Below are 72,089 nucleotides of genomic sequence, written 5' to 3' on the forward strand. Positions count from 1 at the left end.
ATACCTACAGTGTAGCCTGACACGCACCTCCCCAAAAATGTAACTACGCGTCACGGCGACATAGACCGCAACAACTGTGATTGGTCTGCTTGGTAGCATCGCTGCAATATCTTCCCATTGGGTGACTGAAGGGCAGGGAAGGAACTCTGGCTGCAATGCTTTCCATAAAGCTTTACAGACCCCTGAAATTATGGAGGACCCTGTGCTTGACGCCAGTTTGTGGCTAGCTGCTACAGCCTGTTGACTTCCACCTGAAGCTAAAACTCGAATGGTGATTGCTAGTCTCTGAATATACTGTGCGTACACTGATGCTAAATAAATGGTTGGAGACGATGAACCAAATCGTCAAATCTACCTACCGACATCCAAAAATATTTGAAATGCATTTCCTCGTCCATGTCTCTCAGTGGCCGGACAAGCACAGAAAATTCACCCTCCTTCAGCTTCAGTCGCCATTGTTTGAAGTTTGAGTTTCAACACGAAGAAACTCAACACAGTGGCATAGAAACCCCATCGCCAACTAGCATTTAGGGGGTGAATTGCAGAGCAACACGGTCACACCTACGCACAAGTATAAATGCTCACAACGGCGTAGGCTACTATGCAGAAGTATAAAGCAGCCTTGAGAAAGATGGCAAAGGAAAAGGGAGTGACAGTAAGGGAAATTTACAGATGCAGAATACTGGAAGATGAGTACAAAGACATAGAATTTAGAAGCAGGAGTAGATCACTTGGTCCTTCAAGTCTGCTCTTAAATTCAAATGAGATCATGGATAATAATGGAACCTTACTGTCATCCTTTTATCCAGAATCCATCTATCTTTTCCTTAAAGCTATTTAGCTTCCACTGTCCTCTGAGGAAAAGCATGTTGAAGCACATTCATCTGAAAGAGAAAAACAAGTGTTTCATCTTTATCTTAAGTGTGTGTTGACTTATTTTAAACAGTGATCTCTAGTTCCAGCTTCTGCAGCAAGTAAAAACATTCACCCTCACAAGAGCCCTCAAGATTTACTACATTTCAATTACTTTACAAATATTAACAGATACAACTCTATGATTCCAATCTTCGCTCAAGTGCCAACCTGCTCATTCCAAGTGAAATGGAAGTGTGTTATAATAATTACAGGTAACCTGAAGAAAGAAGGGTAATTATTACTGTGACAGTAGCTGGTACAGTTTAGGCAGACTAATGAGTGACATGAAGCTGGAGGCTTACCTTAGCTGATATTATGAGGCAGTTCAAACTTAACTGCATTGAAATCATATCTTCAGGGCAATGTTTCTGACACTGGCCACCTGCGCTCAAGCTGCTTGCCTTGATAACGTCCTGCCACCTTGTGGACAGAAGGAGTCGTTCTTTCTGTCCTCATCGTCCAGCAATCATTTTGCCTGCAAAACAAGGATATTGTGCAGCTCCTTCTGCATCAGTCATTGTGATAATCTTCAGAATCAATTGTCTGCTGCCAAAGTGCACCAACCCATTAATAAGTCCAGATTGGCTTTAAGTAGTCACCCGAACAAACAGCAACAACATTCTCGGATCAGATAAGCTGCCAGTGCATAGCACAATTGTACTGGCAGACCAAGTGCTTTCTTGAAATTAAGTGGGAAAAGCATTTCTGAATTTTATTTATAATCATATAAAAAGGAAGAAAATTATGCAAGAAAATGATTTCAATGGATATACATATTAAGTCCCTCATAATATTAGCTAATATAATCATCCAATCTTGGATTGCTCATTAGTATGCCAAACCCTCTACTGGCTGTTGAACCAGTATTAACAAATTTCCATCTCTTGGTTCTGCAGCTACCACAATGCACTGCCTGTCTAAGGCTGTATCGAGAAGAGGAAGATGTCTCAAGTTAGAAGTCGGAAGGGAAGCTTTTTGCGAGGAACAGATCCTGAAATTTAGTGACGAGGTGCAAGTAACTCTGTACTTGCTGTGTGGGGAGGGTGGTAACTAGGTGATTGATGATGAGGTGAGGGTTGAGCATAGCAAGTGCTGCAAGTTTGGGGGATGGTGATAGTAGGTACTTTGAAGACTATGGGAATACTATTAAATAAATAACTGCAAGGGACCCACCCGAGTTAGCTTCCCACAATTGTTCAGGGAGCTCCCCTTTAAGACATGCAGAAGCACCCTCATAGTCTAACACAGCAGTAGAGATGTGTGGAAAATGTATGTAAGAGGATTGCTCCAATCCAGGTGGAAAATATGGAAATGCCATTTAAGCTTCTAGTTGCCTGTCCCTTTAATTCTCCACCTGACCTGCACCCTAATCTTCTTGTCTTTGGCATTTTCCATCCTTCCAATCAAGACCAATATAAGCTCAAATGTCGGCATTTGATTGTATACCAGGTACCTATTTTCCTCAAAGTTCAACATCGTTTGTTCAAAATCATTAGTTTCAGCCTTTCCAGTCTGCATCAGTGCTAGCTAGCTCTGATGCAAGTTTATTATCCTGTGTAATTCTTCCTCCACAGATGCTATCTGACCTGCAAATTTTTTTTTCAGTTTCTAGCAAATACTAGGTTCTGCATCTCACACTTCAAATCTTTGCTTTTTCCCTCTCTTTTCATTTATTTCCCTTTAGGTATATTTTCTCCAGAAAGAACAATGTGGTTAAGAATTCTCCAGCTCCCTCACTCAGCAGCTACCACCATGAAAGCACCTAAATTGGTTTCTATCCTATTACAAATATTACCGGAGCACAGGCACCTCCTTTATTTTGTAGTTTAAAACATACTATCTTTCTAACATTTCATTTATTTGATTAGAAGTAATCAATCCAATATATTGGCTCTGTCTTTTGTTCTCTCCACACTTGCTGCCTGACCTGCTGAGTAGTTGCAGTATTATTTATTATTGTTTACAATTAGCTCCAGCCACTAAATTCACATAGAAGCTTGTATTGGTGTGGTAATTATGGGCATGTACTGGTCACACTGAGTCTGCGGAAACAACTGTGGTTTAACTATGAGCATTCTCTTCCAATTACATCAGCTTATACGTTATGCTGCATTAAATACTCAAATTAAGCTCCTGAAATCGCACTGAGAATGCAAAACTAACTGATTATTTACAAGATTGTTACATTTGATACTACAAGGTTTGAAAGATTGATTTGATTCACCTAAGAGACAATAAATACATCTAAAGGCTTAAAGGACCTCTTGATCCATCTTTTGCACTAGAGGTGGAAAGGAGATACCCTATACATTACCACCTAGTATCACGATGTGTGCTGGCAATATCAGAACCCAAGTTTGGAGGAAAGACAGACTCCAATGTAGAGATGAAAATGCTAGTTTATTCATAATAATTCCAAATGAACATCGTAACACAGGATCCCCAAGCCTATCAAAATAAACGTAAAAAACGTAAGCAGAAAGCACGATGGAACTGCTTTGCAAAGAGCAAGTCACTCAAGAAAAACAGAAGGAGCTCTACATGATTAATGACTCTTGATAAACACCAACTAACCAGTTCGGGTACTCTAAAAAAACCTCAGAGCTATCACACAGACCCAAAGAACTCATTGCAGTACCCTGCCCACCACCATGGCCAGTACTAGACAGCCCAGGGAGAATCTGAAATCCAGAGATGACTTGAGAGACTTGTGGACGCCAAAAGGCAGACAGACTTGGGAATCATCAAGATGGGAAGAACATTGAAGAAATTTTGGAAACATTGAAAAAACAATGGAAACATTGAAAAATTCTGAGAAACTTTGGGAAGTCCTAAAAAACTTTGAGAACCTAGATTACTTTAGCAGTCCAGATGACCTGAGAGAACTGAGAACCTTGAGAGACTTGAGATCCTTGAGAACATTGAGGACCTTGAGCATTTAGACTGGCACACTTAGACTGTGATAAAGCTTCGAGAGCTAGAAAAAGCCCAGAAACTTGATTCCTTGAAAACATGGAACTCGAAACCTAAGAAAGGATCCTGGAAGGATTTTTCTCACAGTGGCTTGCACTTCACTAATTTTCCAAAGGCAATTAGGATACAGAAGGCTGGACTCTCAATTTTATAGATTGAGACAGCATAGACGGGCATTTCTTTTCACTGAGCTATCTGGCTCTCTGTAGATATGTTTCATTTGCTCCCTGAAGGTTCAATTTTTGCAGCCTGTATCATGATTTTCATCAAGAGGTTAAATAAAAGGAAGCTTACTCTTGATAGTTGAAGGTCTATTACATGCCATCAGGTTGGAGGCTACTCAGACGGAATCAGGTTGGAGGCTACCCAAACTTCCGCTAATGCCCCACCTCCCCCTTGTACCCCATCTGTTATTTATTTATTTATTTGTTTATATACACACATTCTTTTTCTATCTCTCCTTTTTCTCCCTCTGTCCCTCTCACTATACCCTTTGCCCATCCTCTGGTTCCCCCCCCTCCCCCTTTTCTTTCTCCCTAGGCCTCCTGTCCCATGATCCTCTCATATCTCTTTTGCCAATCAACTGTCCAGCTCTTGGCTCCATCCCTCCCCCTCCTGTCTTCTCCTATCATTTCCGATCTCCCCCTCCCCCTCCCTCTCCCACTTTCAAATCTCTTACTAGCTCTTCTTTCAGTTAGTCCTGACGAAGGGTCTCGGCCCAAAACGTCGACTGTACTTCTTCCTAGAGGTGCTGCCTGGCCTGCTGCATTCACCAGCAACTTTTATGTGTGTTTCTTGGTAGTGTTACTTTACTTATGTGTTTGCAAACTCCAGATTTGGAGCAGGGCTCTACAGGGTTGCAAACTCAATTTACTGTTTCAGGAGACACTTGTGCACTATTGACTTGAATGCTGATTTGTTACATCAGATGAACTTTATCAGTAAGCTTGCTTGAAGCACTCAATTGTTATGCAGACCTGAGTCATGGGAGCCCAAAGCTGGGAATCTCAGTACTTACAATTTGAAAAACTTTGTACTGAAACTGGAGAACCTCAGAATATGGACTGGAAAATCTCAGAACGTGGACTTCAGAATAGATCGTATTCTCACCTAAAGCCAATGAATATCAAAACGTCGCTGTTCAACCTCTGCTGGGTCCATTACTTGGCAGGTCCCTTCCATCACAATGTGTGCTGGCAACATTGGAACCCATGTGCAGAGGAAAGACAGACTCCAATGTAGAGGTGGTAATAAGAGTTTATTCATAATAATTCCAAATGAACATGGGTGGCTCAGCCCAGTGACACTGTGAGAAGTAACATTCTCAAAACTATGACCCCGCAATTAGCACTAATAGGATATCTGCTTAAATAATTCAAATAACACAGAATCCCTGAGCCTATCAAGATAAACTTAACAGGCTTAAACAGAAAGCACTAGGAGACTGCATTAAAAAGAGCGAGTCGCTTGAGAAAAGTGCAAGAAACTCCAAACAATAAATAACTGTCGTTAAGCAACAATTAACCACTTAATGTGCTTTGAAAACATCAGAGCCCAATGCTCTCTGGTGCCCCACACACGCCTGCAGGTCTCATTGCAACCCAATACTGTAATGTGTAATAATTCACTTTCTCTGCTTGGCAACCTACAATTGAGGAGATCCAGGGTCTCAGAACCTCAGTGCGTTGCTAGTAAAAGCCAGCAACAGATGAAAACAACAGGCTTCTTATCTCTGAAGTGAAAATGAAATCGGCAAAGTAGTTTGTTGCACAAAGGATTTAAAGACCAATTAAGAAGATACACTCCACCAATCCAAATCACACAATCAAGAGGAGATTTATGCTTCATTGTTGCTGTGGCAGAACTCCACCTGTTCATCAAGAAGTCTAATTTTCCAAAAATGGTTCGTGGCATGTGATAGATGTACCACTCAGTGAAATAGAAATACTGCAGTCCCCTTGATTTACTTTTGTCTTGAAAAATTACACAGGAGTCCTGCAAAAGATGGTATTTAATTTTGAATTCACATACCACTGGTAGAGGAGAGAGCATGTAGACAGAAAAAAGCAGATGTATGAAAGATGACTGATCACAGTAGATTAATTAAGTGATAGATCCTGTTAACATTGTGTAGAGACTTGCTAAACCTTACCTTAATTTATTTCAATGATAATGCCTGAAAGTGTCAATTTTCTTCATAAAAGGTACTGCTAGTAACTCCTAATTCTATATTTTAACTGCCTGTTCCGTCTCACCCTAAGCATTTCACCCTTCCACTAAGAACTCTTAAACTTTTAAATGAAGGACACTGTGTCAGTAAACAAATATTCAAAAAGAATTTAAGAGAGGGAATTTTGTGGAATGCTATTGGAAAGGTTCATTTTAGCTTGTAGTACTAAAATAAAACAAAGATGATTTTCACTAACATTAATCTTGGAATGTAAATTATCACCATGACCTTGAACATCAACAGATTCAGGGAAAAACGTGATCAAAGTTTCCAGTTTTCGTTATTGTTACTTTGTATCATTTAAGTTAAATTATGGCATTGAACAATGACAATATCTTGCCAGGACGTAAAAAAACAGAGTGGGAGGAGCATATGCTGTGTATGTAAGGGACCCTACATCATTTTCTACCATTTTAAAATTTGGTAGGTTTCCATCTGAGTCTTCATTGACATAGAGCAGGAAATCATTCTCATGTCTTACAAAACATTTATTCTTGTTATCTGAAAAAAATATCTTTGAGAATATGCAAAGAGCTGTTTACAACTGGCATACCTTTATTAATATCTTTTGCAGTGTAATGCAGCATACAGACTGCCACTGTGTAAGAGCAGAACAATAATGAGAGCATGCAATTAATCTCTCCATCAAATCCAAATCACTGTAAGTTGAATTCATCTGAGAATGCTAATGTTGTAAGTCATTAGATTCCCTAATTAATAGGATAGATTGAAAAGTTAAATTAGATAACACACATTTTTGTAAGATTAAGGTGAAATGAGCATTCAAAGAAAAGCCAAAATATTAATTATAAAATGGTAAAAATGGACTAATTCAAATATTTCGCTTTAGTATAAAAATGGACTAATTCAAATATTTCACTATTACAGGCACAAGAGGTATTGGAGATGCTGGAAAACTGGAGTAGTACACATAAAGTGCCAGAGGGGCTCAGCAAGTCTGGCAACATCTATGGATGAGAATAAACAGTCGACGCTTTAGGCCAAGATCCTTCTTCAGGACTGGCAAGGAAGGGAAAAGGAGGCACTGTTATGCAGGCCTCTTGTGTACGTACATCTATTGATGCTTCTGGACACATCTCCAATTATGTTCCTGGAATCATCGGGTGTTTCGGGTCTTTCAACATCATACCACCTCCTCCAGGTGACCCAGCTGGGGCTGATCAGACCCCAGCTTGTGTCCAGATGGCGAGCTACTTATGACTCCATGGCTCCCCTCTTTTGAGCCACAGCCATCTTGAGGCCTTCTCTGCCGCATCAGTGGTACTGCGGATGGCTCTCCTCTTCCTCTCTCCCTCGATGCCCAAAATGCTGAAGGCTCTAACTAAAGAACGGGCTATGAATCCCCTACAACCAACCTCCACTGGGAGACACCTTGCTCTCCATCCAGCCTGCTGACAGTTGCTGACCAGTCCTGCGTATTTGGAGAGCTTCCTTTCAAAGGCCTCTTCCAAGCTATCTTCCCATGGGACTGTCAGCTCCAGCAGCACCACTTGCTTAGTAGACTCAGACACTAGGACAATGTCTGGTTGCAGGGTGGTGGCTGTGATATGGTTGGGGAACTTCAGCTGCCCTTCGAGGTCTGCCAACAGCTGCCAGTCCCTTGCAGAGGTCAGAATGTCTGCAGATGTTCTTTTGGCAGGTATTGGCTGCTCCCCAGCTCTGACAAAGGCAATGGTCTTCTTGGAGGGTCGGGACCGCTTCGCCCACTCAACTCCTGCGCTGACGGCTTCAGCGATGGTCTTCAGGACCTGATCATGCCTCCACCTGTACTGTCCCTCACCAAGTGCCCTTGCACAGCCGCTGAGGATGTGCTCCAGGGTTCCTCGCTTGGAGCACAGTGGGCACGCAGATAACTCTGCCTTGCCCCATGTGTGCAAGTTTGATGGGCTTGGAAGCACATCGTACACTGCCTGGATGAGAAATTGGATGCGGTGTGGTTCGGCTTTCCAAAGATCAGCCCAGGTCACTTTCCTCTCAACCGCATTCTCCCATCTTGTCCAAGCTCCCTGTTTCTTCATTCCCACCACCTTGCAGGCTCTCATCTCCTCCACTACTACTCTCACCTCCTTCTGAACTAGACGATGCTTTTCCTTCCCTCTGGTGTCCATTTGGGGAGTTGGAAAGGATCCTAGCCCAGCTCGGCCTCGTGTGACCACTCCCACCAGCCTCCTGTGATACAGCCTCGCCTCTGCCTCCTGAACAGCTTCCTCTGCCCTCCACTTCCTGCCAGTACTTACTTGGATCCCTGCTCTAGCCACCTTCTGGTCACTTGAGTCCCTATACTGTAGCACTTCTCTGGCTCTTGTTACCTTGAATTCTTCCTCCAAGACTTTGAAAGGCAGTTGCAATTTGTTGTGGTGCCCATAGAGTGTGATGTGGCTCAGGCTCTTTGGCAGCCCCAGCCATCTCCTGAGGTGGTTGCTAACCCTCCTTTCTAAGGTTTCGACTGTCGAGATCGGAACTGCATAAACGAGGAGGGGCCACAGGATTCTGGGAAAAATGCCATGCTGATACACCCAGGCTTTAAACTTCCCAGGTAGGCCAGACTTGTCCACAGATTTCAGCTAGCCCTCCAACTCGGTGCAGGTTCCCTGAATGGATGTTGTGTCCCTTAAAGAGCTGTCGAAAACTTTGCCTAAGCTCTTGACTGGCTTTTCTGTGATGGTTGGGATGGCTGTGCCTGCGATGCTGAACCAGAACTTGTTCTCCACCTTCCCGTTCCTCAGCACCATCGATCTTGATTTGGCAGGTTTGAAACGTATCTGGGCCCACTCCACCAGCTTTTCGAGCCCTTGCAGAATCCTCCGGCAGCCTGGGACTGATTCTGTGGTGACTGTGAGGTCATCCCCAAAGAACCTCATTATAACAACAATAACTTTCATGCATAGTACTTGTGATGTCACAAAATATACTGAAGAGCTGTACACCAATTTATCAAACAAGATTCACACCAAATCACAGAAGGAAAGAACCGCACAGATAATGTCTTACTGAACAACATATAACTTCAGCAAAAGAACATTGGAAATAAAAAGAGGACAATGTCATTCTGCTCCTTGTGCTTGTTCTGCCATTCAATAGAAGCATGAGTGATTTTTTACCATAGCACTGTTTCCCTGCACTTTCTCTATATCCCTTAATCCCCTTAATATCTAAGTATCTATTAATCTCTGTCTTGATTATACTCAGTGACCAAGCCTCCATAGTTCTCTCGGAGAAGCAGATTCAAAAGAATCATTACCCTCTGCATGAATACATTTCTTTCTGTCACTGCCTTGCATGCTTGATTGATTATTTTGAAAATGTAGCCTTTGATTCTAGTCATTCCAAGTAGAGGAAACATCGAAGCTACATCCATCCTGTCAAGTCTCTGACGAATTTTGTATTTTTCAATGAGATCACCTCTCATTCTTAAACAGAAGAGAGTACATTCCCAGTCAGCCTAATCTCTCTTCACACAACAAGCCTGTCATTCTGGACAATCTGGTTCAATCAGTAAATACAGCCAAAAGCTGATGCATTATGTATTTTTTAATGTTGTCTCTTTCTCATCCTTAAACTGGTATAGATGCAAAATTAATTGATGCCTTATTCAGATAAAGCCCTTCAACCTTTTGGCCATTCCAAAGTCACAGTTAAGTGCTCTTGTAGAATTATTGATTTCCTCAGTGTTCAATGCATTATCCTCTGCACGCATGTTTCCAGTCAGAATCAGAATCAGAGGTTTATTATCACCGGTGCGCGTCATGAAATTTGTCATGCCTGTTCATAAAGTCAAAGAGTCATACAGTATGGAACTAGGCCATTTGGCCCATCAGGAATGTGCTGTTCCTAAATCTCTATTTTAATCTCATCATTTCAGGATCCTTCTAGGATATCCTCTCTCAATACTGAAGTAATGCATTCCCTGACTAACAGTGAAAATGACACCTTCTCTTTTATATTCTCCTCAGTCTCGCCTGAAGTTCCATGACACTGAGTTGCTTGTCCTGCCTGTTCTCAACTATGTCTTAGTGAGGACAACAATACAAGAACAGTCTCATGTGTTAGTTAAAGCACTGAGTTTATCTATCTAAATAATTTTAGACACCTTGCAATAAAAATCACAAGGGATTCTGCATATGCTAGAGTTCGAGAGTAACATACACGATACTGGAAGAACTCAACAGGTCAGGTAGCATCTACAGAGAGGAATCAATCTGGGCCACGATCCTTCATTTTACATTTTTTAGCTTGTAATAAAATACTGTATATCTATACTTGATTTAACTTTGTACTCCCTTGAAGTGCATTTACTTGCCTGCTTTGCCAATGGAACATTAACTTTTCCTCCTCTGGGTGACTTTGTCTCTCAATCTGCATATCTTGTCTGATAAATTAACGAATTGATAAATTTGATTATTATTGCACATGTACTGAGTTACAGTGAGAAACCTTTCTTACACACCATCCATACAGATAATTTCATCACAACAGTGCACCAAGGTTGCAGAAGGTGAAATAATAACAGGGTCCAGAGTGAAAGTGTGACAGTACAGTGAAAGTGAGTAGCAGGTAGTCAATAGCAGGTAGGCAAGCTCACAACAAGGTAGATTTTGAAGGTAAAGATTTATCTTATCAGACTAGGAATCCCGTCTTATAGCAGAAGGATAGAAGCTATCCTCAAGCTTGGTGGGATGTACTCTGAGGCTTTTGTATCTTTTGTCTGATGGAAAAAGGGAGAAAAGAATATGTCTTGGGTAGGTGGAATAGTTGAATATGTTGGCTGCTTTACTGAAACAGTGAGAAATATAGACAAAGTCCATGGACAAATGGCTAATTTCCATGTCGTGACGAGCTGCGTTCACAACTCTGATTTTCTTGTGGTCATAAGCAGAGCAGTTACTGTACCAAGCCTTGATGCATCTAGATGGGATGATTTCTATGTGGTGCAACGATAAGTATTGGTGAATCAAAGGGATCATGCTAAATTTTTTTAGTTTCCTGAGGAAGCGCTGAGTTTTCCTGGTCTTAGCATCAACGTGGTTGGACCACACAGTCTGTTTGTAAACACAAAACACTCTGCAGATGCTGGGGTCAAAGCCACACACACAACACGCTGGAGGAACTCAGCAGGTCGGGCAGCATCCGTGGAAACGGACAGTCAACGTCAGGACTGAAGAGGGAGGGGGCAAAGGCCCTATAAAGAAGGTGAGGGGAGGATGGGAGGGAGAAGGCTGGTAGGTGCCAGGTGAAAAACCAGTAAGGGGAAAGATAAAGTGGTGGGGGAGGGGAAGCAGGGAGGGGATAGGCAGGAAAGGTGAAGAAGGAATAGGGGAAAGCACAATGGGTAGTAGAAGGAGGCGGAACCATGAGGGAGGTGATAGGCAGCTGGAGGAGGGGGAGGAGTGAAACTGGGATGGGGGAAGGGAGGGGGAGGGAATTACTGGAAGTTGGAGAATTCAATGTTTATGCCAAGGGGCTGGAGACTACCCAGATTGTATATGAGGTGTTGCTCCTCCAACCTGAGTTTGGCCTCATCATGGCAGTAGAGGAGGCCATGTATGGACATATCCGAATGGGAATGTGAAGCAGAGTTGAAGTGGGTGGCAATTGGGAGATCCTGTCTGTTGTGGCGGACAGAGCAGATGTGCTCGACGAAATGGTCCCCCAAACTGCGTCGGGTTTCACTGATGCAGAGGAGGCCGCACTGGGAGCACTGGATTCAATAGATGACCCCAACAGACTCACAAGTGAAGTGTTGCCTCACCTGGACGGACTGTTTGGGGCCCTGAATGGTGGTGAGAGAGGAGGTGTAGGGACAGGTGTAGCACTTACGCTTGCAGGGGTAAGTGCTGGGTGGGAGATCCATGGGGAGGGACGTGTGGACCAGGGAGTCGCAGAGGGAATGATCCCTGCAGAAAGCAGAGAGGGGTAGAGAGGGAAAGATGTGCTTAGTTGTGAGGTCCTGTTGAAGGTGACAGAAGTTGTGGAGGATAATGTGCTGGACCCGGAGGCTGGTAGGGTGGTAGGTGAGAACAAGGAAAACTCTGTCCCTGTTGTGGTGACGGGAGGATGGGGTGAGGGCCGAAGTGCGGAAAATGGAGGAGATGCAGGTGAACCCACATGGAAATGGAGGAGATGACGGGCAATCATGTAGAAATGTTTACAGTTATGAGGGGCACAGATAAGGTGAACGGTAACAGTCCTTCTCAAAGGGCAGGGGAATCTAAATCAAGGAGGCAGAGATTCAAGTTGAGAGGAGAAAATTTTAAAAGGGAGCTGGGAGTTTATTATTTATCATTTATTATTTTAAATTGTCACGATGAGAGTGAAGAGATTCTGAGAGAAGTATCTTTAATCAGAAAGATAATGGTACCTGCATTGCTCTGCCAAATATAATATTCAAGCAGATACAATTTCTTAAGAAGGTAGTGGCTGAATGAAATGAATACCAACTCTGAGGGAGAGGTGTTGCAGTTGGAGAGCAGCATCTTAGGGCTAGTCATAGATAGAGAGGTTTGAAGAAAAGTTGACATACTGTAAACACAAAAAAAAAATCTGAATAACTTCTTTTTCTGGAAGTTTCTTTAGTCCTACAGCCACTTTGAAGTCAGGATGAGTGCAACATGGTAATTTCATCGCCTCCAGAGCGAAACCCATAAAATGTCTTTCCAGCTGATAAAAAGTTCTTGATCTGAAATACTATCTTGGTGTCTTTTCATAGTTTCTACCTAACTAGCTGAGGGCTTCCATCCTTTTTATATTCTTATTTATGTTCTTAGTGTCTGTGGTATTTTGCTTTTCTATTCCTCCACACTACTTCATATTGAGAATATCTTCAGCTGCAGCCATTTATCTTGACAAGTGGACAGTAATGATCTGCAGTGCAGAGAAACAGTGCTCCATGTCATCATGGATGTAAGGCTCCTATAATTCCATGGAACATTACGGTCAATTTTCGTAGCAAACCTAATCAAATTCTGTATGTATCAGAATTTGGATTCTGTCTCTTTTGGAGACTGGAGCATTGTGATCTCATAAATATTCATAAATGTTGTCAAGCCATGTTACCATTATGGGCGAATAAAAAGAAAATTTTTCCCTTCAGCTTTTTAAAACATGCTTCGGTAAAGTTTGCAACGTTAGAACTATATAGACACTATGATGATTATGCAATTGAAGACAGGTATCAATGGATATTTTTCAAGTTGCAGATTTACCATGCTATCCTAAATATATGGGTGAGAACAATGGAAAACAAGATTGCTGTGAACAGGAATTATCTATGGCTGGTTTTTATCTTAAAGAGAAATGTAAACAAATTATTGGAGGTAATGTTTCAAATTTATGCCTGCAATCACACTCCTGCATCTGAAAAAAGTTATGTGTAACTGCATATAAATTCAATAACTCAATCCTTCAGAATGTTTTTTTCTAAATGTAAATCAGATCCATACCACTTCCAAGCTTTCATAAATGTTATGTATGCTGTGTATGGATTTTGAAGTGCATGAACCCATAAACTCTACTTCAAAATTGTGTTCTTTTTTTGCACTATTATTTTACAACTCAGTATTTTTTTATGCTTTGCACCATACGGTTGTCAGAAAACAACAAATTTCATCACATGCTGTATGTCAATAATAATAACCATGATTCTAATTCACTCTCTTTCTTTCAAGAAGTCAGCATGCCCAGTCGTAACAGCCTCTCTGAGTCTATCTATTGGTGTAATCGTTCATCGTTTATGTCTTGCTTAGATTGCAAGACACTGCTGGATATTAAGAACACCAAGGACTACAAGTCAGGAGAACTGGCCTGTAGGGTTTCGCATTTAGCCTTGCTTTAATACCAGCGTGCCTACCATGCTTCTGTTTCCTCACACATCACTTCCAATGCCTTCTTCTGTAGGTAGCTGCAGCAGGCGATGACGCAGTATGCAATAAGTCCATGCTGTGCAGCTCCTCTGCTCTCCAGCAACTCACTGGTGAGATAGGCTTGCAGTACTTGGCATTCTCAACACCCAGCAGTGACTTGCGATGAAAATTATTTTAAATAACACTTGTACTTAATAGCACCTGGTATGAGAGGGAAAGCAACCAGATGTCGCGATACATGTTGGTACCAATGACATAGGCAGGAATAGGGATGAGGTCCTGAAGTGTGAGTGTCGGGAAGGCTGAAGAACAGGACCTCAAGGGTGGCGTTCTCAGGGTTGCTGCCAGTGCTATGTGACAGTGATGGTAAGAATTGGAGGAGATGGCAGTTGAATGCGTGGCTGAGGAGTTGGTGCAGGGAGCAGGGTTTTAGATTTTTAGATTATTGGGATCTCTTCTGGGGAAGGTGGGACCTGTACAGATTGGATGGGTTGCACCTGAACTCGAGGGGGAAGCAATATCCTTGCAGGTAGGTTTGCTAGCATGGTTCGGGAGGGTTGAAACTAATTTGCAAGGGGGATGGGACCTGGAGCGATAGAGCAGTGAAAGAAGTGCATGGAGTAAAGCCAGATCTCACACATAGACAGGCTTTGAGGAAAGAGAAGCAGAATAAACGGTGTAAAGGTAGTAAGGCAGAAGGGCTGAAGTGTGTGTACCTCAATGCAAGAAGCATCAGGAACAAAGGTGATGAACTGAGAGCTTGGATACATACATGGAATTATGATGCGGTGGCCATTACAGAGACTTGGCTGGCACCAGGGCAGGAATGGATTCTCAATATTCCTGGATTTCAGTGCTTTAGAAGGGATGGGGCGGGGGAGAAGGGGAGGAGGGGTGGCATTACTGGTATTATTACAGCTACAGAAAGGGTGAGTAATGTAGCAGGATCCTCTTTTGAGTCAGTATGGGTGGAAGACAGGAACAGAAAGGGAGCAGTTACTCTATTGGGGGTATTCTATAGGCCCCCTGGTAGCTGCAGAGTTACAGAGGAGCAGATTGGGAGGCAGATTTTGGAAAGGTGCAAAAATAACAGGGTTGTTATCATGGGTGACTTTAACTTCCCTAATATTGATTGGCACCTGAGAGTAGGAATGCGATGAGGTGGAGGATAAAGGCGTGGTTGAGGGATTGGAGCAGGAGGCAGGGATTCAAGTTTTTGGATCATTGGGACATCTTTTGGCGCAGGCGTGACCTGTACAAAAAGGACAGGTTACACTTGAATCCTAGGGGGACCAATATCCTGGCAGAGAGATTAGCGAGGGCTACTGAGGTGACTTTAAACTAGAATGGTTGGGGGGTGGGAATCAAATTAAAGAGGCTAGGCGAGAGGAGGTTAGTTCACAACAGGGGGATGGGAACCAGTGCAGAGAGATAGAGGGGTGTAAAGTGAGGGTAGAAGCAAAAAGTAGTAAGGAGAAAAGTAAAAGTGGCAGGCCGACAAATCCAGGGCAAGCATTAAAAAGGGCCACTTTTCAACATAATTGTATAAGGGCTAAGAGTGTTGTAAAAGCAAGCCTGAAGGCTTTGTGTGTCAATGCAAGGAGCATTCGTAACAAGGTGGATGAATTGAAAGTGCAGATTGTTATTAATGATTATGACATAGTTGGGATCACAGAGACATGGCTCCAGGGTGACCAAGGATGGGAGCTCAACGTTCAGGGATATTCAATATTCAGGAGGGATAGACATGAAAGAAAAGGAGGTGGGGTGGCATTGCTGGTTAGAGAGGAGATTAACGCAATGGAAAGGAAAGACATAAGCCGGGAAGATGTGGAATCGATATGGGTAGAGCTGCATAACATTAAGAGGCAGAAAACGCTGGTGGGAGTTGTGTACAGGCCACCTAACAGTAGTAGTGAGGTAGGAGATGGTATTAAACAGGAAATTAGAAATGTGTGCAATAAAGGAACAGCAGTTATAATGGGTGACTTCAATCTCCATGTAGATTGGGTGAACCAAATTGGTAAAGGTGCTGAGGAAGAGGATTTCTTGGAATGAATGTGGGATGGTTTTTTGAACCAACATGTCGAGGAACCAACTAGAGAGCAGGCTATTCTAGACTGGGTTTTGAGCAATGAGGAAGGGTTAATTAGCAATCTTGTTGTGAGAGGCCCCTTGGGTAAGAGTGACCATAATATGGTGAAATTCTTCATTAAGATGGAGAGTGACATAGTTAATTCAGAAACAAAGGTTCTGAACTTAAAGAGGGGTAACTTTGAAGGTATGAGACATGAATTTGCTAAGATAGACTGGCAAATGACACTTAAAGGATTGACGGTGGATATGCAATGGCAAGCATTTAAAGATTGCATGGATGAACTACAACAATTGTTCATCCCAGTTTGGCAAAAGAATAAATCAAGGAAGGTAGTGCACCCGTGGCTGACAAGGGAAATTAGGGATAGTATCAATTCCAAAGAAGAAGCATACAAATTAGCCAGAAAAAGTGGCTCACCTGAGGACTGGGAGAAATTCAGATTTCAGCAGAGGAGGACAAAGGGCTTAATTAGGAAGGGGAAAAAAGATTATGAGAGAAAACTGGCAGGGGACATAAAAACTGACTGTAAAAGCTTTTATAGATATGTAAAAAGGAAAAGACTGGTAAAGACAAATGTAGGTCCCCTACAGACAGAAACAGGGGAATTGATTATGGGGAGCAAGGACATGGCAGACCAATTGAATAATTACTTTGGTTCTGTCTTCACTAAGGAGGACATAAATAATCTTCCAGAAATAGTAGGGGACAGAGGGTCCAGTGAGATGGAGGAACTGAGCGAAATACATGTTAGTAGGGAAGTGGTGTTAGGTAAATTGAAGGAATTAAAGGCAGATAAATCCCCAGGGCCAGATGGTCTGCATCCCAGAGTGCTTATGGAAGTAGCGCAAGAAATAGTGGATGCATTAGTGATAATTTTTCAAAACTCGTTAGATTCTGGACTAGTTCCTGAGGATTGGAGGGTGGCTAATGTAACCCCACTTTTTAAAAAAGGAGGGAGAGAGAAACCGGGGAATTATAGACCGGTTAGCCTTACGTCGGTGGTGGGGAAACTGCTGGAGTCAGTTATCAAAGATGTGATAACAGCACATTTGGAAAGTGGTGAAATCATCGGACAAAGTCAGCATGGATTTGTGAAAGGAAAATCATGTCTGACGAATCTCATAGAAGTTTTTGAGGATGTAACTAGTAGAGTGGATAGGGGAGAACCAGTGGATGTGGTATATTTGGATTTTCAAAAGGCTTTTGACAAGGTCCAACACAGGAGATTAGTGTGCAAACTTAAAGCACATGGTATTGGGGGTAAGGTATTGATGTGGATAGAGAATTGGTTAGCAGACAGGAAGCAAAGAGTGGGAATAAACAGGACCTTTTCAGAATGGCAGGCAGTGACTAGTGGGGTACCGCAAGGCTCAGTGCTGGGACCCCAGTTGTTTACAATGTATATAATGACTTGGATGAGGGAATTAAATGCAGCATCTCCAAGTTTGCGGATGACACGAAGCTGGGCGGCAGTGTTAGCTGTGAGGAGGATGCTAAAAGGATGCAGGGTGACTTGGATAGGTTGGGTGAGTGGGCAAATTCATGGCAGATGCAATTTAACGTGGATAAATGTGAAGTTATCTACTTTGATGGCAAAAATAGGAAAACAGATTATTATCTGAATGGTGGCCGATTAGGAAAAGGGGAGGTGCAATGAGACCTGGGTGTCATTATACACCAGTCATTGAAAGTGGGCATGCAGTTACAGCAGGCGGTGAAAAAGGCGAATGGTATGCTGGCATTTATAGCGAGAGGATTCGAGTACAGGAGCAGGAAGGTACTACTGCAGTTGTAGAAGGCCTTGGTGAGACCACACCTGGAGTATTGTGTGCAGTTTTGGTCCCCTAATCTGAGGAAAGACATCCTTGCCATAGAGGGAGTACAAAGAAGGTTCACCAGATTGATTCCTGGGATGGCAGGGCTTTCATATGAAGAAAGACTGGATGAACTGGGCTTGTACTCGCTGGAATTTAGAAGATTGAGGGGGGATCTGATTGAAACGTATAAAATCCTAAAGGGATTGGACAGGCTAGATGCAGGAAGATTGTTCCCGATGTTGGGGAAGTCCAGAACGAGGGGTCACAGTTTGAGGATAAAGGGGAAGCCTTTTAGGACCGAGATCAGGAAAAACTTCTTCACACAGAGAGTGGTGAATCTGTGGAATTCTCTGCCACAGGAAACAGTTGAGGCCAGTTCATTGGCTATATTTAAGAGGGAGTTGGATATGGTCCTTGTGGCTACGGGGATCAGGGGGTATGGAGGGAAGGCTGGTGCAGGGTTCTGAGTTGGATGATCAGCCATGATCATAATAAATGGCGGTGCAGGCTAGAAGGGCCGAATGGCCTACTCCTGCACCTATTTTCTATGTTTCTATGTTTCTATGTTCCAAGGGTTTAGATGCGGCAGAGTTTGTTTAGTGTGTCCAGGACGGATTCCTGTCACAGTATGTGGACAGACCGACTAGGGGGAATGCCATACTAGATCTAGTACAAGGTAATGAATCGTATCAGGTCACAGATCTCTCAGTGGGTGAGCATCTGGGGGACAGTGACCACTGCTCCCTGGCCTTTAGCATTATCATAGAAAAGGATAGAATCAGAGGGGACAGGAAAACTTTTAATTGGGGAATGGCAAATTATGAGGCTATAAGGCTAGAACTTGCGGGTGTGAATTGGGATGATGTTTTTACAGGGAAATGTACTATGGACATGTGGTCAATGTTTAGAGATCCCTTGCAGGATGTTAGGGATAAATTTGTCCCGGTGAGGAAGATAAAGGATGGTAGGGTGAAGGAACCATGGGTGACAAGTGAGGTGGAAAATCTAGTCAGGTGGAAGAAGGCAGCATACATGAGGTTTAGGAAGCAAGGATCAAATGGGTCTATTGAGGAATATAGGGAAGCAAGAAAGGAGCTTAAGAAGGGGCTGAGAAGAGCAAGAAGGGGGCATGAGAAATTCTTGGTGAGTAGGTTAAAGGAAAACCCCAAGACATTCTTCAATTATGTGAAGAACAAAAGGATGATAGGAGTGAAGGTAGGACCGATTAGAGATAAAGGTGGGAAGATGTGCCTGGAGGCTGTGGAAGTGAGCGAGGTCCTCAATGAATACTTCTCTTCGGTATTCACCAATGAGATGGAACTTGATGATGGTGAGGACAATATGAGTGAGGTTGATGTTCTGGAGCATGTTGATATTAAGGGAGAGGAGGTGTTGGAGTTGTTAAAATACATTAGGACGGATAAGTCCCCGGGGACTGATGGAATATTCCCCAAGCTGCTCCACGAGGCGAGGGAAGAGACTACTGATCCTCTGTCCCCTTGTTCAAAAAAGGTAGTAGGGATTATCCAGGTAATTATAGACCAGTGAGCCTTACGTCTGTGGTGGGAAAGCTGTTGGAAAAGATTCTTAAAGATCGGATCTATAGGCATTTAGAGAATCATGGTCTGATCAGGGACAGTCAGCATGGCTTTGTGAAGGGCAGATCGTGTCTCACAAGCCTGATAGAGTTCTTTGAGGAGGTGACCAGGCATATAGATGAGGGTAGTGCAGTGGATGTGATCTATATGGATTTTAGTAAGGCATTTGATGAGGTTCCACACGGTAGGCTTATTCAGAAAGTTAGAAGGCATGGGATCCAGGGAAATTTGGCCAGGTGGATTCAGAATTGGCTTACCTGCAGAAGGCAGAGGGTGGTGGTGGAGGGAGTACATTCAGATTGTAGGATTGTGACTAGTGGTGTCCCACAAGGATCTGTTCTGGAACCTCTACTTTTCGAGATTTTTATTAACGACCTGGATGTGGGGGTAGAAGGGTGGGTTGGCAAGTTTGCAGACGACACAAAGGTTGGTGTTGTAGATAGCGTAGAGGATTGTTGAAGATTGGAGAGAGACATTGATAGGATGCAGAAGTGGTCTGAGAAGTGGCAGATGGAGTTCAACCCGGAGAAGTGTGAGGTGGTACACTTTGGAAGGACAAACTCCAAGGCAGAGTACAAAGTAAATGGCAGGATACTTGGTAGTGTGGAGGAGCAGAGGGATCTTGGGGTACATGTCCACAGATCCCTGAAAGTTGCCTCACAGGTGAATAGGGTAGTTAAGAAAGCTTATGGGGTGTTAGCTTTCAGAAGTCGAAGGATAGAGTTTAAGAGTCACGATGTAATGCTGCAGCTCTATAAAACTCTGGTTAGGCCACACTTGGAGTATTGTGTCCAGTTCTGGTCGCCTCACTATAGGAAGGTGTCATGGTCCGGAAAGGGGTCCACTTAAATTTACCTTGTTTATGTTACGATCCGGACCGTTGATTCCCTGTTTTCCCGTGTCCCCCGACTTTGATGTTTAGAGGCAATTAACGCTCGGCTGAACCAGTAGTTTATAGTCTCCGGCTTTCAGCCGCTTGGCACGGGAGCGTCTGCAAAGTCATCTAAGGTACGGTGTGCCGATGTCATCTGGCCGGAGCAAGCCTAGTCTCTGCCGAAGCGAGTGCTGGTAATTCGCCTCTCCTCACCGGAGCAACCCTGTCCAGTTACCTTTCCAAAGCGAGCCTGCAAAGTTTCCTCACCGAGGTGGGTCCGACAGTTAACCCGCCGGAGGGAATCAAGAACCGCTGTCTACTGTTCCCGGGCCGAGTCGAGAGCTCGCCACTACCCAGAGGCTCCAAGTCAAGTCCTGGCCCTGGCGGCATTCTAGCACCAAGTCAAGTCCTTTCCCTGGCAGCATTCAAGCACCAAGTCAAGTCCTGACCCTGGCGGCTTCCCAGTTCTGAGTCAAGACCTGGCCCTGGCGGTCTGTGATTCCTGTCCTACCCCCTTGTCTGAATCCCTTCTCTGCCCCTCTCACCTCCGTGGGGTAATTCTGGCTGTCTTGCCGTTGCCCCGCGGAGGGTCATGAGTCCTGGCCCTATGTCCTGTACTCAAGGAGGGGTCTCGACTCTGGGTTCTGTGTATGTGTCCATGGTTCCATGTACCTGCTCCCCGAGACCGAGGCTCTGTGTTCCCATTTCCCTCCTCTCCCTAGCCCATGTCATGTCCTTGCCTGGTTCTGGGGTCCGAGTCTGAGGCAAGACCCAGGTATTGGGTCCTTGCCCAGTCTCTGGCTCGGAGTCCATGCCCTAGCCCAGACCCTTGGTCCCAGCCTAGTCGTCATCCTGAGTCCTTGTCCATTTCGCTATTTCCTGCTCCTGCCTTGTTCTCCTGGTATCGAACAATAAACTAAATCTAAGTAACCTCACAAGATGTGTCTTGCATTTGGCTCCACCCTTGCTCCCTATGCCTCCCTATGCCTCCGCCATTGTGACAGAAGGATGTGGAAGCATTGGAAAGGGTAGATTTACCAGGATGCTGCCTGGTTTAGAGACTATGCATTATTATCAGAGATTAAGGGAGCTAGGGCTTTACTCTTTGGAGAGAAGGAGGATGAGAGGAGACATGATAGAGGTGTAAAAAATAATAAGAGGAATAGATAGAGTGGACAGCCAGCGCCTCTTCCCCAGGGCACCACTGCTCAATACAAGAGGACATGGCTTTAAGGTAAGGGGTGGGAAGTTCAAGGGGGATATTAGAAGAAGTTTTTTTACTCAGAGAGTGGTTGGTGCATGGAATGCACTCCCTAAGTCAGTGGTGGAGGCAGATACACTCGTGAAGTGTAAGAGACTACTAGACAGGTATATGGAGGAATTTAAGGTGGGGGGTTATATGGGAGGCGAGGTTTGAGGTTCGGCTCAACTTTGTGGGCCAAAGGGCCTGTAATGTGCTGTACTATTCTATGTTCTATTTTCTATTGCTACAAGGTGCTAGATGACAGGAGGATAGTAAATGCGGTCCTTTATTCAGGAAAGACAGCACAAATATGTCAGGTTATTACAGGTCTGTAAGTCAAACATCAGTGTAGTGTATTTAATATTTAAGTAATCTTGTACATATATTGCTTGATTAAGCAATCTTTGTCATTTAAGTAATTCATTATGGTCTATATGTATAACAAAATAAATTGCGTACATCATGGCTACCACATGATGCGTACTGGCCTTGTTTAAAGTAAACTCAAAGTTAGACAAACATTTCAGATTCCGGTGTCTTCCTTCCAATCAGCTGAAGGGTTTGAAGTTACAAAATATAACATTGGTGATGAGGTATTTTTAAAACAAACTTGAGATGGCTATTGATCTCTGAAGCACAGCGAGACAGTCTATAATCTGTACGTAATCATTGGAGCTCATTGTCGCATAATACATCCAGTTATGACTCTTTGTTTACTCACAGTACCAAAAGAGTTCTGCACTGAAAAACCAGTCCCAGCACAAAAAAAAATTCCACTCAATATCTAAGGGTAAAAGCGTCAAACTTTCTCCAATATCATGTGCTAGCTGGCTAACTAAAATTTATCGGCACATTCTCCGTGAGACTAAATTCTGCATGAGGATATTCCAAAAACAGTATCTGTCCTTCCAAGTTGGTCTGGGAGCATTTCAACATGTTCTCCTATTATATTTTCTGTCAGTTTCCAGTTTTCTTCCTTCTCCTTCTTCCTTGAAACTACTGCTCTGTCTCTCTCTCGAAAAAAAAATGGCTACCTCCGTTCTGTCAAGAGTTGCCCCTTGAGCTTACACTTGGATCTCCTCAAAACCAATCTATGTATATGCAGGACAAACAGCTGAGACAAATTGAATGATCCACACTCCTGGACAAGCAGTTCTCATGAGCGACTGCAGAGTTAATCAAAAGTGGGTACTTGGAAATATAAAAGACAGAACTGAACCACTCTCCTATACAGTGGAGACTGCATCTGATAATTATCTGAAGATGACACATCGATTAGTTGAGTCAATTGTTAGAGAAGAAAGTTGACTACCGCTATCAGAACCAACTCCTACAGCCACCATGGAGAAGGGCCCAGAACCTGAGATTGTTTCAAAGCTACAAGTCTCACCTGCCAGGCAGAGTGTTCATCCTTGTTGGGAAAGATGTTATCCTACAAGAGTAAGAAATCCTCCACAGTGATTAAATATTTAGGCCTGAATGGGACAATTTAAAATTTACAATGTTGGGGATGTCCATATATATAGTAGTTGTATTATATAGTATATTTTGTATATAGTTGAGAAGCATCATCTATTGACTTGGAGTTTATAGCTAGGTAGAAAAGAGTGTTGCTTATATAATATTTCAGCCATAGTTGAGTAATCTTGTACATACATAGCTAGAATCAACTGTCTCAGCAAGGACCTGGACCCACAGAAGTTTCCCTATCGCTACAATAGGTCTCATTGGCCCATCATGTGGCCTTGGATCACCTGGACAATACTAATTGTTTATTAACTACAGCTCAGTCTTTAACACAATCATTCTCACAGTTCTGATCTAAAAATGAACCTGAAGAAGTCAATCTTCCAAATGGAATAAGATTCAGAATGGACCTTATATTTAAGTCAACCTTTGACGACCATGGAAAGCAAAAGATTTATTTTGTAAAATATTAGAAGTATTACAAAAGTAACAGGATCTTTTTATTGGAAGCACAGGGAATGGTACCAATTTAGAATCAAGGTTCAGATCACAGGTAAGACTAACAGAAGAATATCATCATGTGTTATGGGTTATCTTACACCTGAATTATGCACTATTTGATGATTTTGTTTCTATTTTCACTCATAATTAAATGCACAAAAGGCCAGTCATGAACTTACAAGCAAAATTGCAACTTCTGTTGATATAGAAATGAGGAATGCCAAAGAATTTTGTCAAACACAACTACTAATAGGATGCTAGTTTACATTCATAGTGCAATGGTGAGGCTGGAGTTTCAAATTAGAACCTGAAATGTGTGGATGAAGCTAGAATAAATTAACCACTGCACACATCAATTCAGAACAGCGAAATGTTTTAACTTTAGAAGATTGGCCAGAGCCTCAGTATGTATGTCTATAGCCAAGATAGTTAAGCAAAATACCTTAGAGAGAACTGTCACACACGATTGAAGCCAATGAGATAATGGAAGGCTGGATGGAAAGCAGAATATTTTAAGACAAAAGTATAGTTAGTGCATTGACATGAGTCCTGCCATGGTTAATAAAATTCTCAATTACAGGCAAGGTACAAGTCAGCCATGTACCACTGACAAAGAACATTGTCGATTTAACAACATTAAGTATTGAAAACTGTAGGGTATATCAGACGCTTACCATGGCAACATACAGAAGTATTAATATTTATAATTGATTAAAATAATGGACCAAAATTGATTTGCAAATATTGCGACAAAAGTTGAGTGAGGCAAGACTGGATAGAGGTTTTCAACATGGATAGAGGTTTTAGACTTTCTACTGAAGATATTTGCAAAAATGTTTAAGGATACCAGTCACAATAACTATATCTAACCAAATGCATCATGTTGAAGAGTCAATTAATCCAAGACTGTGATGAACGGGATTGAAATGCTGCTCAAGTGGCAACTCGTCCGAGTGATAAGCGGTACTAATTATAGTGCTTAAAGTATACAGGATTGTTCGATTATCTGATGGTTACAAGGACATGTTGAACCAGACAAATTGCCTCAAACATTGCCTGCTTCACAAAAATTATATGTGTATTTGAGGGGAATCAAAGTTTTCACTAAACAAGATCTATTACAGTAAATATAGATAGAGAATGTCAGAAATAGTTAATAATTAATGCATATAAGTGTTTTCACTCCTGCAATTATCTACTTTATGATGTAAAGCTATTAAAGATCTTACCAGCCATAAAGGACAAGGTAGTACAAACAATAGACCATACAGTCAAAACAATGTACTGATAGCCACAAGTATTAAAGAGAAAAGACTGTGACTATGAGAAGTGTTATTCAGGGACATAAAGCAACCTAATGTAAGCTTCAGAAGAAGTTAGCACACAGTTGTACAGAAAGAAACGATATATCTTTGGCTAAAAGTAAAGCTAATACTTTGCAAATTGTCAAAGGTGGAGTTGAAGCAAAATGAATGCAATAAAGTCTGAAAGATTATTTTCAGCCTTGGTCCTAGATTTCTGACATTCTGGCAGTTTTTGCAAAAGGATTGATACCATTACTTGAGTTTCTAATGGGGGGGAGGAATAGAATTTGGTCAGGGAACAACAAATGGCAAATGATTTATTCAGGAAGAATCTAGGGAGTGATTCATTGCTGGTTCATTTTGCCTTATCTAGTGCATTGAAACTTGCCTGTGAAGCTACAAGTTATGAACAGGGAGCCATAATCAGCCATGCAGTGGATGATGGTCAAGGAAATTCAATAGTGTTCATGAAGTGTATGGAAAAAAATTGCTCAAATGAGCAAAAGACATTAGTAATTGACTCAAGTGATAAAGCTTCACCAGTTTCTATTGGGCAGACCTTTCACTTGGTTCAGTTGACACTTCTTTGTTGGCTTAATTTAGTTATAACACTGCAACGCTGACATTGTCTTCTTCAAAAAGACAAAGAGGAACATTTTATAATTTCAATATGATTACATGATCAAGCATAAAACATTGAAATAAATGCAATGTCAGATGCATTGTCAAGGATATTTCTATGATAATTCAGGTACAAGGAGTGAAAGATAATCTTCATATTGACAACAATGGAAATTGATTTTTCTGGTGACAACAATGGAGATAACTAAGAAGAGATAAAATGATATTGTCTTAAATGAACAAGCACAAAGACTTGACTGGATTGAATCAGTCAAATTTCCAGATAAATGCAGAAAACATACCATCATCCACAATATGAGATGTGAACAAAGCAAATCTGTTAAATAGAAACAGAGTTGTCATTAATAAGTATATTGAAAAGGTACATTTTATAAATGTTTCACAGGGATTGTTCTGGTATTGGAGCACGAAGCCTGGAAATGCTGATTATTCTGCTGGGTTAGGTAAAGATCTTGTTAGAATCAGGAAATGATCAGATATGTGCTACAGCTGGGGAGAGGAATGTGGTTAGGTATATGGCGGACATCAATGTTTCCAGCTGAAGCGAGACATTAGGATGTGGTTAGTAGTTGTAAATTGGGAATATGGTTAGGCAGAAGGCCAGAACCAAAGACTCAAACTGTAGTCAGCCGTGTGGCCAGAACCAGGGACCAGGAATGTGCTTAATACTCTATCTGGAAACATAACTAGGAAGGAAGCAAGAGCTAGAGACTTAGGACATGGTTAGGTGTGTAACTGGAACCTTTTAGTCTTCTTCATACTTAGCAAACTGTGGGGAAATAGTTGATCATTTATCTTCCTCAGTAATGATGGCTCTTCAAAACATTTCTTGGAACGCATCGCAAAAAACTGTCACTTTAATTACTTTTTTGGGGTGTTCCACCACCATTGCACAATTTGATACTTTAGTTTATAGTCATGGAGATACCAATGATATATGGACCTATGAATGAAGGTGCAGAAATGACAGGAATGACAAGGGAACCAAACTGGATGTTGAAGGAGAAAGTCCATAAGCCACAATCGCTGAGGGCGTAGCGACTGGAAGAACAAAGAAAAGTAGCAACAGTTAGGATCCGATAGGAAGTTTAGATTTCAGTTCGAGAAACTGTGGAAGAGCACTGAACGAGATCAAAACAAATGGAGGCGGAAATAGGATGAGACTGTGGAGATGAGGTGGAGAGGAGATTGGCAGTTAATTGCAGCCACTAAAATGATTGGTGATGAGGTGCTGGGTGGGATTTCTCAATCTCACTCCCCTTCACCTGTTGTCCTTCGATAATAATTTAGAACTCATGTGTCTTAACAAGAGTGTCTACATACAAATATAAGTTGTATTGATGATTAATCCCAGCACAAGGAGAAAATGAAGAGAGTTCAGACTGGAAAAAATATATGTGTTATTACAGTAGTAATGTTATGTGGAACTATTGAAAGGAGAAGGGGAATTGAAGTAACAATGAAAGAGAATTGCAAATGAACCACGTTCTTGTCTAAGGTTTGATAAGCAACCCATAAAATATGTATCTTTCCATACTTCATGTATATATTTTCTTAGACATTGTGGCAATTATGTTTGTCAAATTAATTTTACCTTATCTGCAGAAACAGACTGAAAAACTGTCAGTAGGCTTGAATACATGATAGGAGGTAAACCAGGCACTTCCATAACCCACCCTAGTCTTTCGTCGATGCCAACACCTAGTAATAGGAACGGGCAGAGTTCCTTAATTGCTATTTCTACTATAACTGAAATTGAATTGTTGGTGTTAGACAATTATTTCCTGACGCAGATGATAGCATTCTATTGTTTATTTTACTCTCTTCCAAATAGCTAATCAGAAGCCATTAAAAGCAGCCATGCAGCAAAGTGATCCCTGATTAGATTTTGACAGACAAATAGTGGTGTCTTACTGTAATGAAATGCTATTTGCATTTGTAACATTTTGTGCATCAGTGACCATCTCATTGATTGTGACTGCATTATGATTTTTGACACTTGTCATTATCGCAAAGATTATGTAAATAGAATTTTATGCTCTGCTCTTTTACAAGAACTGGATATGTTAGCTCTGCATTGCAATCGAAATAATAGTTACATTGCACATAATAAATAGAGAGAATTTCAAATAAATGCGTTATTTGCTCGGTAGTATCTCAATATAATTCCAATATCATATTAGGTAAAAGTGCTGTAGGCCTATGTATCACTGTGAAATAAGATTAATTTCCATTAAATTAGGTTACCCTAATAACAAATTTGTAATGGTTTAGCAAGTACTTCCATTGCTTTAATTTGACTTCCTTTGAAGACTGTTTTTCTCTAATTGGTGAATAATAAGAAAGCTGGAGGAAAATCACCAACAAATTCCACAAACTAGTCATTTCTGAAGCTTGAATCATCATTTATGGGTACAGTACTGTATGCTGGAGGACCTCAGCTGGTCAGGAAGTATCTATGGAAATGAGTAAACTGTCAATGTTTTGGGCCGAACACCCTTCTGTTAAATTCACAACCATATTTTGTTTGTAGGTGGCATGATTTCCATACAATGGGGTTGTATTATGAAGATATATTGAACAGATTACAAGAAACTATTACAGCTCAAGGCGTCAGAGTTCAGAGTATAGTTCCAATGCCATCTGTGAAGTAATTTGTGTGTCCTTCTCAGGAGCAGGTGTGGTTCCTCCGGGTGCTCTGGTTTCCTCCCACATTCTACAGATGTACCCGTTGGTAGGTTAATTGATCATTATAAGTTGTCCTCTGATAGAGCTAAAGTTAAATCGTGAGTTGCTGCACTGTGTAGCTCGTGGGGCTGGAAGGGCCTGTTCCACTCCATCTCAACATAAAATAAAAGAAGAATTGAGTCCAGCTGCTCTGATTGCTTATCGAATGGCAGGACAAGCTTCCTACTCCCGTTTCTATTTCTTCTTGTGTTATGTTTTCATAGGATAGCCTGCCTCAATGCACAAATATTGCTGTGTAAGTGAGCAGATATTCTGAGGGCATATTCTAAGAGCACAATTGGAGTAAGTGTTGGCGTGTGGCCAAGTGGTTAAGGCATTCGTCTAGTGATCTGAAGGTCGCGAGTTCGAGCCTTGGTTAAGGCATCGTGTTGTGTCCTTGAGCAAGGCACTTAACCACACATTGCTCTGCAACGACACCGGTCCCAAGCTGTATGGGTCCTAATGCCCTTCCCTTGGATAACATCAGTGTCGTGGAGAGGGGAGACTTGCAGCATGGGCAACTGCCAGTCTTCCATACAACCTTGCCCAAGCCTGCGCACTGGAAACCTTCCAAGGCACAAATCCATGGTCTCACGAGACTAACGGATGCCTGTATAAAATTGGAGTGAGTCTGTGTACATTCACAGTGATGAAGAGAACAGAGAAGCCTTATTTTTTTATTATTGTAACTGAAGAACCACAATAATAAAGAATGTTTGTATATTACTTAGTAGAGTTTTTTATTCATAAAGAGGGATATTCTATTGGACAGTGTAGTATTGCAATCAAGATTTAAATGTTCATCTAAGGATGCTTGGAGGTTTTTGGTGGCATGCTGTAAGATCTTTGAAAGTAGTCAGGACCTGATCTATGAATATGAATGAACCACTGATCTAGAAAATACCTTAAGAAAGGTCAGTCAGTAACAATTCCAGCAAGAAAGCAGAACTCTCTGTAAACAACAGTCACAGAGACCATATTTTGTACTTTGTGCCATATCACATTTAATTGCTCAATATGAGAAATGTGGTTGTCAATTTGTCGTAGGTTTTATTTTGGAAAGCATGCCGGCCGGTGGTGCAGTGGCATTGGCACTGGACTTCGAGGTTCAAATCCGGCCGGCTCCTTGTACACTTATCATCCGTACTGGGTTGAGCGTCGAGGTAGCAACTTGACCTCATAAAAACAAAACAGAATAAATGCTAAAGAAATAGCAAGATTTCCACCCAATACAGCACATTATGGAGCAGAACAACAATAACATGCAAAGAGTAGTTCATCTTAGTATGGAAGGGAGAGATTTATTTGTTATAAAATTGCACTATTTCTGATATGCTTTGAAAATCCCAATGATAGGTTTACTACTGCAGAATAAGTTTTCTCTTTGCTATGATCTTTAACTGAGATTAATGGACCAGAACTTGTTGATAATAGTGAACACCTTGCATCTGCAGCTGACATTTAGTGACAGTGCTATGTACCACCACAAAATGCCAAAGCGCTTTGCAAAGTCAGGATGGTATGCATTATAATAGAAAAACAAAACGATAAAATCAAATTACTTTAAAAAATGACAGCTACTTCAGTTAAGGCTCAGATATGCCATGTGACAAAAATCTCAAGCACTCTTTTTGGAGGTAATAAGTGACCCTCACTTTTTTACCTGCCATGATACATAATTGGTAAACCAGAGATTGGTTGAAAGCCCAGAGTTGAACACATCATCTGTTGGAGAATATGCTTTTGAGGGAGGTGAGAATTCATGGAGATCACTCCATAACCTGCTCATTAGGTATGAGAAGCAATACATCACCCCGGGGGGAACTGGGGCCTTTGGTAGCCACTATCGCAACCCCTTCAGCCCTCCAACCACAAGGCTGTAACTTGCTAATGCAGCACAGACTAATGGATGGAATTTGGCCATGCGTCCTCTGAGGTTTATGTACTAATTGTAGCACCCAGCCTATCACTAATAATATAAGAGAGGATTACAAAAAAATTTTCAGACATATAAAGAGTTAAAGAGAGACAAGAATGGATATCAGACCATAGGGAAATGATATAGATGAGCTGGTAATATTAAACAAGAAATAGTGGACAAACTGAATCTGTATTTTGTGGCAGTCTTCACTGTGGAAGACACTAGGAACATGCCAGAAATTCAAGCGTGCCAGGGAGCAGAAGATAGAGTAAACTTTATTACTAAAGTGAAGGTGTTTGGGAAGCTGAAAGGCCTAAAGATTGATTGGACCAGATGGATTACACCCCAAGATTCTGAAAGAGGTAGCTGAGAGATCATGCAGGCATTGGCAGTGATTTTGTAAGAAATGCTAGATTCTGGAATGGTTTCAGAAGACTGGAAGATCACAAATTCCACTCCATTCTTTAAGAAGGAAGGGAGACAAAAGACAGGAAATTATAGGCAAGATAGCCTGACTTCAGTGGTTGGCAAGGAGTTAGTCACTATTAGGCAAACAACAGGAATTCTGCAGATGCTGGAAATTCAAGCAACACACATCAAAGTTGCTGGTGAACGCAGCAGGCCAGGCAGCATCTATAGGAAGAGGCGCAGTCGACGTTTCAGGCCGAGACCCTTCGTCAGGACTCTATTAGGGTTGAGTTTATAGGGTTACTTTGAGGTATATGATAAAATAGGCCAAGTCTTCATGATTTCCTGACAAGGGGAAATCTTGCCTGATAACCCTGTTGGAATTCTTTAAGAAAATAATGGCAGGATAGATAAAGGAGAGTAAGTGGATGCTGTTTACTTAAATTTTCAGAATGCCTTTGACAAGGTGCTACTCATGATGCTGCTAAACAAGATTGGAACCCATGGTATTAAAAGAAAATGCTGAAGTTTGGCTGTCAGATGGGAGGCAAAGCATGGGAATAACAGGGGTCCTTTCTAATTGGTTGCCAGTGGCTAGTGCTGTTCCACAGTGGTTGGTGTTGGGTTCGCTACATTTCACATGATACACTAGTGATCTAGATATTGGAATTGATGGCTTTGTGACCAAGTTTGCAGATACAGAGATACGTGAAGGGGCAGGTGGTGTTGAGGAAGCAGGGAGTCTGCAGAAGGATTTGGGCAGATTGTAAAAGTAGGCAAGAAAGTGGCAGATGGAACAGAGTGTATGCAAGTGCATGTCATGCACTTTGGCTGAAGGAATAAAAGTGTAGACTATTTTCTAAGTGGCGAGCAAATCCAAAATTGGAGGTGCACAGAAATTGGAGTGCAGGTTCCCTAAAGGTTAAGTTGCAGGATGAGTCAGTAGTTAAAAGGGCAAATGCGATTTAGCATTCATTTCAACTTGAGCAATTTTATGCTCCATATCTAAGAAAGGATGCGCTGGTATTGGAGAGGGTCCAGAGGAATTCGCAGGAATGATCCCAGGACTGAAAAAGTATGCTTGGTAGTTCTGGGCCTGTATTGTCTAGACCAGGGGTTGCCAACCATTTTTATGCCAAGGACCCCTAACATTAACAGAGGGGTCCATGCACCCCAGGTTGGGAACTCCTGCTCTAGAGGTTAGAAGATTGGGTGGGGAGGGGGAATCTCATTGAAACATAATAAATATTGAAAGGCTTAAAAAAAGAGGACATGGAGAGGATGATACCAATCGTGGGAGTGTCTAGGACCAGAGACCACATACTCAGAATAAAAGAACATCCCTTTAGGAAAGAGATAAAAATGAATTTCTTCATTCACAGGATGGAGACTCTGTAGAATTCATGGTCACAAAAAACTGTGGAGGCCAAGTCGTTGGGTATATTTAAAGTGGAGGTTGATAGGTTCTGATAAGTAAAGGTACCAAAGGTTATGGGGATATGCAGGAGAAGCAAATCAAATTAAACTATACATAGATACAGCTGACTAAGACAGCGTTCCTCTGTGGCCGGGTGAAAAATATTTAAAAGAGCAAGCAAACATTTCAAAATAGCAAGTAACATAATTCAAAATAATGAGCAAAGAAGCATATTCACTCAAAGAAAAACCTATATGTAACCCAAGACTGAGCAACAATGTCTGGCAATTGATGGTACAATCTCCTGGCAGTCTGCAGACACATGCAATCCAGTCTGTCATTCCACTACTTGAACACCAGAGGGCAGCACTGATCGGAACCCCCAGGCCCCAGATGAGTGCAGACGCCACACTGTAACCCTTCCTCATCTTCTCACCTGGTCTGTATAGCAGTAGGCAGGCCCCAGGCTTAAGGTCAAGTCCTCACTACAACTGAGGCTACACAGCTCCCATGCTGTCTCTCCCTCCCTCAGACAATGGTAACAGGCCTGTGGCAGCTTACATTATCACTGCCCAATAGAGCCTTCCAATTGCAAGAGAAAATCTGGGACAATCTCCAATGGCTATAGTGCACCAACTTTGATGCTTCTGAGTAGCAGGCAACAACATGGTCTGCAGCCAGGTCAGCTCCTCTGATATCCTCACCTGATATCTCAATGTCTCCTTTTCCGATACTTCGACCGGCTTCTTCTCCAACATCCTGGCCGGCTCCGCCACCGACACCAGTCCAGCTACATCGGTCAACAAGCAGCTCATTGATGGAGCAGCCCTGCAGTACCCGAAATTCTTGCAGTAGAATTCAATTTGAATCATATATTAAAAAATTTACAAAAAAAAAGCACCTTTGGTTGGCCTTTGAGAGACTGCTGCGTTCATATGCTCTGCCAACTTGCTGGAAGCAGAATGCAGTTGAGAGGGATAATTCGCCATGATCGAAGGTTGGAGCTGATTTGATGGCCTAAATGACTTAATACTGCTCTGTCTTATAATCGCTCCTGGCTGAGATTCAGCCAGTCTAAAACGGGAGATAGTTTTGCTGTTGAATTAGAACTGGCCTAATGGGGACAAGATATAGCAGACTTTCTTTCTTCCTGATTACCATGCCAGGTTAATGGAGCATGGAGCAATATAGTAACTGAGCCGCCATGCATACACAGACAAAATAGCTTAAGAAATAGGAGCATGACTGAGCAATTAAGCTCCTCTATGCTTAATAGTTGGTACAGACGCTGTGGGCTGAAAGGCCTGTTCTGCCGTGCTGTCCAATGTTCTATGAATACTTCGAAATGTTGCAGCATCCTGAAGTACTTAAATTTCATTCATAATCAATTCACATCCTGTAAAATATATTTTAATGTAATAGACTGGTTAAATCAGTTAAAAAATTTCAAATGTCCTATTAACAATTAAAACTGTTAAAGCAAGTAATTACATTTAACAGTATTCCTCTGTTCGATTGAATGGAGTCACGACTAGAGCACAGTGAGGTCACTGGTGGTGGAACCGAACTATTAAACTTAGGACATGCATGTTTGCATGTAAGTCTAGAAGAGGCTCTGAACTGACACATCTGAGATGTACCATAGGATTCCCCAGCAAATTCCAGCACAATATCTATGAATATAATATAGCTTTCATACAATGCCAAATAGACCTTTTTCTGCACCATCATGTTTCTGAACCTTGCATTAGGTAAGATGCAAACAAATGTACCAAATTACTATTTTCCAGTTTTAATTTTGCATTCCATCCATTCTCTTCCCTTTCCAATACTGCCAGAAGTTATATATTACTTTATCCATGGCTGAGATGTTGAGACTGAACCTTCGTCTGGATGAGTAGATAGATTGTAGAACAGGTTCATCTCAGTTGTTTCATAAATTGATTTCTACTCAAATATTTTTCAAAACTTTGATGACCCAGCTTACTGGTTGGAACAATGTACTGTCTTTTCTTGGTGCATTTCTAGGTAAACAATTGTCACAGTGCTATAATGCAAATGATAGAACTTTAATTTACAAATTGCTTGTGATATGTGAGTTTATCAGATAATGTTAGTAAGGAGGTAATCTACTTATTTTCTTCTCAAATTATATTTAATTGTTTTTTAAGATTTATGAATAACCCTCACCAGATATTCTTCCCGCTGAGGATTGAAAAATGTATTCATCTGCATAAGATTGGAAAAAACATAGCTAAGTACATTTACAATCAGAATTAATGGATTGCTATAGTGACAGTAACTTTCTTTAATGGGATTACCATGGAAACTCTATGCTCAAATGGTGTGACTATGGGCAATTGTGAAAGCAAAGCCATTGAAATTCAGTTGTATGAGCATCATTATTTAGGATGTAGGTAACTGACCTTTCTGATTTGCTCAATTGTATAATTATTTTACTGGTTAAGTCATACCAGAGTGTTGGCTATTTTCTTATCAGTGCTCTGCATACTCTGCACCAGTTTAGTTTATATCTGTCCTTGTTCCAGGCATACTAGACGCAGACTGAGATTTCAGTAGCAGCATCCCACCATCCTGTCGACTGAAATGACAAGAGTGACAGAAGAACTACATCCTGCCGGTTCTTCTGGAATCTAAAACTGCTCAGTCTGGCCTCTGCATCAGCATTGGCCATCTTGGGCATCAGACAGCTAGAAACAATATTCACCCACCGATTAAAAATGAACACGGTAAAAACTACTCAATAAACATTGAGTATTTTAGATCAATTATCGTTAGCAAATGGAGAATGAACAGCACTTCAGCCCAAAGCTTGCAATTACCTTTATTCGAGATTATCTGCATATTCAGTGAATCCAAACATAGGATTTGAATATATTCTCTTCTATCAGAAAGCAGTTGATGTTATTCAGATCATACTAAAGCTATATATTTGTGAGAATGAATGAACCTGCAATCCTTTTGATAATATATATCAACCATATTTTAAATAGTTGAAATTTTGATGTAATTAATGTGTAGTAGTTACAAACTGCTGTGAGGAGTGATAAGAAAGTTTATGAGAGTAGTAATTTCATAGCTAAAGGAAAATATTTTTCTTACTCTTCTATAGTATAAATTACTAACAAGAAAAAGATTTATTACTTACCTACAATTGCTTTAGAGAGATACAACACAGAACCACCCATTGATACAAATCCTATGTTAATCCCATTTTTTGTTCATCCCACACTTTTATCAACTGCTCCCCGATTCAATCATTTTGCATAAAAAACAGGGGGCAATTTAAGTGGTTGATTAACCTACACCTCTTTGGGATGTGAGGAAAGTGGAGCAGAAGGGAAAAGTGAAAGCTTCACACTGAAAGCAGCAGACGTTAGGATTGAACTGTGTCAGTGTGAGGCAGCATCTCCACTAGCTGCCTTGATAGTGAATATTGTGGGCCTTAGGAGTCTGTAAAATTACCCCCACGATTTATAAGGTGGGAAGTTCCAAGATTTTTTAAACAAGTAATGAGAAGAACAATAATGCATTTACAAATCATGATGTCTGGTTTGGAGAGGGAAGTATTTAAATGGTATGCTAAAATGCTTGTTTCCGCGATCTATCTAAGTGTTAGTGGTTATAGATAAAGGAGGAGCTGTTTAAGAAATCTTGGTAAAATCCTCCTATATTTCCTATAAATGCTTCTCACAGTGGCTATAATGTGCTAATAAAGGGGACTAAAATTAGCTTAATGGGGAGAAGAGATGCTAAAGACTTGGCTTTATTTTGGATGGGGTCATTTTAAAAAATCTTGGCGGCAGTTCTTTCAACCAAGAAAATGGTGAATATTTTACCAGACTTCTGGTTTTAGCCTTAGAAATGAAATTTTTTTTAAAAAAGACGTACTGTATGTCAGAGAAGGAAGCATTTTCTACCAGGTATCAAGCCTCCGATCTACTTGTGAAAATCATTTTCATGCAGTTGGTCCAACTAAGATTTGACCAGTTGAGTGGAGAATTCAGTATTAGTAAGGCTGGTAACTACCTACTGTAAGGGAGGTGATAAACTCTTGTTCAATATTACCTTTGCCTGGAATTTTGATGGTGCAAATGTTCAGTCTGAGTGTTAGCTATATCTTGATGCATGTGGTACAAACAGCATTAACAATCACAGATGTATAGATTTGTGAATAAAACTGAAAATCAAACAATTTTTAGAAATCATTACTACTTTATATATTATGATAGTGGGAAGGTTTCTGTGAAGAAATTGAAGATAGCTGGGCCCAAGATATTGTGGAGAAATGCCTGCACGTTTAATATAAGGTCATGATAGCTGACTTTCAATTACCAAAACTGTTTTCCATTATTCATGATATTTCTACAACCAGGACAATGTTTTCCCTTTGCAATTCACTGATATCCATTTTAGTATCCATTTTATTTGATGCATCATTCAATCAAACTCCACTTCTATCTTACTGCAAATTGCTCTCATTCAGCAATGGAAACCCATTCCATTTTTCCCCATTCTTGTCTGGAAACAAGGAACATTCATAAGTTACCATGCATACTTACTTCTTGATGATGTATTTAATCACACCTTCAATTTCCTTGCTGATTATTCACAGAGGCTGATGTATCTGTAATTAGTTGGATATGGTTAGAGTTCACCAAGTTTTTGTTTTCAAGGTTTTATGTCAATGTAAGATGTTTGAATAGCTATGCTGTTCTTCAACTGCAAGTATTTTTGCCTTATTTTTAAATAGTTTTTAAATATTTATGAATGTTATGGATATTAAAATCTGTAATGTCTTCAACAAAACAGAGGGGTGTTGCCAATATCGTTAATCACAGCATTTCAGAAGAATTTCAGAGCTGGGGATTGTTCTGGCTAATCCACTAAGTTATAGAGTTGAGTCACAGAATACTACAGCACAGAAACAGGCTATTTGCCCTATCTATTCCATGCCAAACTATTAATCTGCCTCTTAAATATTTCTCGTTTCACTCTTAATCCATGACCTCTAGTTCTAGTCTCACCCAACCTTAGTAGAAAAGTCTGCTTGCATTCCCCTATTTATATCTCTCATAATATTTTATACTATCAAATCTCTCCTTATTCTTCTACACTCTAAGAAATAAGGTCCTAACCTATTCACCCTTTCCCTGTAACACAGGTCCTAAGGTCCTGACAATATCTTTGTAAATCTTCTGCGCACCCTTACAAACTATTGAAATCTTTCCTTTAGGCAGGTGACCAAAACTACACACAATACTCCAAATTAGGCTGCATCTACTGTTACGAGAATACACATAAAATTAAGATGTTTGCTGGCCTGGGCTAGCATCGGTGGCATCAGCAGTTGGTCTGCCACCTGCCCTCAGGGGAAGGAGAGATAAGGAACAATGGAGCAGCGTCTGGAGATGTGTAATGAAGGGACGTGGGAGAGAGAGCTGTCTGGAGCGGCTCCCCCTTTGAACCCTGAACTGTTTGAAGTGATGGACAGGCGATACCCCAGCAGGGGGATAAAAAGGGGACAGGTCCGCTAAGACAGAGACACACGCCACCCGAGGTAACGAGACCCTGGAAGCGGTACGCTTCTCACGAGTGGGTGAGAAGTGCCAGACAACGACCAGGGTGGAAAGGTACGATCAGCGGGAACCCGGTGTGTGTCCGCCCTTGCCTGGGTGCCGGGTTCACTGCAGAGGATCGACCGCATCTGGAGGAGGGGTCGCAGTCAGTGACCTCAGGTGACATCACCAAGGACCCGCCCAAATGCTGTTTGTGAGCCATCCCGCTGGTCTGTGAGTGAAGCCGTTCTGAATGATCAGTTGTTCCTATTCTATGTCTCTCTTCCCCCACCTTGTCAATCGCCATGGCAACGATTACTGCGAACTGGACTACTAACTGGACTGAATTTTGAGTCATTTTGAAATTGGTCATTTACCCCTAGACAACGATAGAGCTTGATTGATGTTGTTATCTTAATTCTGTGCACATGTGTGGTTATCATTGTTGAATTGTTGCATTTATTATCCTTTCGATTACTGTGTTGCTTGTTTCTTTAATAAAACTTTCTTAGTTCTAGTACTCCAGACTCCAACTGAGTGATCCATTTCTGCTGGTTTGGCAACCCAGTTACGGGGTACGTAACACTACATTCCCAGAACCCTCTGTTCTACCGCACTCCTCAGCGCTCTGCTGTTCACTGTGTAAATCCTACCCTGGATTGTCCTTCCAAACTGCATCACCTCACATTTGTCTGCATTAAATTGCATCTGCCATTTTTCAGCCCATTTTTCTAGCTGCTTCAGTTCACACTGCAAGTTTCGGTATTCTTCCTCACTGTCCACTACACCCCCAATCCAATTGTTACCTTCAAATTTGCTGATCCAGTTTACCACATTATCATCCAGATCATTGATATAGATGACAAACAACCATGGACCCAGCACCAATTCCTGCGCACACTACGAGTCATAAGCCTCCAGTCAGGGAGGCAACTATCACTGTCTGGCATCTCCCACAAAACCAATGTCTAATCCAATTTAGTAACCCATCATGAATGCCAAGCAATTGAACCTTTCTGACCGACCTCACATGCAGGACCTTGTCAAAAGCCTTGCTAAAGTCCATCTAGACAACATCCACTGCCTTGCCTGCATCAGCTTTCCTGGCAACTTCTCGACAAACTCTCTAAGACCTATTAGACATGACCTACCCCATACAAAGCTGTGTTGACTATACCTAATCAGTTGCTGTCTATCCAAATACTTACATATCATGTCCCTTAGACTACCTTCCAATAACTTTCCCACTACTGATGTCAGGCTGAGCAGTCTATAATTTGCTGGCTTATTCTTAGAGACTTCCTTATACAATGGAACCGCATTATCTACCTTCCTATCCTCACCTGTTGCTAAGGACGTTTTAAGTATCTCTGCTAAGGCTCCTGCAATTTCATTACTAATCTTCCAGGGGGTCCGAGGAAACACCTCAACAGGCCCTGGAGATTTATCCAGCCTTATTCATCTGAAGGCAGAAACACTTTCTCCTCTGTAATCTGCAATGGGTTCATGACCTCGCTGTTGCTATGCCACATTTCTCTAGACTCTGTGTCCATCTCCTGAGTAAATACAGATGTAAAAAATCCATCTTAGATATCCCCCATCTCCTTCAGATCCATGCATATGTGGCTACACTCATTTTCCAGAGGGCCAGTTTTGCCCCCTGTTATGCTTTTGCTCTTAATATATCTGCAGAAGCCCTTGAGATTCTCCTCAAAATGTCTCTGCTAGAGTAACCTCATGTCTTCTTTATTCTTTCTTGACTTCCTTCTTAGGGGTTCTCTTGCATTTCTTATATGCCTCAAATACCTCAGTTGCTTCTACCTTCCTATACCTGCTATGCAACTCCTTTTACTTAACCAGGGCCTGAGTATTTCTCAAAAAACAAGGTTTTATAAACCTGTTATCCTTGCCTTTTATTCTGACAGGAACATACTATCTTTATACTCACAAAGTTTCATCTTTAAAGGCCTCCCACATACCAAGTATAGTACATCTTTGCCAGACAACAACCTATCCCAAGCTACTCTTGCTGAATCCTTTCTGATGCGATCAAGACTGGCCTTTCTCCAATTCAGTTTCTTAATCCAAAGGCCAGATCTATCCTTTTCCATAATTATTTTGAAACTGACGGTATTATGATCACTAGATGTAAGGTATTCTCCAAACTTCTGTCACATACCCTGTCTCATTCCCTAATAGGAGATCTAGAATCACCCTCTCTCTAGTTGGGACTTCTATGTACTGATTACGACAATTTGCTGAAACACATTTGACAAACACTTTCCCACCTAGTCCTTTTACAGTATGGGAGTAAGAGCTAATATTCTGAAATATAAAATTATCTACTATCACAACATTACCTTTTTGGCATGAGTCTGCAAACTCTCTACAAATTTGCTCTTCTAAATCCTGCAAACTGTTGTGGCGTTCATAATATAATTCCAGTAACATGATCATATCTTTGTTATTCCTTAGTTCTACCCATTATGTCATTCAAGATGAGCTCTCCAGTCTCTCCTGACTGAGAATTGTCGTGACACTTACCCTGGCCAGTAATGCTACCTCTCTGCCTTTAACTCCTCCCGCTTTATCACATCTAAAACAGTGGAATCCTGGGACATTGAGCTGCCAGTCCACAGTCTGCCCCTTCTGCAACCAAGTCTCACTGATTAAGACGTCCTTGACTCTGGCACCTGGGAGGCAACATACTAATATGAACTTCATCCTCATCCACAGAATCTCCTGTCTGTTCACTTAGCCAATGAACCCCTTATCACTACAGCTTACTTCTTCTCTCCTTTTCCCTTCTGAGCCATTAAGCTAGACTTAGTGCCAGAGATCTGATCACTGTGGCTTTCTTCTGCTGAGAAATCCCCCCCCCCGCAACAGTATCCAAAGCAGTAAACCCGTTGCTGAGGGGAGAAGCCACGGGGGCACGATGCGCTGGCTGCCTATCCCCTTTCCTCCCCCTGATGGTCATACTGCTACCTGTGTCCTGCACCTTGGGTGTAACTACCTCTCTGTAGGTCCTCTCGATCAACCCCTCAGCCTAATTACATTATGCAAAGCCTGCGGCAGTGCTTGGGGCTTCAGCTCCAAGCTTGGCCACTCGGGATTTTGGTCACAATTTACTCTCAGACCCTTGATTATTCCTGAAGCAAAAACTCTTTCTCATAACACACACTATAGCCTTTCACTAATAAAAATGTTTTCAAGCCAGGCTCAAATGGCAGCACTCACAATGAACAAAAATAGCAGGACAGCTCTGTTCTTTGCTTGCAATCCATAATGACTGGCCTTTTCAATGGCCAGTCACTACAAAATGGCCTGCTTTAATTGAATGGTCTCCTGGCTCACATGGTTGCTAAACTTTAATGGAACTTCTATGCCAGGTTTCAAAGATAATAAACCTGGAAAGTGAAAACCTTTAACTGAAAGAAGTAATTCATTTATGAGTATTTTGCTGACAACCAGTGAATCAGTAAAATGTCCAAACATACTAACACATGAAAAATTTACCTCAGCTTTCTCAAAATTAACAATATATATTTTCTTTGTTCAACAACCTCTTGAATTGAATGCAAATTATAGTGTTATTTAGTATTTTAATTTGAAGAAAAGAAACTACAGCTGCCTCATAAAGACCATTTACAGGCAATAAATTTATATAGATCTTAAAAGTGATTAACAGTGACATATACTTCTAATTTGATTTCAGCTCTGGTTGAAGCTTTGGTTTAAGATCTGGAAATCATTTGAAATTTCCCCCTGGAGTAACCCTTAATGTTATATCACAGCAGAGTATGCCTCGATGATTTACACTTACATACTGCATATTGAGCAGTGACTTGATTTTTAACTTAAACATACAATCTATTTGAAACTAAGTTTCAGCCAATAAAACGCAAACAACAGGAATTCTGCAGATGCTGGAAATTCAAGCAACATACATCAAAGTTGCTGGTGAACGCAGCAGGCCAAGCAGCATCTATAGGAAGAGGCGCAGCCGACGTTTCAGGCCGAGACCCTTCGTCAGGACTGACGAAGGGTCTCAGCCTGAAACGTCGACTGCGCCTCTTCCTATAGATGCTGCTTGGCCTGCTGCGTTCACCAGCAACTTTGATGTATGTTGCTTCAGCCAATAAACTTTGAAAAATTATAAAGTGAAGAATGATATGCATATAAATGTATGTATTAATATTTGCTTATTAAATCACTTAATTTCCCATGTAGTTGATGTGTCTACAAGATTAATATAAGTCAATTAGGTATTAAACTAACTAAACATTTGCTAGTAGCTATCTTATAATAATACTTATATTTATATAGTAACTCCCACATCAGATAATCTCTGATTACTCCACCTTTCCAAATTTACAGAATGCTTTTACACCTACATATTATAGATAAAAGACTGTTTATGCCTCACAACCTCTTAAACAGACATTCATATTTCTGTAACATTTTAAAAAAGGTTAAAATAATTACTTTTGTAATATTAAAAATAACTCTTCATGGCTAATATGCTGTAAGAAAGTATATTACATTCCATGCTGATGACAGATATTTATTAACAAGTTAAATGTTTACTTTAAATTTATTTTTCAAAGTTGTAAAAGGATTCAGAAACAATTAATATAAATGCACATCATCTCCTCATGCAATCTGCTGAAGTCATTACTTAATATAGCCACCCCAAATTTTATACAGAAGTTGATTACTGGCAGAAACTTTCTTGACTATCCCAACTATCATTACTTCAAGTTTCTCAGTACCACCCCAATGTTGCTTCTCCATTTTGAGCAATAGTGGGCCAGAGATACCCAGGAAGAAGAAGAAGAAAGCCATTAACTCCGAGTGGAGTCATTGGGATGCCATCGTGACGGCATTTTTTAAGCAGGCTTTCTTATTTTTACGAGGCCGAAATGCTAAGCCAGCTGGATTCGAACTTGGGAACCTTTGCTCCAAAGTCCAGTGCTGATGCCACTAAGCCACCAGCCAGCTTAGAGAAACCCAGGAGTTAGAGAAAACACTACGGTTCTTCAAGGGAAGATCTGAGCGTCCGTAAGTATTATTCCCTGTCCACCAGGTAATCTCTTCTCTTGACAAAGTTCAAGTTCAAGTTTATCGTCATTCAACTGTACAAATGTATGTCGTCAAACAAAAAAACATTTCTCTGGACCAAGGTGCACAACACAGTACATATAACTCACAATGCATAACTCATAACACAAATAATATTACAACTAGTAAATTAACAAATAATGAGGTGCATTTATGACACAAGTTAAAAAGTAAACAGCATATCACTATTGGCATCTCATACGTGATGAGATGTGGGTGGTGGCAAGGAATTCATTGGTGTTACAGCCTGAAGGATGAAGCTGTTTCGGATCCTCACAGTTTTTGTTGTAATGCTGCTGTACCTTCTGCCTGGTGGTAGGTAGGGGGTCAAAGAGATTGTTGGGTGGATGGGAAGGATCATTGTCAATCTCTAGGGCCCTGTCTATGCAGAGCTCCTGATAAATATCTCTAATGGATGGAACAGAGACTCTGATGATTCTCTTATCAATTCTCACAATACTTTGCAGGGAAATGTGGTCAGATGCCTTAGAATTCCCATACCAGATGGTAATGCTGTTGGTCAGAACACTCTCAACAATGTTCCGTTCCTGTAAAAATTGGTTAGAATGATGGGAGAGGACTTCACTCAACTCAATATCCTCAGGAAGTGGAGATGCTGCTGTGCTTTCTTGAGCAAAGAGGTGGTGTTGAGGGACCAGGTGAGATCATCCATTATGTGCACCCTTAGAAGCTTGGTGCTTCTTAATCTGTCCATAGATGAGCTGTGTCTGTGCAGTGAGAAGTGGTCAGCCTGCACCTATCTAAAGTCCGCAATCATCTCTTTGGTCTTGTCCATGTTGAGACTCAAATTGTTGTGCTTGCCCTACCTCCTCTCTGTATGCCATCTCATTGTCATTGTCATCAGTTTGAACTGGATCTAGCAACAGTGGGCTGATCATGCAGCCCTGGGGGGTGCTGGTCCTCAGCGTGATAGAGCTAGAGATGTTTCCGGCAATGCGCACTGACTGTGGCCTTTCTGTCAAGAGGTCCAGGATTCATTTGCAGAGAGTAGTGTTGAGACCCAACTAGAACAGTTTATCCACCAGCTTCTGAGGGATGACATATTAAATGCCAATCTCAAAATTAAGAATCTGTTTCAAAATTGTCAGATGTGCAGACAACATGACTTACCTAACATAGCTAACTGAGAACAACTAGGAGTCTCAGTGTTGGGGCTGTTAGCCTGAAGGAGGATGCTTATACTTGTTCACATCTCATTTGGGTGAATTTGGATGATTTTACAGAGACAGCATTGGTAATAGATTATAATTTCGTTGTGGTGCCTGTTGCAGATATTCCAGATGTCAGTCATATAAGGAAGGTCAGGAATCACCGGGTACCAGCTTACCATTAGATTTGTCCCAGGTCTGAAGTTGTCAGTTTCAAATACTCTTTTCAACAAATAGCCAAAAGGCATGGTGGTACATTGAGAGTGATGGTCAATCTATATCATCAATAACTCCATTCACAAAGAAGTGCCTCCCAAGATATGGGAAGTGATCCATATTTTATAGGGTCTTGCTGTGAACCCTTATCATAGAAGGATAATAGGGAGCAGCAGGGGTAAACTGGTAGATGATCTTTGTCTGTGGTTTGTCATTTGGTAAGTGAGTCAATAATAGCCTTTTGTTCAGCCCCTGCATGTGCACACACACAAGCATCATCTGCATACTGTGGTTTGTGTGATTCTAGAGCGTTGTCACTGTGGGTTCCCTTTAATTCTGAGGATTAGCTCCACTTCCCTAGCTAGAGGAGGGAATATGGGCCAAATGTGCTGCTGGAGATGAGGATTGGGATTTATGTGCTGTTCACTAAAATCCTATTGTTAATAATCATTGCTACTAAAACTATTTCTTTATTCAATTCCAGATTATTTAATTAATAAGATTCCGTTCTTCAGCAATGAGATTATGAACTCGTTTCCGAAAGCTTTTTTGGAATCACCATTCGTTCTTCTAAAGTCTTGAAAATACAGATCTAATCTATTCAGTTTTTTCATATTCACCCCATTGCAGGAAAGATGTTGAGGCTTTGTAGAGGATGCAGAAGAGGCCTACCAAGATGTTGCCTGGATTAGAGGGCATGTGCTATAATGAGAAGTTGGACAAACTTGGGTTGTTTTCTCCGGAACAATGGACACTAAAAGGAGATCTGATATAGGTTTATAAAGTTATGAGCCGCATAGATGGAGCAGACAGACAATATCTTTCTCCAAAGGTTCAAAGGTCTATTATCAGAGTCCATGCATTTTAGATGTGAGGGGATTATTTCAAAGAAGATGTGAGGAGAAAGGTTTTTTACACAGAGAGTGGTGGGTGCCTGGAATGTGCTGCCTGGGGTGCTGGTAGAGGCTGAAACATTAGAGACTTCAAAGAGACTTTCAGACAGATGCATGAGAATGAGGAAAATGGATGGACATTGTGTAGATAGAAGAGAATAATTTAGTTAGCCATTTGATTACTAATTTCATTGGTTTGACACAACACTGTGGGCCGAAGGGCCTGTTTCTGTACTGTACTGCTCTACCGTCTATGTTCTATATCCTCATATCTCAAACTCTCCAACCCCTTTGTTTGGTAAGAAGATCAGAATTACATACAATAATATAGTTGCAGTTTCTCTGGGGCCATATACAAATATAGCAAGGCATTTTTATTCCTGAACTCATATCATCACATAACACAGGTCAACATATCATTTGCCTTACAATTTGCTGGCATACAAGGAAATCTGGGTCTCTTTGACTTTCAGCAGTTCTCAATCTCTCACCACATTTAAAATGTTATTTTATTGTTTTGTGCACCAGAGTGGATAATCTCACACTTTTCCTCGTTGTGCTGCTTTTACCGTCTATTCAACCTTTCACTTGACTTGTCTCTATTCATTTGTATTCTCCTCGTTGCATTTGTTGACTGTTGTTGGAGCTGCAACTATCCAGACCAATAGATAATACTCCAGCACATTTGTTATGGTGGAACAAATGTTCCAAGTATCAGAAGGTGAGTTATTTGCCACATGTAACCCTTTTATCCATTCCTTTCCAGCATATGTATGCCTGGCCAAATTAAATTACTGGCCAATTATGATGGCAAGAGGCTGACACTGGAATTCCCTTGTTGCAGCTCAAGAGGAAATAATCCCCATCAGTGGAGACGGACTTTGCCAAGAAGCAGTTTAGTGAATGTTATACATATCATCCAATGCTCAAATGTTATCCATGCCTTGAAATATAGAGGGCATGGGTTTCTTCATTATCTGCAAAACAAGAAAATTAATGAAAAATTTACCATATTTACAATTACCAACAAAGTGCAAACAACAGGAATTCTGCAGATGCTGGAAATTCAAGCAACACACATCAAAGTTGCTGGTGAACGCAGCAGACCAGGCAGCATCTGTAGGAATAGGTGCAGTCGACATTTCAGGCCGAGATCCTTCGTCAGGACTAACTGAAGGAAGAGTGAGTAAGGGATTTGAAAGTTGGAGGGGGAGGGGGAGATCCAAAATGATAGGAGAAGACAGGAGTGGGAGGGATAGAGCCGAGAGCTGGACAGGTGATAGGCAAAAGGGGATACGAGAGGATCATGGGACAGGAGGTCCGGGAAGAAAGACAAGGGCGGGGGGGACCCAGAGGATGGGCAAGAGGTATAATCAGAGGGACAGAGGGAGAAAAAGGAGAGTGAGAGAAAGAATGTGTGCATAAAAATGAGTAACAGATGGGGTACGAGGGGGAGGTGGGGCCTTAGCGGAAGTTAGAGAAGTCGATGTTCATGCCATCAGGTTGGAGGCTACCCAGACGGAATATAAGGTGTTGTTCCTCCAACCTGAGTGTGGCTTCATCTTTACAGTAGAGGAGGCCGTGGATAGAGGTCAGAATGGGAATGGGATGTGGAATTAAAATGTGTGGCCACTGGGAGATCCTGCTTTCTCTGGCGGACAGAGCGTAGATGTTCAGCAAAGCGGTCTCGCAGTCTGCGTCGGGTCTCGCCAATATATAAAAGGCCACATCGGGAGCACCGGACGCAGTAGATCACCCCAGTCGACTCACAGGTGAAGTGTTACCTCACCTGGAAGGACTGTTTGGGGCCCTGAATGGTGTTAAGGGAGGAAGTGTAAGGGCATGTGTAGCACTTGTTCCGCTTACACGGATAGGTGCCAGGACGGAGATCAGTGGGGAGGGATGGGGGGGACGAATGGATAGGGGAGTTGCGTAGGGAGCAATCCCTGCAGAATGCAGAGAAAGTGGGGGAGGGAAAGATGTGCTTAGTGGTGGGATCCCGTTGGAGGTGGCGGAAGTTACGGAGAATAATATGTTGGACCCGGAGGCTGGTGGGGTGGTAGGTGAGGACCAGGGGAACCCTATTCCTAGTGGAGTGGCGGGAGGATGGAGTGAGAGCAGATGTACGTGAAATGGGGGAGTTGCGTTTAAGAGCAGAGTTGATAGTGGAGGAAGGGAAGCCCCTTTCTTTAAAAAAGGAAGACATCTCCCTCGTCCTAGAATAAAAAGCCTCATCCTGAGAGCAGATGCGGCGGAGACGGAGGAATTGCGAGAAGGGGATGGTGTTTTTGCAAGAGACAGGGTGAGAAGAGGAATAGGCAAGAGACATCACTTCTCACCCTGTCTCTTGCAAAAACGCCATCCCCTTCTCGCAATTCCTCCGTCTCCGCCGCATCTGCTCTCAGGATGAGGCTTTTCATTCTAGGACGAGGGAGATGTCTTCCTTTTTTAAAGAAAGGGGCTTCCCTTCCTCCACTATCAACTCTGCTCTTAAACGCATCTCCCCCATTTCACGTACATCAGCTCTCACTCCATCCTCCCGCCACTCCACTAGGAATAGGGTTCCCCTAGTCCTCAACTACCACCCCACCAGCCTCCGGGTCCAACATATTATTCTCCGTAACTTCCGCCACCTCCAACGGGATCCCACCACTAAGCACATCTTTCCCTCCCCGCCTCTCTCTGCATTCCGCAGGGATCGCTCCCTACGCAATCCCTTGTCCATTCGTCCCCCCCATCCCTCCCCACTGATCTCCCTCCTGGCACTTATCCGTGTAAGCGGAACAAGTGCTACACATGCCCTTACACTTCCTCCCTTACCACCATTCAGGGCCCCAAACAGTCCTTCCAGGTGAGGCAACACTTCACCTGTGCGTCGACTGGGGTGATATACTGCGTCCGGTGCTCCCAATATGTGACCTTTTATATATTGGCGAGACCCGACGCAGACTGGGAGTCCGCTTTGCTGAACATCTACGCTCTGTCCGCCAGAGAAAGCAGGATCTCCCAGTGGCCACACATTTTAATTCCACATCCCATTCCCATTCTGACATGTCTATCCACGGCCTCCTCTACTGTAAAGATGAAGCCACACTCAGGCTGGAGGAACAACACCTTATATTCCGTCTGGGTAGCCTCCAACCTGATGGCATGAACATCGACTTCTCTAACTTCCGCTAAGGCCCCACCTCCCCCTCGGACCCCATCTGTTACTTATTTTTATGCACACTTTCTTTCTCTCACTCTCCTTTTTCTCCCTCTGTCCCTCTGAATATACCTCTTGCCCATCCTCTGGGTCCCCCCCCTTGTCTTTCTTCCCAGACCTCCTGTCCCATGATCCTCTCGTATCCCCTTTTGCCAATCACCTGTCCAGCTCTTGGCTCCATCCCTCCCCCTCCTGTCTTCTCCTATCATTTTGGATCTCCCCCTCCCCCTCCAACTTTCAAATCCCTTACTCACTCTTCCTTCAGTTAGTCCTGATGAAGGGTCTCGGCCTGAAACGTCGACTGCACCTCTTCCTACAGATGCTGCCTGGCCTGCTGCATTCACCAGAAACTTTGATGTGTGTTACCAACAAAGTGCAGTAGTTTGCGGCAAGATAGAGACAGGTCATGAATTATGAGTCAACTCACATTTCTGGACAATCTGTGTTCTTTACTGTTAACATTCATGCTTGACTTCCCTGTTGGTTTCAAGAAATTGCTGGTTTTGTACAATAAATACAAATCAAGCACACTACAGAAAATGAAGGCCATTCTTCAGCTAAAGGATACTGCTAATATTATGGTTCATGGTCCTGATGTGCACTCAAGCTGAGAGACCTAGAAAGGCAGTAGTTTTGCTTGTTGGTAGTAAATGTTCCTAGATGTGTTTTAATTCTGTTCTTACTTTTTCATTAATCCATTGATCCATTTTTACTGGCCTTTTAATGTGTCTAATTTACATCTTCAACCTATCTTCTATTTTGTATTCCATCCTTGATTTTAATTGGTGACAGAGATTGGATCAATGGCCTATCATTCCACGGCTGCCTTATTACCCTCATTGTGATCCAATATTCCGATATCTGCTGGTTCAATATAGGCCTTCACATTATTTTATTTAGTGATATTACGCAATGTAGGCCTATACACCTCTTCAAGTCACACTGCCCCAATGATTAAACTAGACCTAATCAGAAGACAATTTACAATGACCAGTTGACATATCTGGTACATCTTTGGACTGTGGGAAGAAACTGCTGGACTTACACATTCCATGGGGAGGACATGGAAGACTCCCTATAGAATGCCACCAGAATTGAACTCTGAACTCTGGTACATTCTGAGCTGTAATGGCATTGCGCTAACCACTGTGCTACCATTACCACAATATTGACAAGTTTTATTTAATTAACTGAACTATTTAAATTGTTCATTCTATTTCCCAAATCAATTAATAAAGTAGTTAATGCATGCTTAACTTTTATCCATCCAGTTCCATCATTGGCTTTAAATAATTAGGTAAATCATTATGTTGTTAAATGGTCACCAGAAGAAAAATCCACAACTCAGATTTTATTGTCCTCACTGGTATGTGCAAACAAATAACAGTATAAGCTTTATTAATTACAATGGTAGTTTACAACTATTCCCAACTCTTTATTATTGACTCTAATTTAAAGCTGCCACTGATGTGGCTTCAGAAGCTTTTAGTCAAGATATAAAATAGTACAAGAACACTAAACATAGAAATGTTTAGGAAAGAAAATAGCCTTTCCATGAATCAATATAATCTTAACTACTTTCAATCCCATACCTCCCTAAAATATCTTAAGGAACGTTTAGAACCACTTACACTATTGGTTTCAATGACAATCTCTTCTAGAAGCTGTTTGCAGCACAGTTGTACTGAAGTGAGGACGACTGAGTGCATCAAGGATGTCTGATAGAAGAAGAGTAACCCCATAAATTTGAATGGCATTACACTTTAAATAATCAGATAAATAATTATGCAAATAGTCACCTGAAAAAAATCCACTGCTCAGCAAAATTTCACAAGCCAGAGTAAAAGAGGAAATGCAAGTCCTGATGAAGGGTCTTGGCCCAAAACGGTAACTATTTATTCATTTCTATAGTCTAACCTGCTGAATTGCCTCAGCATTTTGTACGCATTGTTCTGGATATCCAGCATCTTCAGAACCTCTTGTGTTTATTAATTCAAGTAAGTCCTCTATTTGTTTTACCTTATCTTCATATAATAATTTATGTAGGTTTTAGATTATTTGTTACATTTTTATCTTTTGTAATGAGTTAAACCTATTTGGATAATTTTAATGTTTATGACTATTGGAAGCATTTGGAAATAATCCACAGACACAAGAAATCAAAAATCATTCCTGGAGTTCGAGAATCCACCTCCTAAAGGCTCCTTGCCAGTTGGGTTCTGCTCCATTACTGGGAAGCTTCTTGGGTATGAAGAGTGAAGACCGGGCACCCCAGGCAGCAGATTCTGGTTGGGGAGGGGGCAATTCAAGATGATCAAATTAAATGGAATGAAATATATAACTTATAATTAATCTCTGCACTTAAGGGGTGATTGATAAGTTTGTGACCTAAGGTAGAAGGAGTCAATTTTAGAAAGCCTAGCACATTTATTTTTGACAAACAAGAGGGTCGCGGCCTGAAAAACGTCGACTGTACCTCTTCCTAGAGATGCTACCTGGCCTGCTGCGTTCACCAGCAACTTTGATATGTGTTACATTAATTCTTGAACATAGTCACCCCCCGCCCCGCCCCTACATGTACACACTTAGTCCAGTGGTCGTGCAGCATACGGATCCCTTCTTTGTAAAAGTGGTCCACAGCAGGGGTGATTGATAAGTTTGTGGCCTAAGGTAGAAGGAGATGTGTTATACAGTTCTCATTACATGCACGTGCAGTTCAACTCCTTGAGTGAAAATGCAGGAAATTTGAAGTTTCTCCTCATCTCCTTCTACTTTAGGCCTCAAACCCATCAATCACCCCTTCTGTAGACCACTTTCTGGAAGTCAAAGACGCCGACTTCTACAAAGAAGGGATCTGTGTGCTCCATGACCGCTGAACTAAGTGTGTAAATGTAGGAAAAATAAATGTGCTAGTTTTCCAAAATTGACGCCCTCTGTCTTAGGCCATGGACTTATCAATCACCTCTCGTACTGGGTTAAAATTTTTGGTGATTTTTAGTTCTTATGAATACGATAATGTAATAATACTCCATTTCTTCTATGGTTCAAAGGATGATCTATTGATGTCATAGAATTTCCATTTCAATCTAATATCCCTGCTCCTGTATTTTCTGATTTCACTCACAGTTGGTAGGGACTATGTAGCTACGTTTTACTGGAATTTGGTGCTAACTGACCATAGAATCCAATTTTCCTTTCAGCAGACTTCTTCACCTCAGATGTGGTAAGCAGCTACCAATAATAATATTGTTACCTTGTATCAAATCACCTGTCGACTAATAACAAAAGAAAGCAGACTTTCATTATTACAACAGCCAGAGAATGGAATGCAGTCATTGGAAACACCATGGCAAATTTGTCAACAGTGATGCACTGATAACCAGGTTATCTTTTTGGAATTGCTTATTGAGGGAAAGTATAAGAAAAAAAACTTAAAGGAGAAAAGATCCTCATTCTTTTTTGATGTACTGCCGGGGGATATTCTGAGATAATAGATGGAGCTTCATTTGAATTTGTTAGCAGGTTACTTTACTGCAATTGCACAATGGTGTATATTGTAAATAAATCTCTGGAATGGGAATTAAATACATAATCTTCTAGATTAGAAACAAGAACATCAGCAGCTGAGTCACAACTGATATCTATTTAAATTTGCTGATGACGGGAGAGGTATACTGACAAGTATTAGAGCCTGAGTTGCATGAAATTTCAATAAGTAGATATTAAAGAGTGTATTATTGTGAAAATGAAACATAAGAATTTCAATGTGTCTACATTAAGATGCAGAAGGAAAACATTTATTCATGGCAATTGTTGGCAGATTTGGAATGACATGAAAGTCTTGAGTTCCTTTCGCAAGTGAAATCCCTTTTGTTGACAATGAAATCAATAAATCCAAGGATCATTGTGTAGCAGTATAGATAAGTATGTCTCAAATAAATGTAGCATCAATAATACATTCCCGCTCACAAAGTTCATCTTTTTGCTTATGTGAATATCAATTTTGAAGGAGTGTGATGCCAAGCAATGGTTAAAGTTTCATATAAAAAAAATCATAAACGATAGAAGGAACATACCAAAGAATAAGAAGCACAGAATCAGGAGCAGCTACACAATTCAAAAGGATTTCAATGGATTTTTCATAAGCCAGTCGACATAAAAATATAAATACAAATAACAATTTTTGGCATTTTCACCAATAACAAATAAATTTGGGCATATCCTGCTGAAGGTTTTAGCTTGATCGTGTTGTTTGATGATTGAAATGCATTATTAACTGACCTTTAGTCCAACGAAAGTGGATGAAATGGAAAGAGATTTTGAAAAAAAGAATCTAGTGTTTTCCCGGCCTATATGACAAATAAATTTTTCGCAGGCTTCAATTATAACAGGTATCAATTATAACTGATGTTTCAATGACAAACTCTGTCATCAACTTCAGGAATAAAAATTCTTCATTGGAAGATAACCAATTCTTCACTGGTTATAATCAATACCAGTACTCGGCTTGAAGCTCAAGGAGAGTTTATTCAGAAAGAGATTTTTTTTAAAATCTGTGATGCTTTCTAAATTATCACTTTTTGCCTTTTCCCTTCATTTTGTAAGTATAAATTTTTGCAAAATCTAATGTTTAAAAACATCAAAAAATAATAATTGGAGCAAAATAAAATCGATATATGGGAAACACAAATACACTCAGTGGTCACTTTATTAAGTACAGGAATGTACCTAATGAAGAGGACACAGGAGTGGAACTCAGCATGCTTTTCTCTTGCTGTCACATCCTTCAAGGTGATTCAAGCTTCAAGGTTCGATGACTTGTGTGTTCAGAGATGCTCTAATGCCTGGTTAGCTGAGTTCAGTTCTTCCTTTCGCCTCCAAAGTTGAACTTGTCTTATTTCTATTTGTGAATTTTCAATGCACCATATCTTCCCCCATATTTTTAAGATTTCAATAGTACAAAAGCTAATAATTTTTTGGAAACTTTCCTTTTGTAGCATTTACTTTGAGTTACTGAGGTCAAGCTATTTGTTCTGAGGCTGATGAAAGTATAGGTAAAGGTGCCTTCAACAGGGAAAAACAATCCCATTTCGGAGCACAAGTAACAAATAAATGTTTGAAATTTGCTGTTCTGAACATAATAACTGTTATATGACCCAGAAGCATCCTGATGATAATTCATCTTCACTTCTGTCCGGATGATACTTCAGGGGCCCTTTCCCACTTTTAATAGGTAGTAAATTAGGCTGCTGAATTGAATAAAAGGGAGAGGCAAAGTAGTTAAAGAGTTTAAATGCACAGTAAATTAATTTCTTGAACTTATTAGTCTAGGATTAAAACATTTGCCGAGACCTGTAGAAAATATCACTGAAAAAAGTAATGGTGTAATAAGACCTCTCGAGAATTGCATTATGTGCATAACTACAGGCTCTCATGTGTAAGATAATTATAACCTACTTTCGTTCCTGAATCACAGGAAAGATCTACTGCCATGTTTTTAATTATTTTCTAAGGATATTAGCATTACAAGCTTCAAGTTTGCTTTAATTGACAATCCCTAGTTAGTTTTGACAGCACAAAGGTGGTCCATTTCCTTAAAGCAGACACATGCTGTTTAGTTAATCATCCTGTCTCCCATCCTATGAACTCTTTTTTTCCTTTCCCCTCCCGGTGTATTTAAAATCTGTTTAGTGCTCCAGCTCTGACAAAGTCTTACCAGTTAGCAGATGTTAAATCTTTCTCTTCACTGATAGGTATGACCTGTTATTTTTATTTGCAATATTTTCTGTTTAAAACATGTTAGGACAGATTGTAAAGAAAGTGGTTTAAAAAAGGAGAAAAGTTTAGGGGTACACAGCTGAAAGCACTGACAGCATTGCTGGAATGATTTAATCTGAGATTGTAAGCAATCAATTAAAAATGTGCAAACATTTCTAACTTGTATGATTGCAAGAATGGAGTACGTTGTGGAAAAAAGGTAGAAGGTGAGAGATAGAAGGCTATTATCATGTTTTTAAATTGATGCAACTCCGTGAACACAAGAATGAGAGGTGATAAGAGAATTTGTATGAATTAGCAATGTGCACGTGCAGCTTTAGATGATCCATAGTACACACAGTGGCTAGTTTATTAGTTACCTCCTATACCTATTAAAGTGGCCTTTGAGTGTATTTTCATGATCTTCTGCTGCTATAGTCCATCCACTTCAAGGTTTGGTGTGTTGTGCATTCACAGATGCACTTCTGCACACCACTGTAGCAATGTGTGGTTATGTGAATTACTGTTGCCTTCTTTTCAGCTTGAACCAGTCTCGCCATTCTCTTTTGAGCTCTCTCAGTAACAAGGTGTTTTCACCCACAGAACCATCCATCCCAGGATCAGCGGTTTCTAAGGTATTCAAATCACCCTGCCTGCACCTACAATCAAACTCACTTATATCACATTTCTTCCCTATTTTGATGTTTGGTATAAACAACAACTAAACCTCTTGACAGTGTCTGCATGTATATGGAAAATGGGAAATCAGCTCAGGGAACTCTCAAAGAATCCAGTCTAGTGATGCAATAGATGTGATGAGCCACATCATGGTTTTACTCACAGTAACTATTGGACAGAATTCCTATCTATACAGAGTGATCCCCCCTTCACACAGGTACAAGTACAATATGACTATCCCAGTAACAGTCAATATAGCCTCACAGATGAATTACAGCACTATAAACTTTGAATATTCGAGATCCTGATGAAGGGCCTTGGCCTGAAGCGTCAATTATTTACTCTTTTCCATGGGTGGTGCCTGGCCTGCTGAGTTCCTTCAGCATTTTGTGTGTGTTTCCGGGATTTCCAGCATCTGCAGATTTGTGTTTGTGATTGAACAAATGGAGAGGTTTTGAAGACATTCATATTACCAGGGAGGTAGTATTTCAGCCTTACAGCACATATGGATCTCAAATATCCAGTGCCTGACTGAATGCATCCTTCATAAGAACATAAGTACATAAGAAATAGGAGCAGGAATAGGCCATCTGGCCTGTCGAGCCTGCTCCACCATTCAATAAGATCATGGCTGAACTAGCTATGGATTCATCTCCACGTAACTGTCTTTTCCCCATAACCCTTAATTCCCCTACTGTGCAAAAATCTATCCAATCTTGTCTTAAATATATTGACGAATGACTGACTCCACTGCTTCATTGACCAGAGAATTCCACAGATTCACCACTCTCTGGGAAAAACAGTTCCTCCTCATCTCTGTCCTAAATCTACTCCCCCGAATCTTGAGGCTATGTCCCCTAGTTCCAATTTCATCTTTCATGCCTCTATCTTTTCTATCCCTTTCATAATTTTGTATGTTTCTATAAGATTTCCTCTCATTCTTCTGAATACCAGTGAGTATAGTCCCAGATGACTCAATCTCTCCTCATAGTCTAACCCCCTCATCTCTGGGATCAACCTGGTGAACCTCCTCTGCACCACCTCCAAAGCCAGTATATCCTCCCTCAAATAAGGAGACCAGAACTGCACGCAGTACTCCAGGTGCGGCCTCGCTACGTCTTCTTTAACGATAGCTTCAAGCATTTTCCCAATGACAGATGTTAAACTAACTAGCCTATTGTTGCCTGTCTTTTGCTTACGCCCTTTAGTCAGACAACTAATCATGAAAATGCTGATATATGGTCCTATTTATCCTTGGAAAAATAAATACCTGAAAAATTTACAAAAGAGAACACTCCTCTTGACATATTTTTGGTTTGCAAATCGGAATTTCTCTATTATGGCAGAGGTGATCCAAAGAGAATCCAGGAAGGAATCCACACTGTCTCAGATCTTCATGGCAACTCAAAATGACTGGAATGTGCAGTAGAAATTGCAGTTCCCCCATTTTTACCAGCACCGGGATGAACATGCCGTTGATGCTGGTTGCCTCATGTGCAGATTGAGAGTTGCACCATCTACGCTGGGAGGGAGGAAAAGTGTTGGAGGGGCTACATGCTCAATCTGTAGGAATTTTCAAAACGAAAGCCTTGGCCTGGATAGATCAGCAGATCGAGCAGTTTGCCCGGCACTCTTCGGGCTATTAACACATACAAATGATGCTAAGAGCAGGTCCTCTCCATCCCTGGGAGTGGCCTGCTTTACCCAGGAGGACCATTCATGAAATATGACATATTGCATCTGCACCATGTAACCCAAAGTGGCCTGGTGGAAAGTTTTGTCCAGAATCTAAAGACTGAACTGTGAGCAATATTAACAGAACACACTGCATTAACACTGAATCAGAAGCTCACCAATTTCCTCCTTGCACATCGCAATCCAGCACATTCCACAACCAACAACTCACCAGCTTTTCTGTTCCAGTGTCATCCCTAGAGTGCATGCCTGGACCTCCTTAAACCTAACCACTGAAGGAATATGCAGGACAAACAGCTGAGACAAATTGAACACTCCTCAAACAAGAAGGTTCAAAGTTTCACTCCCGGACGAGCAGTCCTAGTGAAACATGGAACAATTTAAAATTTACTATTCTGTGGATGTCAAGATAGTAGTTGTATTATATGGTATACTGTGTATATAAGATGACTAGAGAGCAATACGTTACAAATTAGAGTTGAGATGCATTCTATATTGAGTTGGAGTTTATATCTAAGCAGTGAGGAGTTAGTGTATTCAATATTAGATTAGATTAGATTAGATTAGATTATGAGGACACGCAGTCCTCGTTTATTGTCATTTAGTAATGCCTGCATTAAGAAATGATACAATGTTCCTCCAGTATGATATCACAGAAACACACGACAGATCAAGACTAAAAAAACTGACAAAAACCACATAATTATAACATATAGTTACAACCGTGCAAAGCAATACCGTATTTTGATAAAGAACAGACCAAGTATTTCAGTAATATTTGAGTAATTTTGTAAATATTTTGGTTGATGAAGCATTCTTTGTTTGTTTACATAATTCATTATGGATTATGTGTAAAAAGTACTTGAATGGTATACATCATTATGCCACCACATCATACTTGAGAACCTCACTAAAGTAAAACTAAGTAGACATGTTTTCCTGACTCCATGTTTTTCTTTTTGATTAGTTTCTGGAGTTAGAAAATGTAACAGTCTGGTTTGAGTGGTCCAAAATAACTAAAAGGTGGGATTTTACACAATATGTTAGCTATATGGGATTCTATCTTCGATCCATGCTCTAAGTTCATCATCCTTGTTCCTGATGCTTGTCGCATTAAAGTAGAATCATTTCAACTCATCCAACTGACTGCCTTTATGCCCTATCCTCTGCCTATCCTTCCTGCTTTTTAGCTTCCTACCTAGCTCCTTATATTCACACTTCAAAACCTCAGCTCTTTTCCGAACAATGGCATTAGTACCAGTATGTAACACAGCTTCTGACTGCCTACCTCCCTCTTTCAGAGTGGTTAACTGATTAAAATCTGAGATTATTTTTCTGGATTGAATGTGGAAAGCAAAATCCATTATCAACACTTAAACTGTGTTTCTCAGCTCATGTGAGCTCACACCAGAGTAGGATACTGCTCCAGCTATTGTATGAAGCTTTCCATGGTTATGATTAAACTAAACATTTGAAAACATTCAAAACTGACCATTCCCAAAACAATTATTGTATGCTGGCTTGGGCATTCATTTTCTTTTCAGTAAGCAAGAGAACTACAGCAGAAAAATCATGGGCACATTTCACAGCACCTATTTTCATACCATCTAACTTTTATAATGAACAATCTACTTTTCATAATATTGGGTTCCCAATAAGTGTGCTTCCGCAGCAAGTACCTACCACAATTTCTGAACTTCTGGATGCCAGGAACGTCATTCCATCAGACAACGCTATTTTCTAGTGTCATTTTCAATTGCCCACCTTTTGCCATTCAGTTTACATTGAATGTTCAGGCATTATGTCAATGTTTAGCACTGAATGTTTGACCTGAGAATTTGCAACAAATGTTTTGTTAACAACGAAGAGAGATTTAACATGCTGGCTGAACAGAATTCCAAAATAGCTCGTACTAAATGTGTAAAACAACAGCAGCTGCACTATGGCAAATCTGCTAGAGCAGCTGTCTCACATTTCCAGCAGCCAAGGTTCAATTCTGACCTCTGGCGCTGTCTGCTGAGTTCGACACTCTTGTCATCACAGCATGGGCTTTCCCCTGGTTTCCTCCTATGATTTAAGGGTGTGCTGGTCAGTAGGTTAATTGGCCACTCTAAATTTTCCTGAAAGTCCACGGTTTGTAGAATCTAGGGGGAAATTACAGGAATGCATAGCGAATAAAATAGAATAAACTTAATCTCTGTTTGATAGCTCGTGCTGGTCGGTGGACTGAAGTGCTGTAACTATTCTACACTAATCACAGTCCAATACTGAATTTTGCTTTTATTGTTATCAATAAGATTGCATTCTGGAAGAGCAGTATTTTATGCCTTGACTGCTGTATTGATCATATTGTAGCAGGATAAACTTTTATTTGAGAAAAAAAAACTGAGAGGAGATTTGATTAGTTTAATTTCTGGAGGAATTAATGTGGAGTGAATATGGAGGTACAATTTCCTTTGCTTCTGAAACCAATGGTGAGGGACCTTCAAAATAAATTAAACAGAGAATTGCTAAATTTGTTTTGATAGACAGATGTCTTTAAGAAGATTAGGCAAAAAGCAAAGAATTACAAGAAGAAGTCATAAGGGAAAATCAGGGACTGAACATACATCATAGAACATAGAATATAATTTGATTAGATTAGTAATCAAAAACCCAACTAAATAATCCTTACACAATGTCCATCTCTTTCCACTTCCTGCATATCCATGTGTCTATGTAAGAAGTTCTTGAAAGTCTCTACTGTATTTTACTCCACCATCACACCAAACAGCACATTTCATGCATTCACTGCTCTTTGTGCTTAAAACAAGCTGCCCTACACATCTTCTTTGAACTTACCACTTTCTCGTCATACCCTCTAGTACCAGACCTTTCAACTCTGGCAAAAAGATACTGGCTGTATTTGGATTTGGATTACTCTTGCGAAAAATAGATATGGTAATAAATGGCCTGTGATAAAACTTCTTTGTTTTAGTCACAGTCTTGAGGGATGATATTTGATCTACATTGTTTTCCATCTCCGAGAGAGTTTCAATAGCCTCCTTGGCCCAGCTAGTGCATGTTGATCATGGTGTCCATCAAGCTGGGCATACTTGCCAAGGTTTGGCCCACATGGTCCTAAATCCCTCTTATCAATGTCCTTATCCAAACATCTTGTAAATTATTCTAGCTGCCTCAACCAGCTCATTTCATATACTCACCACTCCCTGCATGAAAAATTTGCCCATCTGGTCCCTTTTAAATCTTTCACCTTTCTCCTGAAACTGATGCCCTTTTCAGTTCCCGTTCCTTGGGAAAAGTCTATGTTCACCATTTATGTTGTTCTTGAGTTTATACGCATGATGGAAGAGACTTCCAATATGCTATCCAAATTGTACAAGCTGCATCAAGCTTGTGCTTGAGTCTACTTAGGGAAAGGCTATCTCAGACTGGGTGTTCTGCGTAACCTAGATTTTATTAGGGATCTTAGTGTAAAGGAACCCTTGGGATGCAGAGATCATGATATCATTGAGTTCATACTGAAATTTGAGAGGGAGAAGCACAAGTCACATCTATCAGAATTGCAATAGAATAAAGGGAATTACAGAGGCATGAAGGAGAAGCTTGCCCAGGTGGATTGGAAGAGGACACTGGTGGGGACGGCAGAGTGAAATGTCTGAAGTTTCTGGGAATAATTCACAAGATATGTCCGACAGAAGAAGTTAAGGACCACATAAAGGCCAAGGAAAGGGAAAATAACGTACCAAAAGTGAGTGGAAAGTGAGAAGATTGGGAAGCTTTTAAAATGCAACAAAAGGCAACAAAAAAAGCCTAAGAAAGGAAAAGATGAAATATGAGGGCAAATTAGCCAATAACATAAAGCAGGATACTAACAGTCTTTTTTTTTCCAGTTATATAAAGAATAAGAAGGAGGTGAGAGCTGATATTGGACACTGGAAAATGATGCTGGTGAGATAGTAATGGGGGAACAAAGAAATGGCAGATGATCTTAACTGGTACTTTGCATCTGTCTTCACTGTGGAAGATACTGGCAGTGTGCCAGAAGTCCATGAGTGTCAGGGAGCAGGAGTGAGTGCCATCACTATTACAAAGGAAAATGTGCAAGGCAAGCTCAAAGGTCAGGCTGGATAAATCACCCAGATCAGATGCACATCCCAGAGTCCTGAGAGAGGTCGCTGAAGAGATAACAGATGTATTGGTCATGATCTTCCAAGAATCACCTGATTCTGGCATCGTCTCAAGAGGATTGGAAGATTGTAAGTGTCACTCTACTGTTTAAGAAGGGAGGAGGGCAAAAGGAAGGAAATTATAAGTCAATTAGCCTAATCTCAGTGGTTAGGAAAGTGTTGGAATCCATTATTAAGGATGAGGTTTCGGGATACAAAATAAGCTAAATTCAGCATGGTTTCCGTAAATGGAAATATTGCCTGACATATCTGTTAGAGTTCTTCGAGGAAGTAATAATCAAGGTGGTCTAAGAACAGATAGGTGGAAGGGTAGGTAGTAATGCAATTGCAGCAGGACCTAGACAAGTTGGAAGAATGGGCAAAATAGTCGCAGATGGAATACAGTATTAGGAAATATATGATAATGCATTTTGCCAAAAGAAACAATAGCATGGTCTATTATCTAAATGGGGAGAAGGTTCAAGCATCAGAGGTGCAAAGGAGTCCTTGTGCAATACTCCCTGAAGGTTAATTTACAGGTTGAGTTTATAGTAAAGAAGGCAAATACAATGTTGGCATTTATTTCAAGGGGAATAGAATATAAAAGCAAGGAGATAATACTGAGCCTTTATGAGACAGTAGGCTGCACTTGGAGTATTGTCAACATCTTTGAGTTCTACATCTCAGAAAGGATGTGTTGTCATTGGAGAGAGTCGAGAGGAGGTTCATTAAGATGATTCCAGGAATGAAGAGGTTAATGTTTGAGGAGCATTTGGCAGCTTTGGGCCTGTACTTACTAGAATTCAGAAGAATGCCGGGGGATCGCATTGAAACTTGCCAAATGTTGAAAGGACTAGATATGGTGAATTTGGAAAGAATGTTCCCTATGGTGGGGTTATTCAGAACCAGAGGGCACAGCCTCAAAATTGATGAACATCCTATTAGAACAGAAGTAAAGAGGAAATTTTTTAGCTGTTGAGTAGTGAATCTGTGGATTGCTCTGCAACAGACTGCAGTGGAGGTCTAGTCTGTGGGTATATTTAAGGCGGAAGTTGGTTGTTTCCTGATCGGTCAAAGGGTATGGCAAGAAGGAAGATGTATGGGGTTGAGTGGGATTCGGCCATAATGAAATGGTGGAGCAGACGACGGGCTGAATGGGCTAATTCTGCTCCTATGTCTTATGGTCTTATGTCCAGAGAATAGATTTTCTTTTCTAGCTGCCGTGTTCCAAGATTAGACGAACTGTAACATTTCTAAGCTTCTATCTACAACATGTAGAGCTGACCTTTGTAGCCAGGTCCTACTCAGTTTCCTACTGGTTTTCCTTGTACTGAATAGTTCCAGGCAACTTTTATTTGTACGCAGTTAAAATTGTGAGCCCGAATTATGATGATTATTGAAAATTACTTAAAATTATGAACTGTGGTATGTAAAATTGTCAGGCGAACAATTAATTGTTGTTGTATTGCAGATCATGGTCTTTCTTGGGGGCTTTGCTATTGCTTTCTTGGTGGGTGGAGGGTGGTTCGGGTGGAGATGAGTTACTCTCTGCTGCTGCTTGTGCGTGGGGTTGATGGAATGGGGGGCTTTGGGATTCCAACATTTTTACTGTTATTCATTCTTTGGGGAACTTTCTGTTCTTGTGGATGTCTGCGAAGAACAAGAATTTCAGGCTGAATATTGTATATATTCTCTGATATTAAATGGAACTATTGAACTATTGAAAATTCCAATTCTTTAGTAAAACAATTTAGCAATAGCCAAAAATAAATTTGCAATAACATTACTTTCTGTGCCATTCACAGTATTTTAATATCTAGTATTTAATGTTATTTGTTTAAAATAACAATTGTTCTTTAATGTGCAGATCTGGGTTTGTCTAGCAGGGCATGTTTGGCCATCCTTCCAAACTAAGTTCCCGCATACCTCCTATACCTATGATTCTTTTAAATAGACATTTTGCATGCTTTACCTGATCCTGAATTGGATGGATTAAAATAAATCTTGGTTAGCTTGTGTGTGAGATTCTGAGAGATGATATCTTTAACTAATAGCAAATCTGACCAAAAGTTTTCTCTACACAAGGTGCTACAGGAACTAGCAGTTCGATCCTCCTAGTTCAACAATGCAGCAGTATACCAAAAGCAAGCATGAATGATACTCTGTGGTGGTATTGGGTTCACGGTCCAAAAAGCTCTGAACTCAAAAAGGTATCCGAGAGTACCCTCATTATAAGGAGATTATACTGGATCAACCTACTCTTCAATGACTAGCTTACTTACTTTTCTAGTCCTTAGCTGCCAATAACCACTATTGGAGTGGTGGGTCCGCCCCCCACCCCCACCCAGGAGGTGATACAGCTGAAGAAGCAGTTTAAAACACAGTTTATTTTACATTTAATGACACACATTTAAATTTAGACAAGTGGTTTTTGAAACACATTTACAATTCACAGAGAATTTATGATTTATACAAGATTTCCAAATTACAAGCGATTTGTGAACTGCAGTGCATTTCTGATTGCAAGTCCAATTCTTACAAGCTGAAGAATATACCAAAGAGTTGCAGACAAATGAGTCATCATTTGCAGAAACTAAAGGCTGAGGAAAGAATTCCGGTTCTTCTTTCTGTCAACCTGTCTTTCTGTCATTCTCCTTTTTGCCCCCAATGCTTTCTAACATTTATTCTGTTTCACTACTTGTTGACACTATTTGCATCTGACGTTCTTCAAATGGCTTTGCAAGGACGAAGTAATTCATACATATGGTCTAAAAGCTTAATGAACTGAGATTCCAGACACTGAAAATTTATGCTGTCAGGGCTGTCAGATATTTGTGTACACTCAGAGTACACAAATATCCCGAGTATTGATACATCAGCTATACTTGTGACCATGTTTAATGTGCTAAATGACAAAATCGGCCTGGTCTGCAAGCTTCCTTGAATTCATTCACAATGGTACAAATAACTTAGCTAGTGTTGTCTAGCTTGATGCAGGTCAATTACATAACCCATTGACTTATGTTGATTAAACATGGGCCTATAAGACTTCATTGTTTACTTGTTTACAACAAGAAGCTGAGCAAGGAGTATTGGTTAGAAGTTTAACTTTGTCATAAACAACTCTGACCCTTTAGAAAGGTAATGTCTCTGTACTGGAAGCTGAGGTTAGCAATAAGCCCCTTCGGTTTTGGGAAGTGAATATCCATCACTACTGCTATTACTATATTCTAACTCAAATAAGTGTTCTGTAAACAGATGTGTAAACAAGTTTGCTCTGGTGTGTCTTAAAGGGCCCATCACCACCTGAGCCACTGGAATTTTCAAGGGCTGTTATAATGTTGTCCAGCTTCCTCACTTGGTGGGAGCCCAATCAATTCAAATTCTCACCTTAAAAACTCACTCAGGTTCTGTGTATTATTTGCCATTGGTGATGAGTGGTGTTTGGTGTCCAATGCCCAATTACAAGACCATAAGACCATCAGATATAGGAGCAGAAGTAGGCCATTCGGCCTATTGAGTCTGCTCTGCCATTCAATCATGGGCTGATCCAATTCTTCTAGTCATCCCCACTCCCCTGCCTTCTCCTTATATTCTTTGATGCTCTGGCTAATCAAGAAACTGTCTATCTTTGCCTTAAATGCACCCAATGACTTGGCCTCCATCCGTGGCAGCAAATTCCACAGATTTACCACCCTCTGACTAAAGTAATTTCTCCGCATCTTTGTTCCAAATGGACGTCCTTCAATCCTGAAGTCATGTCCTCTTGACCTATACTCCCCTACCATGGGAAATAACTTTTCCATATCTAATTTGTTCAGGCCTTTTAAAATTTGGGATGTTTCTATGAGATCCCCCTCATTCTCCTGAACTCTGGGGAATACAGCCCGAGAGCTGCCAGATGTTCCTCATATGGTAACCCTTTCATTCCTGGAATCATTCTCGTGAATCTTCTCTGAAACTTCTCCAATGCCAGTATATCCTTTCCAAAACAAGGAGCCCAAAACTGCACACAATACTCCAAGTGTGGTCTCACGAGTGCCTTATAGAGCCTCAACATCTTATCCCTGCTCTTATATTCCATACCTCTAGAAATGAATGCCAACATTGCACTCACGTTCTTCACCAGCAACTCAACCTGGAGGTTAACCTTTAGGGTATCCTGCATAAGGACTCCCATGTCCCTTTGCATCTCTGCATTTTGAATTCTCCCTCAATCTAAATAATAGTCTGCCCATTTATTTTTTCCACCAAAGTGCATGACCATACACTTTCCAACATTGTATTTCATTTGCATATTCTTTGCCCATTCCCCTAAACTATTTAAGTCTCTCTGCAGGCTCTCTGTTTCCTCAACACTACCCACTCCTCCACCCATCAATGTATCATCTGCAAATTTAGCCACAAATCCCATGGTCCAAATCATTGACATACATCATAAAAAGCAGTGGTCCCAACACCAATCTCTGTGGAACTCCACTGGTAACCAATAGCCAGACAGAATAGGATCCCTTTATTCCCACTCTCAGTTTTCTGCTGATCAGCCAATGCTCCACCCATGCTAGGAACTCCCGGTAATTCCATGGGCTCTTATCTTGTTAAGCAGCCTCATGTGCGGCACCTTGTCAAAGGCCTTCTGAAAATCCAAGCACACCACATCTACTACACCTCCTTTGTCTACTCTGCTTGTAATTTCCTCAAGAAATTGCAGTAGGTTAGTCAGGCAGGATTTTCCTTTCATGAAACCATGCTGGCTTTGGCCTATCTTGTCATGTGCCTCCAGGTATTCCTAATTGACACCTTTGGGGAAAAAGATCTCAAAGCATCTCACGAATGGAAACATAGAAACATAGAAACGTAGAAAACCTGCAGCAGAATATAGGCCCTTCGACCCACAAAGCTGTGCCGAACATGTCCTTACCTTAGAACTACCTAGGCTTATCCATAGCCCTCTATTTTTCTAAGCTCCATGTACCTATCCAGGAGTCCCTTAAAAAACTCTATCGTTTCCGCCTCCACCACCGCAGCCGGTAGCCCATTGCACGCACTCACCACTCTCTGCCTAAAAAACTTATCCCTGAATCTCCTCTCTACCTACTTCCAAGCACCTGTGCCCTCTCGTGATATCCATTTCAGCCCTGGGAAAAAGCCTCTGACTGTCCACATGATTAATGCCTCTCATTATCTTGTACACCTCTATCAGGTCACCTCTCATCCGCCGTTGCTCCAAGGAGAAAAGGCCGAGTTCACTCAACCTATTCTCATAAGGCATGCTCCCCAATCCAGGCAACATCCTTGTAAATCTCCTCTGCACCCTTTCTATGGTTCCCACGTCCTTCCTGTAGTGAGGCGACCAGAATTGAGCACAGTACCCAAAGTGGTGTCTGACTAGGGTCCTATATACCTGCAACATTATCTCTCGGCTCTTAAACTCAATCCCATGGTTGATGAAGGCTAATGCACCGCATGCCTTCTTAACCACGGAGTCAATCTGCATAGCAGCTCTGAGTGTCCTATGGACTCAGACTCCAAGATCCCTCTGATCCTCCACACTGCCAAGAGTCTTACCATTAATGCTATATTCTGCCATCATATTTCACCTACCAAAATGAACCACCTCACACTTATCTGGGTTGAAATCCATCTGCCTCTTCTCAGCCCAGAGGAAGAAGTGATGTTTTCAGTCGGAAGTCTTTGATTAATGTCTTATGAAAACTTGGCAGAAGGATGTAAGATGTGTGCAAAAATGTGTGAAGAATGCCCATGGAAATGGAATTGTAATTCTAACATATTGTTACACTTTATCTATCTATTGCCTCACCTGCACAGATTCTCCAAAAGCCATTTCAAATGAAGAAGTTTTTATCTCAATTTTCTCAATTTTATCTGAAGTTAATATCTCAACTTAATTCAAAATATTCATCTCTTACTTTGAATGTTGAATGACCATTGAATGTCCTTTCAATGATTTGATTAAAATAGGAAAGTATGGGGTTGTTTTTGAACCCTATCCTTTGAGCATTAAACTTTGCTTGGGCAGGGAGCAGAAAGGAAGAAAGGATAGGGTGCATATCTATTTAAACATTTTAAATCAATAGAACATAAAGTGGCTTTTAATATTCCTCTTCATTCCAGCATATCCAATGACAAAAGACTGAAAGTAAAAATTTATCTTAATCTGGGCAATATTAATTGAATATAACCATTTCACTTGCACAGAAACCGATAAAATTATCAGTACAACATACATCAAAGTTGCTGGTGAACGCAGCAGGCCAGGCAGCATCTATAGGAAGAGGTGCAGTCGAAGTTTCAGGCCGAGACCCTTCGTCAGGACTAACTGAAGGAAGAGTGAGTAAGGGATTTGAAAGCTGGAGGGGGAGGGGGAGATGCAAAATGATAGGAGAAGACAGGAGGGGGAGGGATGGAGCCGAGAGCTGGACAGGTGATAGGCAGAAGGGGATACGAGAGGATCATGGGACAGGAGGTCCGGGAAGAAAGACGGGGGGGGGGGGGACCCAGAGGATGGGCAAGAGGTATATTCAGAGGGACAGAGGGAGAAAAAGGAGAGTGAGAGAAAGAATGTGTGCATTAAAAAGAGTAACAGATGGGGTACGAGGGGGAGGTGGGGCCTAGCGGAAGTTAGAGAAGTCAATGTTCATGCCATCAGGTTGGAGGCTACCCAGACGGAATATAAGGTGTTGTTCCTCCAACCTGAGTGTGGCTTCATCTTTACAGTAGAGGAGGCCGTGGATAGACATGTCAGAATGGGAATGGGATGTGGAATTAAAATGTGTGGCCACTGGGAGATCCTGCTTTCTCTGGCGGACAGAGCGTAGATGTTCAGCAAAGCGGTCTCCCAGTCTGCATCGGGTCTCACCAATATATAAAAGGCCACATCGGGAGCACCGGACGCAGTATATCACCCCAGTCGACTCACAGGTGAAGTGATGCCTCACCTGGAAGGACTGTTTGGGGCCCTGAATGGTGGTAAGGGAGGAAGTGTAAGGGCATGTGTAGCACTTGTTCCGCTTACACGGATAAGTGCCAGGAGGGAGATCAGTGGGGAGGGATGGGGGGGACGAATGGACAAGGGATTGCGTAGGGAGCGATCCCTGCAGAATGCAGAGAGAGGCGGGGAGGGAAAGATGTGCTTAGTAGTGGGATCCCGTTGGAGGTGGCGGAAGTTACGGAGAATAATATGTTGGACCCGGAGGCTGGTGGGGTGGTAGGTGAGGACCAGGGGAACCCTATTCCTAGTGGGGTGGTGGGAGGATGGAGTGAGAGCAGATGTACGTGAAATGGGGGAGATGCGTTTAAGAGCAGAGTTGATAGTGGAGGAAGGGAAGCCCCTTTCTTTAAAAAATGAAGACATCTCCCTCGTCCTAGAATGAAAAGCCTCATCCTGAGAGCAGATGCGGCGGAGACGGAGGAATTGCGAGAAGGGGATGGCGTTTTTGAAGTACATTTATTTTTACTCTTATTCTTTCAATGCACTTTTAAATATTAAGTCTTGGGTTTGTCTCACTCAGAATTGGTTAGGATAAGGCGAATAATTTAAGGTGACACAGAAAGGCTTTGCCTACCGAAGATATCGACAAGGTCAAATATCATATGCAATTCAATTCCTAGATCCATTATAAAAGAGGACTGGTGGTAAGCGATTCGAGGTGCAGATATCTGCAAGTTTTAAGTCTAATTTTTATGTCTTCCACTCAACATCTCCTTACTAATACCTGTCACGAGCAATCCTCATTCTCCTTAGTTAAACATTCTAAGCTTTTTTTTTTATCCATCACAAAATACTGACAGCTTACAAAATCGGAGCAGCAGAGGAACATTGATAGTAAGATATGCTGCCTGGCAAGGCAGCAAGGAAATTTTATAAAGAACAAATCAAAACCACTGATCCCTGCTAAATCCTTTTCAAATTCATATTTTAAAAAATTAAGACAAAGATGTTGCATTAGCATAGTATAAAGACTTAAAATACGGTTAACTTTTGAATGCAGTGCATATATTCTCATTTGGAAGCAGAAGATTAATGTAAGATTACTTTAAGAAATGATAGGGCGAGCCATTTAATTGGTTAGTAAGTGAAGTGAAGCAAAGACCCATGCAGTCTCTATAAATGTTTAATGAATTCCAAGAAGGGAATGGGATGGCATTCCTACCTGCCCTATGTTTGCCCCAACAGAAAAGTGCAGATGTATCAGCAATATTTGAAACTCTCATGAATCCCTTTCTATATGTCAATGGCTAGTCTGACAGAATCAGCGCCTGCTGTGTGCAGAAATATTCTCAGATCTCAACATAAAGTGGATCCCACCGATACAGTAACAACATGGTTCTTGTTCCCTGAGGGCATTCCATCAAGGGGTTGAAGAAGCTGCTCACATCTGGTTTTAACTTGTTATCTTAGAATGTATGTGGCTGCACATTGATGATATTAACATAACAGGACTTAATTACCTGGAGAATACACAGACAGAGATCTGCAGAATTATTATCCTCCCTGCACTATCGAGGTCACTTAAATGGTTCCATGATCAGATATTAGTATTAGTGACTAACAGGTCAGATGTCAGACTGATGATCTTTCCCATTGCACTCCAAATTTATTTCCTTTCAATTTATTTGAACAAAATATTCAAATATTTTAAGTAGAGATATTCACTAACGAATGATTTTCAGTATGGAAAGTTCATTTTTCATCGTTGCTGACTGATCTGTCGAGTGTTCACAATATTATCTTATTTTCAACATGAGATTTTAAGTGGCAGATTATAATTTGCATACAGAAGTTGATGCTTACTAGAACTTACTGTGTATCACACATGGCAGTATATACCACATGGCTGTGGTAAAGGCACAAATTGTTTTCCAAGTAATTTTAAACAGATTTTAACTTGAATTGAACATATTTTAAACTTGCTATAGATCAGGAGCTGCATTGACCTTAGCAAATTTTACACATTAAACATGGCCCTGTGTAACTCTACTCATCATGATGTAATCTTGCATTTGGATGAAGAGGATATGAAATTTGAAAGCTGAAATCTGGTCGGAGAGCTGACCATGTACTGACATTTTGCACTCTTCCTTTTAAAATGGAGTTATTTTGATTGCCTCTTTAAATCAAGTGTCAGGCATATGAGGGGAATGCAAAGAAGATTTTTGGAGTCCTTAACATAGGCTACTAAAAATATCTGTTTCTGACATGTAAAACTTTAGAGTCTTTCACAGCGGCATATTCTTTTTACCTCAATCCAGAGAACCTGAATGAAGGTTAAATGAGTCACCATCAATCTGACATCCTGTATGAATATAATAGATCTAAGGGGACAGTTTTGAAGAGTAAGGAGTTAATCCAGAGGTTTAGCTATCATCAATCCTCTACAAACACTGACAAATCTGGTCAACTAATACTTCTTTTCATAGCTTTCTTGGCTAAAAATCAGAAATGACAATGGTATTTTGATGCATCAATAATACTACTTTTATCCAGTTCCTTCCTAGAAAACTATATTTTACATTAAAACACATTTGGCAGATTCAAAGTTTGGGGTAAAACTAGCTCTATGAAGGCCAAGTATTTTTGCCTTATTTAATTTTATGGCATCACAAGAATGAACAAAATTCAAATTGATCCAAAATATATTTTTGCACAGACAGGATGGAATGCACAGAATGCCATTAATTCAGAAGTTTTCTGGATACATCAAATGACTGCTGACAAATTGCAGAGTAAAGGAATAATGTTAATGATGCATTAATTTGTAAACAACTCTACAATTTTCAACTTCCACCAATTAGCACACCCTAACTTAATTGTGGAAAATGGAAAACAGATTAAAAATGGAAACAGAAAAAACAGAAAAAATGGAAACAGAGTAACAGAATAATGTATTTCAGGAAGTATTTGTGGGCTAACTGCTGGGATATTCCTTTTCCTTTTGATACTACAAGGAGGTATTATATACAAGAAAATCTTAGTGATCTGGTAGTCCTTCCCTTGAGAAAAGGGATTTGCTGAAATAATTTATTTTTAGATACAAATAAACTGGCAAAATTTCCTCTGGGAGCTTAAAACGGCTGGGGAATGAAAAGGCCTTCAGAGCTGATGGAGCCACGAGGGGAGGAGGGAGCAAAAGGTGTACAACTGGGGATTATATCCATTGAGGAACCTAAGGGACTAGTTCTCTTGTCTTGATTTCAGACTTACCCTGTGCACAAAAATATTTAGATTCACTAAAATGTTTTGCCAAGGCTTTTATCGCTGGTAGCAACTAAAAATGATATACAGTTCTGCAGTGCGTTGTTTGTGCTCTCTATTCGCCCCAATAGAATGATTTTTGTAGGGTAGGCAAGGTAGAAAAATCAGTGACTACTATTTAGTCATTTTTGCAATATTCAACAACCATAGGTTTTGAAGCAATTGTGAGCTGAATCCACTAAATGGACAGTCAGAACTATAGTCTCAAAGCAAGACAAAAACTGTACTACTTCCAGATTACTCAGATCATAACTTTTCATTTTAAGGACCTAAATCGATTCAAGAAGTTGCAGGAGTTATGATGAATATCTTACAATCTGTATTACATTGTTGCATAACGGAGGCCACTAAAGATCTTTTCCTGCAGAAAGATTGCTTCATCTCATTCACACTTGTCTTAGTAAGGACAGATATTTGTGGCACACTTCACATCCATTTTAATGAAACCCAGCATGATTTGCAGATTATGAAGCAAATTTGCAGTGTTGTCGCTGCACAATGAAGGAATTAACATGTAATTGTGACCAAATAATAGGCCAAACCAAGCTAGTCTGACCCACTGCCTAAAATTGCCACCTATAGTCCCCACAACACAAAACCTGGGTGGTACTGATCATGCTGTTCTTCTATACTTGAACCGGAAACATCACCGAGATCAGTGGTTCTCAACCATTTTCTGCTCGTGACATTCACCTACCTCTGTGATTCCCAACGTCCAGTGGCTCTATTAGTTGCTGAAGTTATTTTAATGTACTGTAAATATCTATGTTTTATCAGTTTATAGGTATTATTATATGTTAAATATAATTTTACAGGTGTATATGAATAATAAAAACTATTTCAAAGCTCTGAATAGGATACTTTGTTTATAATATATATATAATATTCTTCCAACCACAAATGAAAAAGCACATAACATTGTTACTTTGGGTATTTAGTGAGATTCTTGATGCAACCTAGCGAGTTTTTGAATAACTGGTTGCAACTTGGTTGAAAATAAATTGGAGATCAGCTTTTCTCACAGCATCAAGATAGTTACAAGCTTTTTAGAACAGGTGAAGGGCTTGACTAAAACCACAGTCAACTTAATAAGATGTGGGAAATCGAATTGAAAACAACTTTGCTTTCTCCTAGAGCTGTGGGAACTTATTTTGAATATCACCAGTTATCCAGAAATATTGTTCACTGCGTTTGAATTTTGCTTGAGCTATTATATCACTCTGCACCTCAATAAGACCTTCTTGCAATATGGAGTCAACATCACCCCAAATGGATCCACTAGCCAATCTGGAATATGCATCTCCAGCAGGTCT

Source organism: Mobula hypostoma, chromosome 11 (genome assembly GCF_963921235.1).
Source record: "Mobula hypostoma chromosome 11, sMobHyp1.1, whole genome shotgun sequence".
Taxonomy (NCBI): Eukaryota; Metazoa; Chordata; class Chondrichthyes; order Myliobatiformes; family Myliobatidae; genus Mobula; species Mobula hypostoma.